Source organism: Dipodomys spectabilis, unplaced genomic scaffold (genome assembly GCF_019054845.1).
Source record: "Dipodomys spectabilis isolate Male_0828 unplaced genomic scaffold, ASM1905484v1 ptg000053l, whole genome shotgun sequence".
Classification (NCBI taxonomy): domain Eukaryota; kingdom Metazoa; phylum Chordata; class Mammalia; order Rodentia; family Heteromyidae; genus Dipodomys; species Dipodomys spectabilis.
In genome coordinates, this window is record NW_024870730.1 from 13,969,696 (window position 1) to 14,041,784 (window position 72,089).

The window sequence follows — 72,089 nt, forward strand, 5'->3', positions numbered from 1 at the left end:
ATTAAAAATTATTTAATTGCCCATTGGAGCTGATATCAATGTGTAAAATTTTTACAGAAGGGCAAAGTTTGGAACATTTTTTTTTTTTTGTCAGTTGTTCCTGCAGTGCTGGGGACTGAATCCAGGCTTGTGCATGCGAAACATACTACAGCTGAGCGACATCCTAAAACATTTTTCAAATGTTTAACTAAGCTGTCACCACTGTTTCAATAATGGCACTTTTTGCCAAGTCCTGCACAGTCATGGCTCAAACTCCTCATCCACTTACCTAGGGGAGCCCAGCCCCAGTAAAGGCTTTGCTTTTCTCACCAATTATTTGTAAAGCCCACAAGCAATGATTGCCATGTCTACAAGATTGTGCTGCTCTGTATCATCTAACTCTTCGTCAGCTCCCATGCTTCCCTCATATTGCCTTCTTTCTCTCACTACTTCCTCAAGGGTCAGCACAGATCTGTCCCACAATTCTCCAAAGCTCAGCCATGTTCAGTCAAATTTTAATATTGTCATAGAAATCCAAAAGAGAATTCAAGTATAGAAATTGTTCTGATATAATGCTAAAATATGCTCAAAGTCCATGGCGCGTAGGAGATTCCACGTTCCATCTCTCTCTTAAGGGCATGCCTTCTTCCCAGATGCTAATCCTTGCCTGACTTTATATCTTAGACGACTCAGACCAAGTCCCCCACCTATAAGAGCTTTCCCTCCTTCCCATGCTCAGAACTGCTTCTACATAGCTCTTCTCATAAGGAAACAAACCCATGATTGAGCTGTCACAAAACTCATTGGCCCCACAATTACAATTTTTTATTTATTCTTAACCATAAACCTAAAATAGCTATTTTTCCAATATGAAAAAATAGCATTATTCTCTTAAAATAGAACTCTAATAAAAGTTTCAGACCTATCAAAGATTATGAGGGTGGGAAGTTAAGTCTAGGTTCAGCACTCTGTTAAATGGGGTATAGACAATGTATTGTCTATATAAAATTAATGTTACCATCTCCATTATTAAAGAAAGCAAAATGTTATCTGTTAGGTATTTTTTAATTGTGGCTGTATTTCTTCTAACATCTTCATTTCTGGAAATAAAATCTCTGTGGGAGATCTTCTGGACCAGATTAATGTTAAATCTGTGACATAGATATGGTGTCACATCAATAAGTTAATAATTTAATAGCATGTAGATGTTTTCTTTTTCTAGCGAAATACTGAAGCTGAGCGACATCCTAAGACATTTAAGGGTGTTTTAAAAAAAAAACCACCCTTAATCAAGCAGTGGGAGGCTTTTTATGCTTTGACCAGCACACCAGAGGAACGGAGACCCAGGTGGGTTTTCCTCAGAAAAATGGCACAAATTGAAGCCATGGCTTCTTGTTTAAAATAGCTACATCAAATAATTCTTTTGTCACCAGCTCATTGACCTCTCCATTTTGCCAGAAGTCTTTAAATTATTAAATAATTATCTGTTATTCACATTTCTTTTACTTTTTAATGAAACTAGCTGGGAGCTGGGTTTTGTCCATTTCATTCAATGTGGTTGCTTATTAATGTTGTATATGACTTGTTAACTGTCTATACTAAGTTATTTGCTCATATTTCCAGGTCCCGTTTCTCTTATTCAGGAGGTCATTTCCTTATATTTACATAACCCTACTCATATACCTTTGGCTTTTCTCTGGGAGTATTTACATCCCAATCTTAGCCCTAATAAATAAGGTCCACAGACCCAATTTACATACAATCCCTTCTTTCTTTTTCCTCCTATCTGGCTCATTTTTTCTTTCCAGATAACTAGGAGAGTCAACATAGGGAATCTGACATTTGTTAAAGCATCAATAACAATGATCTTCAGGGCTGGGAAGGTGGCTCAGTGGTAGAGCGCTTGCCTTGCATGCATGAGGCCCTGGGTTTGATTACTCAGTACCACATAAGCAGAAAAAGCTGGAAGTGGTGCTGTGGTTCAAGTGGTAGAGCACTAGCCTTGAGCTGAAGAGCTGAGAGACAGTGCCCAGGCCCAGAGTTCAGGCCCCATGACCAAAAAAAACACAAACAAACAAACAAACAACAACAACAAATGATCTTCAGACTTCTGAAGTAATCTGGAATTTTTCTTCATTTACACTAAAATGCTACAGCATAGCTTTTATTTGGTCTCACCAATTTTTCTAAAGTTACAGTTGGCCCCACGATCACACTGATTCCATTGTTTGACCACTAAATTTCATCTTCTCTTTTAGAACATCAGTCTTACTTGTGTTGTTTATCTGCAGAAATCGGTGGTGTATGGAAAAGGAGCTAGAATTAACGTCAGAAAGCTGGGGTTAAAAATCTGTCACTGAATTTAGTAACATAAGTATTGTCAGTGTGAGTTATTTGATCTCCTCTACTCCATTGCCAAGTCTCTAAAGATGGCTAATACTGACCTCATATTAGTACTGTAAAGGCTCAGTGAAATGATGATCCAAGTGCATGAACTATTCAGATCTGCTGACTATACTTATATACAACTTCTCACATGCCATTAGAAAGGTTTATTATTGAAGAATTTTTAGGTAAAAAGCTTCATATATGCTCAAAAGCAATATCATACTCAGTCTTCAGCTCCCTTGGGAGTCTGTAATGTTCCTCCAATCAAATCTTTTTTGTCAGTCATGGGGCTTGAACTCTGAGCTTGTTTTTTGTAGGCCATGGTGCTTGAATTCTGGGCCTGGGCGCTGTCCCTGTGCTCTTCAGCTCAAGGCAAGTGCTCGACTGTTTGAGCCACAGCACCACTTCCAGTTTTCTAGTTGATTGTTGGAGATAAGAGTCTCACAGACTTTCCTGCCAGGGGCTAGCTTTGAACCATGATCCTCAGATCTCAGCCTCCTATAACTAGGAGTGCAGGCATGAGCCACTGGCAGTTGGCTTTTTTGTTTGCTTTTAGTACCATTTTGGAGGTTGGCCTAAGTGCTTTCCCTGAGTTTTTGTGATCCAGGCTAACACTCTATCACTTGAGCATTAACTTCACTTCTTGCTTTTTTAATGTCAAATTGGAGATAAAAGTCTCAGGGGCTTTTTCTGCCTAGTTGCTTCAAACCCCAGTCCTCAGATCTCAGATTCCTGAGGAGCTAGGATTACAGGCCTGAGCTACCACTGGCATAAGGCTCCAATCAAGTCTTCAAAGTACTGTTCAGAATAAGTTCCTCACAAGCTTGGCCCACAAATGCCCAATCATGTTCAGATACAAAATGCATCAGTATAATCATCATTTATGAGAATGATAAATTTGTGGAGCCACAATTTACCACATATTGTGCTAGAGATTCTATCATGCAATTTATATCCTTGAGCTCATTTTTTAGGCAGAAAGGTAAGAAAAGTGTAAAGGAAGAAATAAGAATACAAATCAGCATCACTTCAGTGTAGAGAGTTAAGTACAGAAGAGGAAGTGCATATCGCTTGGTGGTTATAGAACAAGATTATAATTCTCTCTCCTCTCCCCTCAACTTTATGTTGACCTCCCATCTCCAGTATTTACTCTTCCTTTTAGTAATAAAGCTGAATTTTAGCTGGGATCATTCTAGAGAGAGAGTGCATTTCCCAGCATCCCTTGAATTTTTTGGGGGTAGTCATTTACATATTGCCCAAGGAGATGAGAATGGTAAGTGCTATGTGTATCTTCCAAGTTATATCCTTTAAAGGAAGATGCCAAAAACTTTCTCTTTTTACTGTAGGCTGAAATGTGAATTTATTGCTTGAACTGAATTTTATACCATATGAATGAGTAGAACAAGGAGATGAGAGAGCTCTGAATAATCTCTTGGACCAGAGTGGCCTACCCACCCCATATTTCCTACTATAGGAAGGTAAGTATCTCATTTGAGTTATTAAATGTTCCTAACTTGATCAGTGACAAAATGGGGAGTTTAGAATGAAGCGTTGAAATGTCTTGAAGGATGGCTAGGATTTAAACAGGAGGTGAAGAGTAATCTATAAAAGGAGAAAAGAGCCAGGCACTGTTGGCTCACACTTATAACTCTAGCTACTCAGGATGCTGAGATCTGAGGATTGCAGTTCAAAGCCATTTGGGACAGGAAAGACCATGAGACCCTTATCTCCAGTTATCCATGAGAAAACAAGAAGTGTTAGAGCTCAGGGACAGTACCCAGGCCCTGAGTTTAAGCCCCATGACCAACAACCAAAAACAAAGGAGAAAAAAAAAGAGAATTCCTTTCTAAACAAAAATATAAAAGCAACAAGGTAGACTTCAGCACTTACATGTTTGAAAGTTGATGGATTTTGTTGAAACGAAAAATATATACACAGGAGGGGTAGAAGTTTGAACCAAATTGTGGAAACAGGGAATTAAAAGCTAAGTGAAATTTTTTCACATAGAGCTGGGGCTCTCTGGAGAGCATGGCATAGCCAAAGTCAGTGGACAGATATACTTCCCAGTGGGGGTAGATGAGGGAATGCAAGCTGACACTGACATGGAAAGGAAGAATAGGATACGGAGACATATTTGTTAGCCCAGAAATTGTTTGAATGAATAAAGGTGAAGTTTTAATCTTGATTGACTACAGAAGTGATCACACTGAGGGGATCCCATTAGTTCACATATAAAACATTTCAGTTTCATATATTCTGAGATAATAGCGGTACATCCATAAGAAACACACAATTAGGTTGGAGATATACAAAGGCCTCCGAAAGACTGAAGCCATAGGAAAAGGGATGATAGAAAGGTAGCAAAATGTCACCTGGTCCTGAAGGCCAAGGGAGCATTTTTGATGCAATAGGGCTATCTGACATGGGAGTCGGTGAGTGGAAAAGGAACCACAGAAAGAGACCAAACCTAGTTCTGGGCTTAGGCTCTCTTCATCTACATATCCAATTTAGCTTTACTCAAAGTCCTTGTCCCCCTAAAAGCTGTTTTTAATTTCTCTCTGCTGCCAAGACATTCATTCCATCCTGCCTTGATTTACACAAACTCCTTCTCACTGGCCTTTCTCATCAGTTCCCCACTCTCCTTGCTGCCAAGTGTTACTGCCAAATCCATTTTCCTTTCCTGCTGTTCAGACTATGCTTCTCCCACTCTGCTTTGGCTGCTCTTCACCTTCCAGTTTCTCCATGACTCTGCACCTGCTCACAACTCGTCTGTTCCCTTCCTAAGCCACCCATCCCACACCCCATCCTGCCCCTTCCTCTGGCCCCTCACATGCTGACTTCTTTAACAACTGATTTCAACTTCAGGTCAACACTCTGTCCTCCTGCTCCTCCTCCACAGACTTCCCCATTTGGGCACATTAACACAGCTCCTATTCCTGCTGCAAAGAAACCCAGCACATCCACTTCCTTTCTGAAGCTAGCTAGCTTTCATAACTGTATGCTGTATGCTGCTTTCCCCCAGAGGGTACAAAAGAATATTGCTTGTACTGTACCTCTCTCCTGTCCCTCCAACCTCTAGGGCCTTGTATTGTTTGTTCTAGAATAACATGATTTCATTACTGTCGGATGATTTCTGTTCCTTGTAAAGTGTATATTGGTGTTACCTTAGGGTGCTGCATAAATAATACAAATCTTACAATGCATCTCTGATGAGAGGGCTTAAACCCAACCAATTCATCCAAAATCACCTTGAATTTTGTCTTAGTAATGCCTACAAGGAAACCATATCTGTTAACACAAGGGACAAGATTAACATACAGAAGCAGTGATATTTCTATTGTCTTCAACAAATAATGCTCCTGGGGGGGGAAAATGACTTTGAGTGACTAAGAATTTCAGGGAGCATTAAAGGTAGCTCAGCATAAAATATTCAGCTTACTGAGCATTCCCCAAGGGCAAATCCTATGGTCATCATGGAAAGTCAAGTGTACATTGCCACCTCACAGAATTTGCTTATAACTAATTTTCTTAACAAATTAATAAGTATGTACTTCATTCTGGGTGAAAATATACAGTATACAACTAAATGATAAATTTCAAATAACACCTAGAAACACACAGTCAGGTATGAAGAATTATAATCTAGTATATATGATTCTCAGAGCATGAATTAAAAAATTCATCTTAAATTTTCTTAAGAAAAATACCTATCATTCACTTGTAGACACTAGATTCTGTCACAAAATGCATAAGTTGAATTTCAGAGAAAGATTTATTTTTTGTGAGTTTTTCCCTTTCAAAATGGCTTCCAAAAGCTTGATATTCAGCACCCAACTTTTATTTTTAACAAGAATCAGAAACCGTCAAAGACAAACTGCTTTCCATCATACAAATGACTTGATCACAAATAATAAAATCACGTAAGTCTCAAGGCCTAAATAACCATGTAAATGGGTTCTGTATTTTGAGACAGATGGTGGATCACAACAGTGATGGCTTATGCATTCCAAAAAGATTGTCCTCCATAACAAAAAATGAATTTAAATATGAAGAACCAGAATAGAAAAATCACGCCAATTTTTAAAAGATCAAAAAGACAGAAATAGTGAACATATAGATTATGTTAGAACTACTGTGGGATGGAAAGCATTATGCACACTCACAAAGGTAAATTGATATGAATTTCAACAAGATGATACTATCTACTTCATTCTATTCCATATCCAGGATTGTAGAAAATGGTAGCCTCTGTCTATTAACCATGTTATCACTTACTGTTGGTTTAGAGATAGCCAATCAACCTTGGTTGTTGGGAAAAACTCTTAATTATCTTTTCTAGTTCTTAGTTTTTAACAGGCGAGTGAATTAAGAATCATTATGGGAGACAATTGAGATCTCACTGAAAGGTCTTGCATTCTAAGCAGGATTCTAAATATCCAATTGGAAACACAGACTATCCTATTTAGCTGAGGATCAACAGTTTGTTAAAAGGCCAATGCATTTATCCTGGTAGTGGTTAATTGCAGTGTCTAGGTCTTAAGTAAATGATAAATTCCAAGAGGGAGTCCATCATTTGGGAGTTTTCTATACAAACTCTATCCTCAGTACCTGGCACAGTACCTAGCCACAGAAATGGCTCAGTCAATATTTGTGGAATGAATGGATAAATGAAGGATTCTCTTGAGGAAAGGGTGTTATTCTAAACACTACAAAATCCTGCTGATACACATGCAGAGACCAATTACTTGGGTGTCCAACAGAGAAATTCCTTTCTGATACATTACTGTTTGACTTTATTTCTGGATTTTGGAAAACTTCAAGGATATTTTGGTCCAGCAAAACTTCCACCTTGGAATTTAGAAGATGGGCCTGGCTTGCAGGAACTAGCTCTCCATTAACATTTACTAATATCAGTGGACACTGCACAGATCAAGTCAGGGACAGATCTCCCACTACACAGATTAGAACAAGGTGATAATTGGCTGGGGACTTCATAAAGGTCTGGAATAATTTTGTAGAAATCTGTACCAAATGAAGATCTGCTTTGCAAAGTAACTTTCTTTTAATCTAACACAAAGAGCGCATACTAGCATTCTTCTTGAATGCTAGCCTTTCTTTGGTTATAGGAATAGGATGGTTTCAAGGAAGGCCATCAAAGTGAGTCTGTAGTAGTAGTAGTAGTTCCACCTACAGATCTAAGGAAGTTACTACTGTCAATGTGTGCTTGAAAATTTCTGTATGTTGTACAGTTTGAATTGCTATCTAACTGTGTTCTGGCTCTTCATGGGTACCCTATTAGGAACAGTCCTACTAAAAATGTATAAAGTACACTAAACATGTACTTGGCTTCATTTGTGTTCAGTAAATTTGGGTAATATTGTACCTATATCCTCCCTCTTGAAGAGTGATAAGGTATGCAGGTCATAGGTAACTTTCAGAAGTCCTGTAGTAAAGAAGGCTTTTTAACATATTTGACCACGACAAATTTATAAGAAGAGACGTGTTAATCAGGATAGTCTTAGTAAAGCTGCTTTATCAAACAACCTTTAAACCACTGCATTCTACTAATGCATACTATTAATGCATACTATTAATGGAGAGTCAGTTCACTCTCCAAACAGACCAGAGACACCATTTTATAGCTAATTTTCTCTGAGATTCCAGGATGGATTTTTTTCCCAATCATCATGAAAACCCTGAAGTTTGCATCTGGATTCAGAAGGTAAGTCAAGTCAACCTCAGTGGCTTAAAATAGTAAGATATAATGTATGCTGCCTATTAATTTACTCTGAAACTGTAGTGTCAGAGAAGTTGCTATCTGAGCATGTCTGAGTTGCTTCTTTTGTTTTTGTTTGTTTGTTTGTTTTTAGCAAATAAATGTTCTAGTCTCATAGTCACTCAGAACTTTGAAATGTGGGCTAACTCATTAGCCAAAATTGAGTGCCATGGCCCCACCCAACCACGATGGGTTAAAAAGATATTATCCTACCATATAGGTGGGAGATAGCCAGAAAGATCAGTGAAAAGCCCTTGGGACAACTAGCCCTGTTAATCCACTGAACACCAAAGTTCACTAAGGTACCATAAGGAACCACTTCTGTTGGTGGTTTACAAAATAAGGACAATAATTACTATTTAAGAATTTTTGGCCATTTATCCTAAAGCTACATGATTATACAAGAAAACTTATCAGAGGTGGATGTTATAAAATATAATTCCTTTGGAAGATTTTATGAAAACAATTTCTTTTCACTTAAAGTCTCTAGTGGAATTCTTATGAAAGATAACAAAATCATTTTCTAGGCAGTTCCTCTTGGCTTCTCTCAAACACAAATTCCATGCAACAGAAAACATGGATAATTTCATAACACAGTCTATTTCTATAGACTACTAGAGAGGAGCATATCAAACATTCAAGAGCTAATGGTATCATAAATCAGATAAGAACAGTAATAAAGTTGGCCTAAAACTCATTCAGAAAACATTAGACATATTTTGTGCTACTATAATAACCTCTGAAAATAATTTTGATGAAAAATAATTTTGATAAATCTATTGAATCAAATTATCTAATGTCTTGCTTGATAACTGGTCTAATTGTGTGTGAAAAGAAATTCTTTATTCTCCTTTACCTTCTCCAAGACATCTTCTATATTACATTTTTCTTATTTACAAATTAAAAGGCAATGATCTTAAAAGTAATCAAGTCATTAGTAATATTTGTGTGTACCTCTAGGGAAAGGTCCCCAAAGTATTATCTGAAATGGTAAATGCTGAGAATTACAAGCAGTCTTTGATAACTGCAGTACAAAGCTGCACTGATTAAAACATTTTTATTCCTCACAATGCATTAACTCCAGACGGTGGTGAATTTATTTCAACATTAATTATCAAAAGTATTTCAGTTTATGTTTTTTATAATAGTGAATCTGATATGTTCTGATATTTTTGCTTTGTCATCTATCATCCATACATCATTCGTTCCATTCACTTAAGGCATCATCTTCATGTACAGGTAGTTCTGCAGGTGATTGGTCAAGTGATGTCGAATCTTTGTATCTCACAGAACTCATGTCAGAATGTATCTCAGTGGTAGAGGCTTTCGCCCCCCAGAAAGCCTTCACCGCCGCCCTGGCGGAAAAAGCAAAAGAGGAAAAAAAACAATAATATGAAATGAAAACAAAAAACTACATGAGATTTCTACCAATCTCTTCTACATAAAGGAGCACTTTTTATTCACCATTCATCTAGTTTGTAGATCTGCTTTGTAGAGAAATTCTCACACTTAGCAGAGTGTACTATTGGTATGGATACATTTGTTCAGATATGTGAATTGAGAGGTTACTGAAGTAACCACATTTTAAAGTTGTGAGAACCACAACTGGACAACACAAATATGCATTCAAAAACTGGTGGTTTTATTAATTGACTTGTAAAACTATAAAATTGCATTTAAAAGCTCTGTCGGCTATGGAAATAAGTCATGAGACTGTTTTTAAGAAATTCAAAAGTATCTTCCTAAGAGATGAGGTCACTGGAGAGAGGATAATCACAGGAGAAATTAAGGGAGTTAAGTGAATTCTAAGATACACATAGGAGATACCCTGGACAGAGTTTTGTAATTCTCTAGATGAGGAAGGCCATAAAGATGTCTCTCAGAGGGGACAGAGCATCACGGCTGTTCACTTACCAATTTATAATAATGAAGATCAATACAAAGATCACAAATATACAGATAATGACTCCTATGGTTAGCACAAAAACTAACACTGCATCAGTGTCTGGTCGGCTTAATCTTCTCATCTGCAATTCTAAAGAAAATTCACACACCTGACGATTATTTTTACTGGAAACAAAACAGGAAGAACTGGTAGAAAAAAAAATTATTAATTAACTTGGACTCTGTGTTCAACGTATCCTGAACATGCAAAACCATTGACAGAACTTGACAATGGACAACTATATCACCATTGTCTACATAGTTCCATCAGTATTCCATTCTTTCTCCATCCAGCTCTCTGGAAGCTCACTAATTTATGGGTTCACATTTTCATGCATTTCTACATCTGAAGACATCTGCATACTCCCCCTTGTTTTCCCTAATTCATCATCAGGCATATCATTAGCTAGAGCATAATATTACAATATTCTTTCTTTTCCTGTTGAGGTAAAAATTCTACATAATGAATTGTACAAAGATCTTTAATGCCATTTACTTTGTTTTGGCAGATGCAAACCCACTATGTAATCAAATTCAGGTCAGGACAGATTATTACCATACCCCAGAAAGTTCCCCTAAAGCCCCTCCTCCTTAATACTTACCCTACCTTCCAGGCACAGCTACTCGTGTTCTTTTCCATCACAGATCAGTCTAGCCTATTCCAAAACTTCATATGAATGGAAACATACACTATGCAATCTTATTGTGTGTGGGTGTGTGTGGGTGTGTGTACATGTGCACATGCCTGTTCTGGGTCTTGAACTCAAAGCCTGTAAGCTTTCCCTTAGGTTTTTCACTCAAGATTTTTAGCACTTTACCACTTGAGCCACAACTTCATTTCCAGGTTTTTGGTGGTTAATTGGAGGAAAGAGTCTTATGCCTTTCTTCCCGGGTTAGCTTCGAATCACACTCCTCAGATCTTAGCATCTTGAGTAGCTAGTATCATAGGAGTGAGCTCCAGCACCCTGCTCATGATGTGCTCTTTCATGCATGGGCTCTTCCTCTTTTACATAGCATTGTTTGTTAAGAGATTCACCTGTACTGTTATATGCAACTATATGGGTGGTTTTGTTTGTTTTCCTGAGCTGAAAGAAGCCAGTGTTTTAGGCATATTAGGCAAGCACTCTAGCATTGAGTTATATACCTAGCTCTGAAACTATAGCATTTATATACAGATATAGATATAAATATATGATAGATATGGATATATAGATGTTTGTATAGGCAGACAGATCTATCTGTAGGTCTATATTAATCTATAGATATCTTGATTTATTTTTGCTCTGAAGAGTATTTCTACAGTTTGTTTTTACCCCTAATGGATACCTAGGCTATATCAATTGTGGGCTAGGCTATTAGTAATAAAACCTTGTGAAGAATCCCATTCAAGTCATTTGGTAAACATTCATTTTCACTCTTGGATAAATACTTAAGAGTGAAATTTAGGGTCACAGGGTGGTATTACTTAGTTTTCTAAGAATCTGTGAGATCTTTCTCAAACTGATAGTTCTGGCTATGTGTCTTACAAATGTCTCCCATATTTTGTCTTATTTATTTTCCAAATGATTGACTTTAATTTTGTTGAAGTCTAATTCATTCAATATTTCCTTTTATGGTGATTGTTTTGAATTTTGTCTAAGAAATTTTTGCCTACGATGAATCATGTAGATTGTCTATTGCTTCTTTCTAAAGCTTTGAGTTTAACTTTTACACTTAAGATTAGGATACATTTCTAAGTTTTGTATAGGATAGAAGATAGGTTAGATGCTCATTGTTTTCCATATAAACCTTCATATATTTCTACTCAATCATTTCTGTCCTAGCTCTTTCTGCTCTGTTTACTAATAAGTCTATTAAAGAAAGAAAGCTATCTATAATATGCATGTGTGACTGATTGGGTACACTATAGATAGTGGAAAGATAACAAGTACTAATTGTTTTGTGAATTACATAACTTTCTCTTAGCTCTTTTGGTCATCAAATTCTAGACTCATAAAGATAATCATACAATAAAGGACCATATCATATTATATAGGTTAGTAAAGCAAGGTCCAAGAGGCTTAATGATTTGTGGATGCTATTTTGACTGTATTCAAACTGGTAAGTACCTCTTATCAGAAGTGGTCTCCTGTGTGAACGAATCTCAACAGCTTATGTCTCTACATTTCCCCCCCTCTAAATATGGATTCTCTCTCCATTCACCTTAGCAATTTTAGAACTATAAACTCAATCTAATAATTTTATTAGCTGGATCCAAGTATAACAGAAATTACACCAAAATATTTATATTCTGACAGATTTTTTTCAATCTTTTTATTTTAAAATTATTTTAGATTTAGAGAAGTGACTAAATACAAGACATTTTTAGAACTAAAACCTGAAGAGAAAGGAAAAATTGATTTGTACTTATTCACTGCCCTGCAAAGGTTGGAGAACGAAGGGAATAAAGATTTTAGTCCACCATAACAATAGTCAATAGGGTCACAAAGACCATTTTCATATCTAAGAAAAAGAGATTGGATTTCTTATTGAAATTTTCTAAAGAAAAATAGGCTGAATTTCAATACCCTTCCTTTTTAGATTAACAAAGCTTATGTATATATTAGCTTCCCAGGGCTACCATAACAAGGTTCTATAAACTGGGTGAAACAGCAGAGATTTATTATTTCATAGTTCTAGAAATTAGAAGTAGGGAAAAATTGTTGGTTAAACCATGTTCCCTTTCTGAAGATTATAGCAGAGGATCCTTGTCACCCCTTCCATTTCTTGGAGCCCCACATGCCCTTTGGTATGTAGTACATAATTCCAACTTCTGCCTCTCCTTTCATGCGCCTGTGTCTTTCCTGCCCCTAGGCTTTCACATGGCCTTCTTTCCTCTTTGTGCAGTCACTTACCTCCACCTCTTCCAAATTTCCCTCTTCTTAGAAGGATAGCTGCCCTATTGGATTAAGACCCATCCCACTTTAGTATGATTTCATCATAAGTAATTACATCTACCATGACTCTGCTTTCAAAAACATCCATTTTTTTGAGTACTGGGAGCTTAGGATTTTCAAGTATCTTTGGGAAGGAGAGGAGGAAGAGCATAGTAAAGGTACTAAATTATAGCCAAAAAGTCTATTATAGTGGTACTCCAATTATCTTTTTTGTTTGGTTTGGTTTTGATCCTGGGATTTGAACTCCAGGCCTATGCACTGTCTCTGAGCCTTTTTTTCTCAAGGCTACTGCTCTACACTTGATCCTCAGCTCTACTTCTGGATTTTTGGAGATAAGAGTCTCACGGACTTCCCTACACAGGCTGGTTTTGAACTGTGATTCTCAGATCTTAGCCTCCTGAGTAGCTACAGGCATGAGCCCAGCCCAATAATAATTTTTTAAACAAATAGATAATAGATACAAGAGCATTCTGAAAACATTTTATCTCTTAACTAATGCATGTACTAAGTCCAGTCCTGGGCTGCTTTCTCAATAAACAATGAGCATTGAGGCTCTGGTTTCCAGCCTCTAACTTACACACCAGCAAACCCAACCCCTTTCTAATATATCCCTTTCTAATCACAAGATGACTGAACCATCACACTAGGGACCAGGCTGAGGGGACAAAGTCCAAGAATAATACATGCACATTTAATATCATACACTAGGGCAGACTGAGATATTTTTTACATATGATAATGTTCTGCTCATCTTTTACCCTTCTTACCTTTTTTACTACTAATCTTTGTTTTCTTTTTTCTTTTTCTTGTCAGTTGTGGGGCTTGAACTCAGGGTCTGGGCACTGTCCCTGAGACTCTTTTTGCTCAAGGCTAGCACTCTGTCACTTTGAATCACAGTTCCACTTCAGGTTTTCTGGTAGTTAATGGAGATAAGAGTCTCACAGGGACTTTTCTGCCCAAACTGGCTTCGAACTGCAATCCTCAGATCTCAACCTCCTGAGTAGCTAGCATTACAGGCATGAGCCACCAGTCCCAGCTACTACTAATCGTTTTTTTTGTTTTTTGTTTTTGTCGGTCGTGGGGCTTGAACTCTGGGCCTGAGCGCTGTCACTCAGCTCTTCAGCTCAAGGCTAGTTCTCTACCAGCGCCACTTCCGGTTTTCTGGTGGTTTATTGGAGAGAAGAGTTTCACAGACTTTCCTGCTCGGGCTGGCTTTGAACCACGATTCTCAGATCTCAGCCTCCTGAGTAGCTAGGATTACAGGCATGAATTACCAGTGCCTGGCTCTACTAATCTTTTTTTTATAACAACAGATATGTCAGCAGTCAGAGTAGTCATTAGCTTGACTCATAAAGATGCTGTTTTTGTTGTTAAAAGATGTTGTTTTTGTTGTTTTTTTTTTTAAGCTGCTCACTAAAGCTACTCACAAAGTTTCAATAGTAAGTAGTTTTTTGTTTATTTGTTTGTTGGTGGTATTGGGGATTGAATCCAGGGCCTTGAGCTTGTTAGGCAGGTATTCTACCATTTGAAGAGTCTCCACCTTCTTTTTGCCTTAGCTATTTTTCAAAATAAGATATGGCCAGGCTAGCCTGGGCTTCCTACTTATGTTTCCCTGTGCCTTTAGGGATTAAAGGTGCCCACCACCATACACAGACATTGGTTGAGATCGAGTCTTGTGAATTTTTAGGCTTAGACTAGCTTCAAACAATCATCCCCCATATCTACCTCGAAAATTAATTGGAATTACAGGCTTGAGTCATGCTTCACTTAGTTGTTTTTTGTTTGTTTTAGTCTCCCCAAATAATTAATTCTGATTTCCTTTTAATTAAGGCTATTAGGTGGTGATATGCTATTGCTAGACAATAGCAGAAGATCTTTATGTGGAGTTCAGAAATAACTTCAAGAAATCCTTAAAATTAGGTATCATTCTTAACAGGTGGCCTCAATAACACATTGTGGCTCAATCCTGTAATCCTAGCTACTTGAGAGGCTGAAGATCAAGGTTTGAAGTCAGCCTAGTCATAAAACTTAGCAAGATTCCATCTCAACCAGTGTCTGGACACTGTAGTATGTACCTATCAACCCAAGGAATGCAGGCATAAAGCCGAATACTACCTGGAAAATAATCAAGAAATAAAGGTCTTCAAGTATGAGGCCCTAAACTCAATCCCCAGTACCTTCAAATATCCGTGTGTATATGTGTGTGTGTGTGTGTGTGTGTGTGTGTGTGTGTGTGTGTGTGTGTGTGTGTGTGTAAAGTGCCAGTGGCTCATGCCATGTAGCTATTCAAGAGGCTGAGATTTGAGGACCATAATTCAAAGCCAACTGGGCAAGAAAGTTTGTGAAACTTACCTCCAACTAACCACCAAAACTGCCAGAAATGGAGCTGTGGCTCAAGTGATAGACTGTTAGCCTTGAGCAAAAAAGCTCAGGGACAGTACCTAGGCCCCATCAAGCCCTAGTGCCAGCATGTGCATCATTTTTGCCATGCTTATATATGTGACAAATTTTCTGGAGAAGCCTCCATAGGGTGGTTGGATTCTCAAAAGACTTGTAGCCAAATACCCTACAACAAAGATGACAATACTAAAAACAGTTAAGAACATCTAAACTAAAGGAAGTAATTATTTGAATGTAGAAGACGTCATGGATTAAATGCAAGGATGGACACACAGATTGATCTCATCAGGGAACATAATCTATAATATGTAAAATTATGTTCAGGACAAGATTTACATCTTGTAATATACATCAAAAACTATTACTATATCAGAAAGTATCTTTAAAACTTCTTAAAGAAAATTGCTGACTTCACATTTCTTAACTATACTTTTCTACACCAAAATTCTTGTAAACATTCCTGAGAATTTTATATATCCATTTTTGACTGAGTATGGTGGAAGTAAATATTAGGATATATTTCAAGTTCAAGGACTGACTTTAAATGATCAGTTTCATCTGGGAACTTATTAGTAATAAAAATTCCTATACTAGTTCTAGCCCAGAGCTACTAATTTGAAGCTGGTAAACCAAGGCTGGCCAGACACTTACCAGTTGTTGTATAGACTGTGAATTTAATTGTTGCTATTATTTCACCATTCTCCAGGGTTTCACACTCGAAAGCCATAGGATGAACATCTCTTTTTACTTCTAGGACTGCTGAATCATTTGTAAGTATAACAGGTTGCTATTTAAAAAAAAATAACAAAGTATCAATGCTCTTCACTGCATTAACATCAGGAGACAACTTATTCCCTTAGCATAAGAAGTACCACTGATTCTCTTAGCCTAGTATGCAATTAATTATGCACCTGCTCGTGGACTTTGGAATCAGACAATCTAGACTTCAGATACCAACCTTACCACCTTACCACCGGCAAGTTACCATCTACTTCTCAATTATCCATCAAATGGAGTAATTCTGCAAAATGCTTCAGGGTTGCTATGTATATTAAAAGAGACTGTAGCACTTGACTTTGGTCTAGACCCTCAAAAGCTTTTAATTAATGATTACTATTGTTGTTATTATACAACTCTTACATAAACCAATGAAAACTTCGCTTCCAAAATAGAATCCTTCATATAAAATGGATATATTTAAGTTCTGTATATAACTAACCCTAAGACACATGGGAAGTTTTAATCTTTCTAAATAATGAAAGTTCTGAATTCCAATAAAAAATAAAATTGTGTAACTTTTAATATCATTTTTCAAACTGCTTTTTAAAAGAGTTATCTGAACAGGCAGTTTTAAGGGGTGAATAGAAGTGGAGGGGGGTTGACCTAACAAGGAGAATAAAAGAAGATGAATATAATCAAAGTAAATGATTTGAATATATGAAAATAGACCAGTAAAATCTGTTGAAATTTGGAAGGGGAAAGGGAAACAAGACTGATTAGAATACATTGTAAACATGTACGTAATTAATAATGAACCTTTTCCGTGACTTATGTAAACTAATTTAAAAAAAGAGTTGTCTGGGGTTCAACAGAACTGTGAAGCAATTTTTTTCACTCTCTAGAAAACAGAGGACTATAAATGCATCCATTACTTACTTGGTCTGGCCTTAGAAGTTTCCACACATATTTGAAACGATTTACAGGAGATACATGAATACACGCCAGTCTAGCACTTTCAAGACTTTCTGAAATTGGTCTACCCCCTGAAAAGAAAAAAAGGAAAAGTTAAAAACATAAATACTAATGTGCATAAAATCGCTTTACACAAATAGTACTTTTATAAAGCCTCACTTTTAGGAATCAATTCTATGCTAGAAGTTACTCCAAATGTTAGAGTTGGGAGTAAGTGTAGGGGAGATCAGAAGCAACAGGTACAAAGAACATCAAAAGAACCAGTTAAGGGGACTCTACTGCTCTCCATTTTTTATTCAGAATACATTTAGAGCAGAAATAAAAGCACTTGACTTTGTGATCTGTTACAATAAACTTTGTGACTTGCTAGTAATTCCCATTTGACTGGTTAGAAAAACATATTAGAAATGTTACAATGTCAGAATTAACATCATTTAGGGCTGGGAAGGTGGCTCAGTGGTAGAGTGCTTGCCTTGCATGCATGAGGCCCTGGGTTTGATTTCTCAGCACCACATAAACAGAAAAGCCAAAAGTGGTGCTTGGCTCAAGTGGTACAGTGCTAGCCTTGAGCTGAAGAGCTGAGGGGACAGCACCCAGGCCCAGAGGTCAGGCCCCATGACCAACAAAAAAAAAAAAAGAATTAACATAATTTAATACAGAACAAACAGTTCCCAGTTTAAGGTTTACCAATCCACCAATAAAGTACAGTGACTAAACCATCCAGAGTGTTTCACTACAGGACAAACTCAACCACGAACCCTGAATACTTCAGTGTATTATGAAGGATATGTTCATGACACTTTTAACATAACTGAAAAACATAAAGCAAGTAGAAAGTTTGCCAGAACTTCGCCTCTCTAAAAATGAATGGGAATTTAAATAAATGTTGATGGTTCCTTTTCTTTTTTTTGGTCGGTCATGGGGCTTGAACTCTGGGTCTGGACACTGTCCCTCAGCTCTTCAGCTCAAGGAAAGACCACTTGAACCACTGCATGCACCACTTCCTGTTTTCGGAGTGGCTTATTGGAAATAAAAGACTCATGGACTTTCCTGCCTGGGCTGGCTTTGAACCAGGATCCTCTGATCTCAGCCTCCTGAGTAGCTAGGATTACAGGCGTGAGCCACCGGCACCCGGCTGATGGATCTTTTTCAAAATATCAATTGTCTCCTTGTATTCAGTGGCAATCAGAGGTTGAGAATATTTTCCCAGAGTAAACTTGTCCCCTCAGTCCAATCTTCAATAGGGAGTCCAACTTACACCCACAGTCTACTGGTCCACGGCATTCTTCTACCCGAACAAGACACTTGGATTCACCTCCAGGGCATCCATTTGTTAGTATAACTTCTCTAATACCAACACCTTTGGTAAAGAAGGCACATGTTAAAAGAAACTAATTACAGAGGGTCTTAGCTGCCCATCCAGGTCTGTCCATCTTATCTTTTTCCCCCCTGGTACCAGCTGGCATTACCACTTGAGCCACATATCTTTATCCTGGATATTCTAGCTGGAGATGGAGTCCTGTGGACTTTTCTGCCTGAATTGGCTTTGAACCACAATCCTCCAGGTCTCAGCTTCCTGAGTAACCAGAATACCAGTGTGAGCCGCTAGAATCTGGCTTTATCTTTCCCTTTCTTTCTTCTCCATTTCTCTTTTCCTCTCATCTCCTTTTTCTTTTCTTTTTTCTTGTTGAAACTTTTAAGATCAGAAATCAAATTCCTAAATCCAGGATGATGGCATTTAGAATTTTCTTAGGCCTCTCATTGTGAACTATTTCATAAAACAATATTTTCTCAAGTAAAATTCCTATGGTTTTTATCCTAAGAAAAAGGGTTCCAGGATCATACATACATTTGAAAATGGTATATTTAAAAAATTAAAGGGACCTCTTTCTACAGAAGGTTTTGGACACTTTTAATAAGCTAATAAATTAATATGTTATGTATGTTTTCATTGATTTAATGTGCAAAAAAATCTTACATTTCAACATCTTTAAAATCAGAATACAATTATAATTGTGGTATAGAATACAATTATAATTGTGGTATAGAATAAGTTAATTGGCATAAGTTTTCCTTTTTAGAGTACTTAAGATGTGCTTCCTATAGCCAATAAAATAAGATGGATGAAATACACAGGATTTCCCAAACTTATCTGATCATGGAATTTTCTGGAGTTGAGAGTGGAGCTTCTGGAGGAAATTTCAATATCATCTTTTACCATAAATGATGCTTTCTAATATTTAGATTCATAGTCTCTGTATTAAATATAGACAGGATAACCTATTAATAACCAAATCTCCATTTCCAGTAATATAAGTCTTTAGAATTGTCACACACTTGGGTAATGAGAAATCAGATCTTTACTGAGTTCTAAAGCTCCAATGAATTGTCTTTCATTGCCAGAATTATGGGAAATGGCAAAATACTGGATGAGCCACTGACAAGACTTCAGTCACAGGCTCAGGAAGAAAGCACCCTGGTTTCTTGTCTATCAGATTCCTTTTTCATTCTTTATAAGACATTAATCATAAAACCTATTCTCAGAGGAAAGAAAGGTTGATGACTACACTGAGTCACTACTGAGTTAAAGTAACAAACAGAAAACAGTGCTTCTCAAAGCTATGAGAAACTCAAATCACCTGGAAACCTTACTGAACGGTGGGTTCTCTGTCTTGAACAATCTAAAATGCCACCTTTCTAAGAAGTTCTTCAGCAATGCTGATGCAGGTGTTCTGCAGCCTACACTCTGAGCCCCAAGGAGACTCCTCATGCAATAAGGAGATAGAAGGATAGGAGGGGAAATGTGTCATTTGATTATAAGAGAAGGCTAAGAATGGTTAAAGTATTGCTCCACTTGAACTTATGAAAGTGGCACAGCCTTATTCTGCAAGGCATAGTTTCCAAGCAAGTGCTTTATGTGCTTATTTAGCCAAATGCTGTTCATTAGGATGAGCGTAGGTGTGAGACTCTACAAGTGACACCCAAAAATTTACATAGATATAAAAGAAAACTTTTGATGAGCATTTAGGAGTTAATTAGCATTTTTTACTACATCATTTTTTTCTACATACAAATTGAGAAGTTTAGAAATATTTTAGATATATAACATCATGTTTTTTTTCCTTAGAACTTATCTGACATACTATATCTTTTAAATATTGTTTGTGTGACATTGCTGAAATATACATTAATTGCCAGGCGCTGATGGCTTATGCCTGTAATCCTAGCTTCTCCTTCAGGAGTCTGAGATCTGAGGATTGTGGTTTCTAAGACAGCCAGGGCAAGGAAGTCCATGAAACTCTTATTTCCAATCAACTACCAAAAAAGCTGAAATAGAACTGTGGCTCTAGTGGTGGAGTGCTAGCCTTGAACAAGAAAAAGCTCAGGGACAGTGCCCAGGTCCTGAGTTCAAGTCCCAGGATAGGAACAACAACAACAAAAAAAAAATTGTGTGTGTGTGTGTATCACTTCTCTCTTTTTTTTTTTTTTTGGCTTCATGCTTATTTCATTTTTTTTTCAGCTGGTGCTCTACTACTTGAGCCACTCCTCCAGCCCTGCTTTTGTGGGGTGAGAGACAGGATCCTGAGGATTTTTTTGGCCTAGGCTGAAAGAATCATGATCCTCTACCTCTGGAGCTCAGCCTCTTTGGTAGCTAGGGTTAGAGGCATTACCCAAAAAAATAATAACCAAAAAACCCTTATGTTTCTTATTTAATGGCAGAGCTGTTTGTTTTGTTCACTGTATCTCCAGCACATACAATACCAGATACACAGTAAGCAAAGATAAAGATATCTTTTATAAACAACTGAAAAAGTCACTTGTAGTCACTGTAGATATTATTTATCACTTGTTAAGTGATAAATTATAAATCACTTAAGTGATAAATAGTATCTACAGCAGGCTTTTAAATAATAAACAATAATATCAGTTACTGCAACTAAAAAATTCTGATCTAGATCTTCAGGGATATTCTAAGGCTGATTCAAGGTAAGATAAAATTAATTTCATTTGTAAATTATCTGTTATCTTCTTCAACCCATACTGCACGGCAGGGATTATCAAAGGATGGTTCTCTAACTAGAAATCTAAGCTTCATTGTAAACTTGTTAAAAATGCAAATTCTTAGGCCCAATACAAGTATTCAGAAACTCAGGTAGGCCCTACAATCTGTTCTAACAAACCCTTCAGGCATTTAGGGTATATATTTGAGTCTGAGATGCTCTAGTCTATTATAACATACATATTTTTAGCCCTAACCCCATGTGAGAGAGTTTATGTTCAATTTCTAGCCATTGAACGAGCAAAGTAAGCCATGTTCTTTATAATATTATCTTCCCCACAAAGCCAACAGCTCTTTTCTCTAAGACATGAGACATACAAATGGGAGAAACTGAGAATTTGGAATGGGCTATTGCGAATAAGCATATTTCTTGATAGATTTGCCAACACAGTATGTGGGAAGACATCTGTGAGATGCATTGGAAAATCTCTCATTTTCTGAACATCTGTGAGACAGAGAAAATTTTACTTTAGTGAAGACAGCTTAAAAAAAACAGTGCCAAAAAATAACAGGGAGTTGGCTTAAAATAAAATTTAGGGGTTAAGAACTGAAAATATCTTACCTTTTAAAGCAATCAACCAAGTGTTATATGTAAGTTGCAGATATTAGACATACAAGACAATGAGAGATGAACAGAAGGAGGAAAATGACAAACATTATCTGTTTGTACCTCCCCTAACTTTACGATGAGTTATTCATCTGCTCTATGCTACTTACCACACGTGACTGTGCACATTCCGAATTCTACTTCTTTGATTATTGTCTTGTTCGAAACTAAAGTGTAAAGATACATTATTCAGTAATATGAAAACTTTTCAAAGAGAAAACCTCTTACTTGGAGATAAAAGATCTATTTATCATAGGGATAGTAGATATGCCTTTTTCTACTTAAGCCAGCAAAACAAGTAAAAAATACTGTTCCTCCCACATTCACTGTTATTATTGAAATCAAAAGCAGCCTAGATATTTAAAGTTCATGAAGGTAGGAAATAACCTGCAAGGAAAGCTTGCATTTAAATAATGTATATAACTTAGTTTATTTTCCTCATAAATTCATACATGGTGAGTTAAAATCCTATTAAAAGTCAGAAAAAACGAGTACCCACTCTGTTAAGAGTTGTGCCTTTGCCTTTTTGCTTGTCGGTCTGCTGCTTACCTTCTTGCCTGCTTGTTTTCTTATTCAGTAAAGCTTCGCCAAATTTTCTTACCATTAAAATAAGTCAGATAAAAACAAAAATTCCTTTCCATTTTAGAAACTCTTTTTTTTCTTGTCTCAATTTCCTAACACCCACATACACACACACATATGCGCATGTGCATGCACATACACACGTACACACACACACCACAAAATTCCATTAAAAAAGCAGTCTTTGTAATAGGTACACATAAAATTAAAATTATAAAAGTTATAGAATGTTTTACTTATTTTCAAGGTGAAAATGATAAATTTAAATATTTCTGAGAATTTGAATACTTTTTTTAGTAGGATAATCTAGAAATATATACTCGAAAAGCTAAATATTCTTAGTTCTAAATGAAGTTTGGCATGAATTCCATCATTTATTGTAAATAACTAAGTCTTCATAATTTGGATTAGTCCTGAAAGCTCACTAGAAAAAGTATAAAATTCGGAATCAGAAGACAATTTTTAGAAGACTTATCACAGGGCAACAAATTACATGGAAAAACATACTAAACGTGAAATCTAAATAAAGTCTAAAGAGCTTCTACCAATAATTAGTTGTGAAGAGTGTGAACAAATTAATTCAGCTTTGCCAGACCTAGTTAACCCTTTGTAAAATTTGGAAATAACTACTCATTTCATTTGCTATATTATGAATTACACAACCAGGAACTGGTAGCTCTTGCTGGTAATCCTAGTAACTCAGGAGTCTGAGATCTGAGGACTGAGGTTCAAAGTAAACTCCAATAGACAAATTTGAGAGATTCTGATCTCTAGTTAACAGCACAAAGCTTGAAGTAGAGGTATGGTTCACGTGGTAGAACACTAGCCTTAAGTGAAAGGGAGTAATCATAGCCTTGACTTCAAGCTCCAGTACAGGCACAAAAAAAGAATATATACATACACATATATTTGCATATATATATGGAGTTTACATATTAACCTAACAGGATGAAAGTATTCTGCAAATTGTTTAGTGTTATAACATATTTAAGATACAATAATTACCAAATTCATATTCATTTTATAGTTCTCAATTTCATACGTTACTTAGACTTTTTCCTATTTTAATTGTTACAAATCTGCAGTTTCATAAACACGATTCTGTATTTTCGAGCACTAAATACAGTACCACGAATACACAGTAGGCTCTTGATACAAGTCAGTCAATATACTTGGCTTAGTCTACCATGATGTGCCACTTTTGAACTGACTTTTTTTTTTTTTTTTTGGTCAGTCATGGGGCTTGAACTCTGGGCCTGGTCCCTGTCCCTCAGCTCTTCAGCTCAAGGCTAGAACTCTACCACTTGAGCCACAGTGCCACTTTTGGTTTTCTGGTGGTTAATTGGAGCTAAGAGTCTCACGGATTATCCTGCCTAGGCTGGCTTTGAACCGCAATCCTCAAATCTCAGACTCTGTAGTAGCTAGGATTACAGGTGTGAGCCATAGCCACCCAGCTTGAATTGATATTTTTATGTTTGAAATGTTTAAATACTTACAGGTAACATATTATAAGACAGATGTTAAAAGCTAAATTCTGAGCAAAGGAAACATGTATAAAAGACTGAGTGTTGGATTCGGTTTTATCATAACCTCTTCTTCAAAAACCATTTGTCAATCAGCTCTACTATTCACTACCTATGTAACTTTGGGAACTTTCTCCTAATCTGAGTTTCCTCCCAGAAAAAGCTAGGTGATTGAATTATATAATCCCTGAAGTTCTTTTCAAGCTTTACTGTTCTTTGATGCACTGAGTGTCCATTAAGGCATTCAATGATTTTTTAAAATTGGAACCCTACAGAATTGGATTTCACTGTGACATTTCATCCTCAATATTTCTCATTAAATCCGAATGAGTAAAGAGGAAAAAATATGATATGAATGTCAATAAAGTTTGATGTGTAACTGGATAAAGAGTAAGATCCACAGATGCTAATTAACTGGTTAACAGCAATGTGGTAGGATTGGTGTGTCACAAGTTCTCTCTTGCTCAGCTTTGTATTAATGGCCTGAGAAAGAACCCTGAGGGCTGGGAAGATGGCTCAGTGGTAGAGCTCTTGCCTTGCATGCATGAGGCCCTGGGTTCAATTCCTTAGCACCACATGAGCAGAAAAAAAAAAGCCAGAAGTGGCGCTCTGGCTCAAGTGGTAGAGTGTTAGCCTTGAGCTGAAGAGCTGAGGGACAGCGCCCAGGCCCAGAGTACAGGCCCCATGACCAGACCCCCCCCCCAAAAAAAAGAACCCTGATATCATGCTACTTAATTTAGGGTCCTGCAAAATCAGGAAAGTTACCAAACAACTTTCAAGATAAAAGTCTGGACCTAAAAAACAAAGAATGAAAGAATGGGTAAAACTAACAAAAGTAAACCTTAGGCATTGAGAAATAAAAAGTCTCATATAGAGAGCTGAGAAGGGAACTATCCAAAAATACTGTATGTGTTATCTTAATTTATTGAAGAACATTTGCAAAAATGAATAGAGCCTCAACAATGTGTTCACTAGAGGATTTTCTAAAATTCCAATGAGTTTTAAACTATATGTTAAAAGCCTTTGTCCACAATGAGGCAGGAGATAACCCATTCTTTGTGTTCTAGCCACATTCTGGAATGTTCTCTTCAGTTCTAGACCCAGACCCCACACTGTAACTTTTTTTATTTTGTGCCAGTCTTAAGGCTTGAACTCAGGATGTGGGTACTGTCCCTGAGGGTTTTTGTTTTGTTTTGCTCAAGACTAATGCTCTAACACTTGAGCCACAACTCTACTTATAGCTCTGGTGTGTGTATGTGTGTGTCTGTGTCTGTGTGTGTGTGTGAGATTAATTGGAGATAAGAGTTGCACAAGACTTTCCTGCCTGGCTTTGAACTGTGATCCTCAGATCTCAGCCTCTTGAGAGCTAGGATTATGGGCATGAGCCACTGGCATCTGTGTAACTATTAATACATAATGTATTACATAATACATAATATATTAATATAGTATAAGTATTAATACCTATCATCAGGGAGCAATGATGATCTTTGATCATTTTTTGGAGATTATTTGAAAGCTTACTTAATGACTATTCTTTATTAGAATGAAAGAAAATGTAGTTTTGTACTTTTATATAATAATACTCAATAAAAGTCATTCTCTACTATAATTATGCATTTATAAATCTTAGGATATATTGATACAAAAGTTATAAAACACATTTTAAAAGTTATTTAAGATGTAAAAATAGTATAAGGATGTAAATCTAACAGAATGTGATTTTTTTATTTTGAAACAATTTATTCATAATCCATAATTAGCTTTTGATTGAATCTCAATTTTTCCAAGTTATGTTTTAAAAAGCCTAAAATAATAAAATTGAGAATGACTGGAATTGCCTAGAATGATGTAATTATGAAATGAACCAGGACAATTACATTAGTCTGTCTTTTCTTAATGCTTCATATTACCTTTAAGGCATTTTGAAAATGCCTACAGACACCTTCTTCACAGCCTAGTCTGGTTTTCACTGCATAAAGTTGAGATTTCAGAACCTTTCATTTTTCCACATAATGGCAAAAAGAAACAAAATTGACAAAAAAAATTTCACAAGTATGAAAACAAATTAGAAAATGACCACAAGGGTTGGAGTTGTGGCTCAGGTGGTAGAGAGCCAGCCAATCAGTGAAAGCATCAGATACTAAGTTTAAGTCCCAGTCTCAGAACAAAAAAATAAAGATGAATACAGAGGCAGATAGCAACTCTTTGGGTGATAGAGATAATGTGAAATTGATAATATAAGAAAAAAAATCTTTGTGAGAAATGATGCTATGTTAAGTGAATGTCCTGGCTAAATTTTCCCTAACTTAAGAATTGATGAGAGAATATTGCATTCTAAAGGTGAAAATTATAGATTCATAGACACCTTTCAAGTGGATGGATTTGATCCTGAAATGTGACAATAACCTGGATCATATTGTTTTGCTAAAAGTATGTGGATGGCATTCCTTCTTATGTTTATGCACCAATATTTAACAAGCTTAGTAAGCAATGGGAGGTATGAATATAAAGGTGACAGAAAGAAAATGGGTGTCATAGTCAACTAATCATCCCGATCAGTGTTAATAAATCTGGAAATGTAAATGTTTTGCAATTACACAGCAAAAAATGTCATTCTTTTCAACAGTGTCTTCTCAGTTTTCAAAAGTACTGTTTTAATAATACAAATGTGACAAGAACCAAAGTAATGATAATGTACTACAGATGTACTACAGATGTATTTGAAATCCAGAAGTATATTTACAAAACCAATACATTCCAGGTTCAGGCTTGACAGCTAAGCATTGAGTTGCATTTGAATTACTTTGCTAAGTTATGGTATATATCTCCTAGCTTTGGTGATATATATTTTTTGAGGTTTTACTATGTTAATCTGTATAAAAAGTCTTTTAAGCCAGGCGCCAGTGGCTCATGCCTGTAATTCTAGCTACTCAGGAGTCTGAGATCTGAGGACTGCGGTTCAAAGCCAGCCCAGGCAGGAAAAATCGTGAGACTCTTATCTCCAATAAACAACCAGAAAACCAGAAGTGGTGCTGTGTGGCTCAAGTGGTAGAGCACTAGCCTAGGGTTAAAAAGGGCTGGCAAGTTTTAGTCATGGTTCTGGAAATATTCAGATATGTGACCTCTGATTGTTTACTGTTCTGTATTTCTCACAAGAAAACACACATTTAAAAATCCCAGGAGTATAGTAGCTTCTCTCCAATACACAAATGTAGACATGAAGACACGAAGAGAATAAGTAACTTACCTACATTTGAACTTGAAGTCAAGACATTATCATTCCATTATCTGGGTATAGCCTAAATAATAAATGGCATTTTACAACTAAAAGTATCCCTTGACCAGTTTCATACTAAAATTGTTCCATTACAGACTAAAGGGAAATATCAGTCATTCTATTTTCTTCTTCTCATATTTCCAAAGCGAAGGACCTTTTCAAGCTGTCTGTAATGTTATCAAGGCCCTACAAACCTGGACCTACCTCACTATTAACCTCAGATAGCTAATTTCTTTCTGATACTCTGGGGGTCATCAGGAAAGAAAAGAAAAGCTGACTGTCACAGCACCCACTCTCAATGTACAGACTGAGGGGCACAAGAACATCAAGGAGATTAAGAAATCTCTGCTGGGTCATTTATGGAGGAAGGGAATCAACCTCCTTCCAAGGGCTGCAAGCCTGTAACTGACATTTTACCTACCAGCATGTGAGTTACTAATCAATATAACTTGTAGACTAGCTTGCCAAGTTTATTGCTTAATGAGCCAGCAGTACCAAGCAAATTTATGTACCAGCACAGGCTCATTCTCCCCGTATGTCCCTAATGTTAACCATTATCATCTAACAATGCCCATGGAGTGGATCACTCCAGAGGTATTTTCTATTACCACTGTTCCTTTGTCGGAATTTAAATATATAAGTTGCTGAACTGTAGAGGCTCTACCAAGCTGTCATAGAACTGGGAGGTGGTAAAGATACTGGTCTTTCTAGATGCGCCATAGTGAGGGGAATTCAGCTTTCTGTTTAACTCCTTTCCCAAGGGCAAATGTGGAAAGGAAGAGGATTTCAAGTAATTCAGAACTTGAAACAAAAACAAAAATTCTTCTACCCTGGGATGAGAATAAATGCATGCCACCAGAATCAAAGTGATTCCCTCTCCAGGGAAGCTACTTCCAATGCCTTCAAACTGTGTAACTTTCTCCAAAGCAACAAAGCACACAGTATGTCCGTAGCAGTTGGTTTACAGTGTGCTTATTTGTTTACGCCACTGCAGCCTTGAGCAATCAGCACCTCCCTCCTTCAGGGTGCTAGGCATGCACGAAATGGGTCGGCTGGGGGCTGATGTGTGCAAGCCAGCTCTGCTGCCCGTGTGGCGGCTGATCCTCACTGTCCGAACCAAGGGCAGGCCCGGGGCCTCCACAGAGGCCTCCTCCAACCCAGGCAGCCTCCTGCCCTCACCGTCCTCCGCGGCCTCAACCGGGACCTCCTCGGCCACCTCGGTGTCGCTGTCCTCCTCCTCCTCGCCCTCGCCCTCGCCCTCGCCCTCGCCGTCGGCCTCCGCCTGGCCGTCGGGGCCCAAACCGGGATCCTGGATGGCAGCGGTGACGTTGGTCCCACACGAGGACTGGAGGCCCGCCAGGAGCAGCCAGCCGACGGCCAGCAGTAGTCCCGCCGAGCAGCCCGCGCTCCCAGCGCTCATGGTTCTCGGCCCTACGGCCGCCAATGCTCAGTCACAGCCCCAGGTCCCCAGGAGAGGTGAGAGGAAGAGAGCCGCCACTCCACCGACTCCGAACTCCCGCCCCGCGCCCAGGCAACCATTCAGGCGTCATGGTTCGTCAGCGCAGTAGGCCAGCCGAGGCTCCGCGGCTGGAACGCAGCGAGGGAGGGGCCACGGCGCCACGGGGCGGGGCGTAGAGTTATGGGCGTGGCTTCTGGTGTTCGGGGCGGGGCAAGTGGGCGTGGAGCTTGGCCTAGAGCGCTCGCAGGGCGGGGCAGAGCGGTGGAGGGCGTGGTTCCTGTAGCTTTCAGGGCAGAGCCAGGCTGGAGCCAAGCATGCTGGGAACAGGGCCTAGGGAGCTTGAAGACCAGTCAAGTGCCAATGGGCAATGGAGCGCTGTAGGGGGCTGGGCCGAAGACACCTAAATCAGGCCCCCCGACTGAGGCAGGGCCATCTTTTCCACCATAGCCTCTGGTCAAATGTAAGTTCACAGTCCTGGGTGTGGTCTGGAACTCAGGTCACTCTGTGTTGGTTCAACTGCTAGCTGCTTGCATTGCCTGCATGCATTGCCTGCTTGCATTGCCTGGGTTCATCTACCAGCCCGCCAACTTCCTCAAATGTCTTGCAGGATTTTTTTCTGAGTTCTTTTTCGTGCTTCATATGCGCTTGCCAAACTAAACTTCTTAGATCCTGAAGCATTCTTCATGTGACTTGGTTTTAAATTTCTCCATCCCAAATCTCCAACTTGGCATATATCAAGTAGGATTTGTCATAGCCTTATTTTAAGTTGGATGTCTCAGATTGGATTCATAACAGCTGATGAGGCTTGGTCTGCAGAGGATGCCAGGGGAGCATGCGCTTTCTTTGGTCTGAGCGCTACTGTGAATGGAGCTCAAGCACGTTCTATTTATTTTTAAATAATATTTTATTATTTTTAAGTAGTTATAGAAAGAGGTTTCAATTCAACATGTCAGTTTGTGAGTACAATGCATCTTTATCATTGTTACCCTTTCCCTCATTCTCCAACATCTCTCCCAACCCCACACATCTCCTCAAGCTGCCTGATTCCATTTTCACACAGGTACATTGAATATTATGACTAACCTCCTCTCTCCATTTGTCTAACCCCTCCCTTTCCTTTGATCTCATCCTCTAAAATACATGCTTTAGCTTCTTGAAATTCCTTTTCTTAAACTGTAAGTTAGATGTTCGAGAGTGACACTTTTATGCAGCATGGTCAGTGGCTTGATTGAGCTACTCTGGAGGGTTTGGAAGGAAACAAAAAGAGAAGGGAAGATGAAAACATTTTAAGGCTAATTTGTTCCAGTTGCATGTTGGTTTACAGGATGTTTTAGGTACCAGTATGAAACACAGAAAAAAGTATAAATACTAAAGTAGAGGTGACAGAATACATCCTTAGAGGTGTATATGGTGAAACTGGTTCATTAGAATTGGCATTAGAAATTCTTAATTGGAATATTGTATTCCATAGAATTTAATTCCTGTTAATTTCTATCATCTTACACTTGGCCTTTATTTTTCCCCCTTTATGGAGAGATGCTTCTAAATCTTGCTTGATTCTATGGTCTTAACATACATATCTTGATCTTAGGAGAGAGAACTATCTCTCACAACTTTGATTTGAAAAAATAAATCTTCCTTAAGTCATCATCAAGAATGTTAATAAATGAAACACCATGAGGTTATTGTGGCAAATGCACCACACCACTAACCCACACGTTGATTTAGTCCATACATTAATTTAAGAATCTATTCTTTTACCTAAGAAGAGTTGTATCTTTTACTAAGATTAAATCTGATAATAAGCAAGAATACTTTAACCTCTTAGCATTTCCACTAGAAACAATAGAAAATAAAATTCAACTAAGCTCTTCACTTGCAATTATCTAATTAAGTCAGATTTCTTCTTTAGGATTAGAAGCATAGACTTTTTTTTTTTTTTTTGGTCAGTTGTGGGGCTTGAACTCTGGGCCTGGGCGCTGTCCCTCAGCTCTTCAGCTCAAGGCGAGTGCTCTACCACTTGAGCTACAGCACCACTTTCGGTTTTCTGGTGGTTTATTGGAGATAGGAGTCTCCAGTCTCTCCTGCCCGGGCTGGCTTTGAACCGCGACCCTCAGATCTCAGCCTCCTGAGTAGCTAGGATTACAGGCGTGAGCCACCGGCGCCCGGCCTGAAGCATAGACTTTTTGAGTCAGAAAGAAACAGAAATCAACTAAGTATTCCAAGCCCTTCATTGGGAACAAAGTGATTAAGAATTAGAAAGATTAAGCAACAAGCCCAAGATCATCTAGCAAATTATTTGCAAAGCTGAATTTCACAACCAGATCTGAGGGCCCAGTCAGTGTTTAGTGATCCTTATAATTCAAAGTGACCAATGAAGATTTGTTTCAGGGGGTAATTAGGAGTTTGAGCACTAAAAACAAATTCAGGCTGGTAAATTTTTCTCTATTCAAGCTTGATTTAATTGTGTGTGTGTGTGTGTGTGTGAGAGAGAGAGAGAGAGAGAGAGAGAAAGAGAGAGAGAGATCATGCTGTGCATGCTAATATGGGACTTGAACTTCATGGTTCCTTAGCTTTTTCTGCTTAAAGCTAGCTCTCAACCACTTGAGCCACAAGTGCTTTTCTTTTCTTTTCTTTCGTTTCCTTCCTTCTTTCCTTCCATCCTTCCTTCTTTCCTTCCTTCCTTCCTTTTTTCCCTCTTTCTTTCCTTCTTTCTTTCTCTTTTCCTTTCTCTCTCTCTTTCTCTCTCTCTCTCTCTTTCTTTCTTTCTTTCTTTCTTTCTTGTGATTAATTGGAGATAAGAGTCTCATGGACTTTCTTGGCCAGATTGCCTTCAAACCCAGATTTTTAGATCTCAGCATCCTGAGTAGCTAGGATTACAGGTACTCAGCCACTGGTGTCCAACTCATCTACTGTTTTTAATAATGTAGTAACGTACTGTTTTTTAAAAAAAACTTATAGGATGTGATACTTTGAATTTCAGTATTTAAATCATATGACAGGTGGTATGACAAAGTACACATTACAAGATGAACTAGAGCTATAAACTGTGGCTTTTAGAAACTTTTTATATTCAGTCTTAGCTGACTAACAGGTGAACAGGAAAGGCTGAGCTTCCAGAACCACTTGTTTGTAACAAAAGTTGATTACCAAAAGGGCTGAGAGTGTGGTTCAAGTGGTACAGCACTTACCTAGCAAGTATTAGGTCCTGAGTTCATCCCCAGTGTTAGGAAAATGGAGGAAAATGGAAAAGGAATAGACAGGACTCTATTCTCCACAGACTAAGACTATTGCCAGAGAGAGCCACAGAACGTCCCACAGATATGGAGGTTGTGCGAGGGGGTGGATTTGGGGTTGGACTTATATGGGATCTGAGCAATGAGGCAGAGGCTAGTGAAATGACATTAGGTCTAGGAAGGTCAGGGCTTTCAGTTGGGCCCACAATGGAATGTTTATAGCCAGGCTTAGGTGGATTTCCCAGCTCACATGTCAAGCATGTCCAGGCATACCTGGGGTTTTGCATGGCTTCTGTACATGCCAGGGATAATACGGTGGGTGTCAATCCTTCAACCAGTACTGCCAATAAATAAATAAATAAATGAAAATATAGAAATTTTATGTGAATATTTTTCCCAAAGGCTTCTAGTGTTAAAATAATAAAGACTCCTAAATATGGTCAATATTAAAGCTGGAATTAGTATTGGTAAGGAGTCTATAAGAATGTTTTCTATGAAGTAAAATAATATATCTTAACCATATTATTTGAAACATTAAGATGGGAAAAGTTTTAAATAATAAGGACCTTTGTTTTGCCAGGTGCTGGTGGCTCTGGCCTGTAATCTTAGTTACCCAAGAAGCTAAGATCTCAGGGTTGTGGTTAGAAGCCAGCTTGGGCTGGAAAGTCCATGAGATTTGTATCTCCAATTAACCATCAAAAAAACTGGAAGGGAAGTTGTGACTCAAGTGATCAACCTTGAACAAACAAGAGCACCAGACCCTGAGTTCAATCCCTAGTACCAAAAAGGCCTTTGTTTCATGACCAAATGAAATAATGAACATTTTTCTTTAGTGAATATAGAGGAACAAATAACTAAAAGTCATGAATTATTGAGTATTTCAAAGTCAACTTTAGCATCTCTCTTTCTGAAGATAGTATCCCTTTTGTGCATAAATCCCATAAACCATAAAGTATATAATTTAACTCAAGGAAACAGTAATGATTTTATAAATAAATAACAACTCCAAAGGAAATTTAAATGGGTCTCAATAAGGAACTAAAACATGATTCTGAATAAGCCTCTTAAAATTATATTGATATAGCAACAATACAAAATACCTGTAAATTATTGTGTTCCTGGCATAACAAATTGTGTTCTATATAAGGAAAAGCCTATCTGTTCTTAAGCAAGTTATACATTCTCAAGATGGAGGCACAAATAAATAAAAAGTAAAGTTGGGAACCAGAGTATCAAGTGGGGTCTACTCTATTCTGATTTGTGTTTGCCAAAACTAGGAATCCCTTTGTCAGTCTCAGACTTGCAGCTCTAATTTACCTCTTCTGTCCCTCTGCTCACTTCACCCTCCCTCCACCGAACATCTCTGCTCCAGCTCCAGTTTCTACAAGGCAGGAGAACAGTCTCATTTCTGAGGATGCTTCTTCCCTTCTCCACCCATCCTACCTGATTTGACTTTGCCTTTGCTGAATCCATCTTGTTTGAGCTCACTTGGGGTGTCTGAAGGAAGAAGACCATTCCTTTCATCTCATTCCACTCCACCTACCCTAGAGGACTCTATACTCTGCAAAGGAAGACTCCCAAGTTCTTTACCAAAAAGAAAATGTATATGATTAACGGAAGATCCAAATCAAGCTATTAGATGGCTGATGCAGCTGATCAGTGTTGTTCCAATAGATTCTTAAGTTCTAGTTAAGCTGGAAGAATTGTATGATAGTGAAGGCGACAAGTCCAAAACACCCCAATATTACCGAGTCATACAGGTACTTCCATTCCAATATTGTAGTCATTGAGTGGCTTGGAGCTTATTACACTGATGGTCAGTTTTGTGAAAAAGCTATTCAGTACTTGGAAAGAGCCCACACAAGTGAAATGGCAGCTGATTGTCACTAATTGCTTTAGAAGAAATGGTAACTACCAGAAAACATTAGATACTTATAAAGATGATAAGGGTTTGCATTTCTTGCTTTATCTCTGCAAATACTGGGTTAAAAGAATTGAAGAGGGCTGGGAAGGTGGCTCAGTGGTAGAGTGCTTGCCTTGTATGCCTGAGGCCCTGGGTTCGATTCCTCAGCACTATATAAGCAAAAAGAAAAAAAGCCGGAAGTGGCACTGGGGCTCAAGTGTTACAGTGGTAGCCTTGAGCTGAAGAGCTGAGGGACAGCGCCCAAGCCCAGAGTTCAGGCCCCACGACCGGACCCCCTCCAAAAAAAGAGTTGAAGAATATGCCCCCTAAACTCAAATGTTTTGAATTTTTTTTTAAAGAGAGAAATAAAAGAAATAAGGGAACTTCACATCAAGTGTGGGCAATGGAGAGGGGAGAGTGCTGGCAGTGATGGTGGGCAGAACAGTAGTGCCAGTAGTCAAGGTGAATGACTTAAGTGCCAAACTCTGAATTTTACCTGGGACAAATGAACCTTAAGAAAGTACAGAAACAAGGCAGCAGATGCTTGCTACATGGATCCCCTTGGCTCACCAATAGAAAGACCAAAAACTGCTGCCAGGAGAAGCGATGAGGATGATTTTGCTGATGAAGAGCTAGGAGACAATTTGCCTCCAGGAAAAGGCAAGCTGCAGTATCTCCATAAAGGAATTAAATTGCCTTATGAGTTTAATACTTGTGTTATAATTCGGATATTTAATTTGATTTTGTCCACTGTTAAAACTTCAAGGTATATTCAGTTCTATGAGTATAGATTTATGTTGGCATTGTTTTTGTGGAATTAAAAACTGGCATAGGGGGAAAAAAAGAAGACCAATGTGAAGTTTCTGTGGTATAAATACAAGAGAATCAAGGCCTAAATAACAGATCCCCATTAAAATAAAGAAAACAGATGAGTCAATTGGAAATATCCATTGGGCAGCTTGAAATGACCACACACAAACCAATGAGAAGATAAAAACCACTGCTTCATGAAAGCACATGAAATATACATATGTGCATCCAGCTAGTATAATGTTCTAAGTACTGTTATAGCAATACAAACTCTATGTGGTACTTAGAACAACAGTTGTCTGGGAGACACATTGGTTTGGGAGGCCTGAATTGGTTAACAAGTGTGAAAAGGCTTTCAACCCACCTTGAGACATATCCAGCCTTTAGGGGGAACAAAAGTTTTCTGGCGCAAGATATCAGGAGCAGCGTTTCTATCTCTTCTGTTTGTTTTGACACTCTTTCTTCCTGTTGTACCCTAATTCTTTGCCTATCCCTTAAAAGTACCTGGCTACAACATGAAGGAATTTTGTGGTAAAAACTGTAAGAAGCCCCTCCTGGGGTTTCCTGAATTAGAGTGGTTTCAGATAGTCATAATACATCATATTAATCCTGTGGCTTCCTGCTCTTATTGCAGCCCAAGCCTCTCCTGCATCTTATTCCCTCATTTAATGCAGCTGCCCACAAAGGTTACCCTTGCTAAAGGACTTAAGGCAGTGAGACTGTACATTGTATTATGAGTAAAGTAGTGCATAAAAGATGTTCACTCTGTTTCAGTAGGAAGCATTGAAAAAGCCATCAGAACTTTCTACAAAAATGAACTCCACATTTTGTGATGGAAATGTGTATCCCATTGTAAGTAAGTCCTCATGGAAGGCAGAGAGGACTTTCAAGTAGGTAAGGTGCATTTTCTTAGATTGAAGGCACTCTCTGAATGGTTTTATTCAGGCTAGAGGTACCCAGCTTCACTCAGCTACATGTGCTCAGATGAATACAGAAAACAGAATTCTAAGATTTATGCAGGCATGGGGTTTCTTCTCTACATTTTGGTTCTTCTACTTTTGAGTCTATGGAAAGAACAAATACATTTTCCTTGGTCACTGAGGAGCAAGGATAATATCACCGGCTGGTCTCAGGACTGCTCTGCTCATACCCATGTCAAACCCAACCTGTCTTCTAATTCTCCCCAAAGAAATGTGCCTTCACCCTGTTTAGTAAACATCCACTTCCAGGTGGTAGCCTAAGCTGATTTCTTTCTTTCTTTTCTTTCTTTCTTTCTTTCTTTCTTTCTTTCTTTCTTTCTTTCTTTCTTTCTTTCTTTCTTTCTTTCTTTCTTTCTTCTTTCTTTCTTTCTCTTTCTTTCTTTCTCTTTCCTTCTTTCTTCCTTCTTTCCTTCCTTCTTTCCTTCCTTCCTTCCTTCCTCCCTTCCTCCCTCGCTCTCTCCCTCTCTCTTTCTTTCCTTCCTTCCTTCCTTCCTTCCTTCCTTCCTTCCTTCCTTCCTTTCTTTCTTTCTTTCTTTCTTTCTTTCTTTCTTTCTTTCTTTCTTTCTTTCTTTCTTTCTTTCTTTCTTTTTTTGTGCTGGTCCTGGAGTTTGAACTCAGGGCCTGGGTGTTTTCCCTGACCCTCTTTGTGTTCAAGGCTAATGCTCTACCACTTGAGCCAGAGCACACTTCAGGTTGTTTGTTTGGGTGGGGTTTTTTTGAGTAGTTTATTGGGGATAAGAATCTCACAGGGACTTTTCTTCCCAGGCTGGCTTAGAATCATAGTCCTCAGATCTCAACCTCCTGAATAGGATTATAGGTGTGAGCCACAGGTGCCCAGCTGGTTGTTTTGATTTCTGAATTTAAAGTTTTCCCGTAAGTCTCCATATTTCTTACAGCTTTCCTTCTAATTCCTCTATGTGATGTGATGTGATGTGATGTGTGTGTGTGTGTGTGTGTGTGTCCATACTGGAGCATGAACACGGGACAGGGCCCTTTTTCTTAGTTTTTTTCATTTAAGGCTGGCACTCTATCACTTAAGCTGTACCTTCACTTTAGTTTTCAACTAGTTAATTAGAGATAAGAGTCCCTCAGCTTTGTTTGCCTAGGCTGGCTTTGATCCTCCTTCCTTAGATCTCCGCTTTCTGAGTAGCTAGGATTACAGTGTGAGCCAGTAGTGACCAGCAGCTTCCTTCTATTTCTTTTCCCTGCCACTATCATAGCCCATACCCCACAGGGTGACAACTCACACAGTTCCAGGATATACACACAGTATACTGACTTTTGACACGTTTATACCAGATATAGCTGATTATAGTAGTTAATATAGTTAAGGAGAATCATAGAACGGTAAGTTTTAGTCATAGGAAACCTTTCCTAGATCATTAAACATCAGAAGTACCTACAATATCTTCAGATCTCCAACTGGCTAATAGCACAGGACAGTATTTTAGGAAGGGGGCTTCAGTTCATTATTTTCCTAAATTCATCAGACTTAACTTAAAAACACACTGGGTGCTTGTAGATGCAAGAAAAGATTTTTTCCCCAAATGAGGTCTTTTTTAAAATAGCATCATCATGCCACAATACACTAGAATAAGCCAAATAAATCTCAAGTATGCATTTTGAGATGTTTTGATATGTATGAGAATGACAGTAAACCCATTACCACAATCAAGATGGTGAAAATATTCATCACTCTAGAGAGTTTCCTATCCACTTTCCTCCTATTCCTCTAGCTTTCCCCCAAGCAAACGTATTTCTGTTGTCAACAGATTAATTTGTATTGTTTTGGAGCTTTATATAAGTAGAATCACACATCTGTATTCTTCCTTGTTTGGCTTCCTTTACTCAGCAAATATTTTTTAGATTAATTTATGTTGCTGTAGGTGTGCTAATGGTTCATCCCTTTACTGAGTAGTATTCCATTATATTGGTAATAACACAGTGTGTTCCTCCTTTTTACCTAGGAGTGATTACAATTTGATGTTATTATAAACAGAATTTTTTGGAATATTTCTGCACAAGTCTTTGAGTAGATACATGCTCTTTTGTCTTGGGCAAATAGCAGAGCATAAAATTACTATATTATATAGTTGTTAGATGCATAACTTTTTCAAATTATTTATCATGGTGGTTATATAGTTTTACATTACCACCATCTGTAAATGGCAACATTAGTTCTTCCATATGCACACCAAGATTTGAAATGATCAGGCTTTTATGTTGTATCCATTCTAATGTGTAGAATGGTGTATAGAATATAAGTATTACAATGTGATTTTAATTTACATTACTCTAATGGTTAATTTTGTGTAGAATCATCTTATGTGTGTATGTTGTCATTTGTATCCTTGCACGCATTATCTATTCAAGTCTCTTGATCATTTTTCTTGTATTGAAGCATTTTCTTTCTTATTTATTTATTTGTGCATTCTTTGTGGCAGTGCCAGGGCTTGAGTTCTCTCAGCCTTCCTTTCTTGCTAGGCTTTTTCACGGACTGCTGGCACTCTAACACTTGAGCCATGCCTCTAGCCCTGCTTTTTGCTGGTTAGTTGGAGATGGAGTCTCGTGTACTTTTCTCCTGGGGGATTTTTTTGAGCAGAAATCTTCCAGATCTCAGCCTCCTGAGTAGCTAAGATTACAGAGCCACCAGTACCCAACGTGGATCATTTTCTTAATAATAACTGAGAATATGTTTTATGACTCTTTTAGATATATACTTTGCAAATACCTTTTCCAGTCCATATTTTGGGTTTTCATTCTTTTAACTGTGTCTTTTTAGGAGAAATTGTACATTTTTATTTAGTCTATTCATTTGTTCTTTTGTTGGTCTGCTTTGGTGTTTTACCTAAGAAATCGTTGCAAAGGTCACGAAGATTTTTTTCCATGTTTCCTTCAAGAACTTTTAGGATTTATACTTCAGTCTATAATCCATTTCCAGTCAGTCTTTACACATGGGTGGAAGTTGGGTTGAATTTCACTTTTAACATAAACATATAAAATTCTCCCAGTATTTTTCCAAAAGAATTTCTCTTTTGAATTGACTTTGTACTATTGCCTTAAGTAAAATATCTAGAAACATTTGACTATTTGAGGACTCTATTCTATTAATCTTGTCTACTTTTACTCTTCATTTTGTTGTCTTATTTATTACTGTAGATTTATTATGGTGAGACTTAGTAGTTAATCCCTCCATTTTTGCCTTACTTATGAAAGTATGTTTATAGCTGTTCTAGGTCTTGGTATTTGTATATGAGTTTTGGAGTTAGTGAATCGGTTCTGAAAAAAATAATCTGGGATAGTGATTAGAATTGATTTTTCATTTTTATTTAATTTCTTTTTTGTCTACTTATGATTATGATAATGATTATTATCTTTGAGTGTTTGTACAAAGGAATTGCCACTTAACAAAGCAGTATAGGAATAAAATATATCAATATTCATCAATGTTACTCTTCCAACATTTTCATCCACCTCTTCCTTCCCTTCCCTTCCCTTTCCCTCACTCTTCTTAATTCTGTAGACTATACCACTCTTCTTAATTCTGTAGACTATACAATGGATTTTTGTTTGCATTTTCTTTTTCTTCTCCTCTTCATTTGTCTACCCCTTTCCCAGACTATGGAATTCCATTTTTACGTTAACTTGGAAAGAATAGGCTTACTCACATTAGCAAGTTTTTGAGCCAATCAACAATGTAATTTTTCAGCCTTATTTAGTGTTTCTCAGTAACATCTTTTTTTTTAGCATATGGATGTGTCTTTTACCTCTTTTGTCAGAAAAAATTGTATGTAATGATTTTATCATTGGTAGTATTTTTAATACCAACATCTAATTGCATCCTTGTAAAAATAAGGGAAAATTTGATGCTTCGATCTTGTATCCTAAAGCCTTGCTGAAGTTACTTGTTAGCTCTAATAGACATGTTTTTATAGGAAATCACTTGTAAATAAAGGTGTTGTTATTCTAATTCTATGTGAATGTATTTTGTTTCCTTTTCCTGAGTTATTGTGACGGCCACACCCTTAGTATAAGGTTAAATGGTGAGTCCCATTAAGAATATCACCTTTACATCTTTTGTAACTGCCCTTCCTCAAACTGAGCAAGTTCTACTCAATTACTAGTTTTTTTGAAAACAAAAAGCAAGAATGTTGGTTTTATTTTGTTTTTCTCTATGTGATTAGAGATTTCTTTTTTAGTTTGTTTTTACAGTATACCAAATTAATTGATTTTCTAATTCCAACCCTATCATGCATTTCTGTGCTGTCAGGTTGTCTTTCACATATTGTTGTATCTGAATGACTTTTTTTTTTAGGAAGCTTATATTCATGAAGAACAGATGACATGAGTTTTCTTGTAATGTCTTTGTTTAGTTTTGGTATCACTGATTCTATGTTTCTGTTTTAGTTTTGGCTTCATAGAATAGCTGAGAGACAATTTTCTAGTGTAAAATTTTGGAAAATCTTATGTAGAACTGGCATTATTGCTATTTTAAATGTTTGATAGAGTAACCTATAAATTATTATCTGGTATACTTCTTTCATCTTCCTTTCCTTCCTTTATTCCTTATTTCGTCCTTTCTTATTCCTTCCTTTCTCTCTTTCTTTCTTCTTTCTTTCTTTCTTTCTTTTTTTATTGTGAAAATACCATACAGAGGGGTTACAATTACATGGGCAAGATAATGAGTACATTTCTTATCAAGTATTGTTGTCTCCTCCTTTGTTTCCCCTTCCAATCCTCTTTCTTTTCTTTCTTTCCTTCTTTCTTTTTCTTTCTTTCTTTCTTTTTTTTTCTCTTTCTTTCTTTCTTCCTTCCTTCCTTCTTTTCTTTCTTTCTTTTTCTTTCCTTCTTCCTTTCTCTCTTTTCTCCTTCCTTTCTTCCTTCCTTCTTTTGTTCCATTCTTCTTTCATGGTACTGTGGTTTAAAATCAGGGCATTATGCTTGCAAAGCAGGTACTTTACCACTTACGCAATATCCTCATTTTTCCTTGATTTTATTATTGTTCGAATAGAGTCTTTTTGCCCAGAGATGCCTGGACTGAAATTTTATTTATGCTGGGATGACAATTATATTTCTTATTTTAGTCATTTTTGCAGACATATTAATGTATTCTGAACACTAGTCCTTTGTCCCATGTGTAATTTGTAAGTGTTTCCTCTACTGTAGTTTGCATTTTCACCCTTAATAGGGTCTTTCACAGGCCAAATTTTATGTTTATGTACACATTGATACTGAGGCTTGAACTCAGGGCCTCGGTGTTGTCTCAAAGCTTTTTCATATCTTGTAGTTCATTTCGATAAGCATCATTTTATAAGTTCATATGTAAATAGCTATTCAGCTATTATGATCCTCTGCTAGAACTATCCTAGAAATATATTAATTATAACAAATGAGGAAAACCATGGAGCCTATGTTTCATTGGGTCTGGCTTACTTCACTTAATATGATTTTTCCGAGACTTTCCATTTCCTTAACAAATGGAGCAATGTCATTCTTTCTGAGAGAAATATAGAATTCCATTGTGTATGTATACCACATTTTCTTGATCCATTGGACCACCAATAAGCACCTGGGTATGGTAAATAATACTGTAATTCACATGGTTGTGCTGGTAGCTTTAGTGTGTCCTTGTTTGTGGTCATTTGGATAAATGACCAGGAGTGGATTTGCTGGTCATAAGGGAGCTCTATGTTTAATTTTTTTTCTTTTCTTTCTTTCTTTCTTTTTTTTTTTGGTCAGTTGTGGCACCTGGGCGCTGTCCCTCAGCTCTTCAGCTCAAGGCTAGCAGTCTACCACTTGAGCCACAGTGCCACTTCCGACTTTTTCTGCTTATGTGGTGCTGAGGAATCGAACCCAGGGCCTCATGCATGTAAGGCAAGCACCACTGAGCCTCCTTCGCAGCTCCTCTATGTTTAATCTTTTGAGGAACCTCTATATTGCTTTCCAGAGTGATTAAACAAGTTTACATTCCTACTAACATTGTAGTAACATTCCCATTTGGCAACATACCCACCAGCATCTGTTTTCTTGATAATGGCCATTCTAACTGAGCTTAGGTATAATCTCAGTATAGTTTTGATTTGCATTTTTTTATGGCCAGAGATGTTGAATATCTCTTTATGAGTCTATTGGCCATTTTTATGAACTTCAAGATATGGAAACAAGAGTTGTTGTTTTCTCTTAGTGTACTGTATGCAGTTATTTCTTTTTTCTATTTTGTTTGCCACATAAGTGCCTGGGCCGAGCGCGACCCCAGACTTGCTGCAGGACACAGAGCCTCCCTACACTGGCCTGCATAAGCGGCTCAACCCAGCCTGGGGTGGTGGACCATTGACAGCAATGGCAAATGACCCTAGGTCCCTGGAGCCCTTCCCTTCCCCCCCCCCCCCCCCCACCTCGCAGTCCACAGAAGCAACCCAATCCAGTTCGAGATGACAGTGACTGCGGTGGGAAGCAACAAATAACCCCAGACAAGCGGTGCCAAGTGTCCGTGTAAGCAACCTAGCCCGGAACAGCAGTAGTGGCTGAGGTGGCGGCAGCAAAAGCAAAGGACCCCAGACTCCAGACTCGCAGCGACCCTATGCCTTCCTGCACTGGCACATGGAAGCAGTCCAGCCCGGAGCAGGGTGGCAGTGGAGAGGAACCCCAGACCCGCAACACCAAACGGGACAACATAAATAGTGGAAAAGACTGAAACAGACCCAGCCTGCACCACCATGCAGCATAACTCACAATAATCTCAACCAATGCAGAACACGGTGTTGAACAGCAACCTACAGTGCACAAAACCAGCCATCTGCTACAGCACCGCTGGACAGCTCCCAACCAGTACCAGAATAAGCAGGAACTCTAACCATTTAACTGCCTGCCCCTGACTTGTCAGGATCTGAGTACATACCCCAGCACAGAGCACAGAGTGTCAGCCCACGACAAACTAACAGGAGTAAGCCCTGTGTGAGTCAGACCAGCAGCTGGAAAGCAGCCCCTCTCACAACAGAACCTTGGACCAGGTGAAATACTATCAGCCAGCCCAGTGCCTAGAGCAAGCTACATCACTTGATCCAGGAACAAATCCAGAACCAAGCAAAGGTAGCCACCTCGTGACCAAAACAATCAGGACCTGGAATTGGTCTCCAACAATCCCTGAATCCACATGTGAAAATCACAGTGAAAAATTACAAAATTCATCAACAGCCAAGATAGTAAACCAGACTCAGAGGCCAGCAACCACACAGGGGAGGATGCCAGTGGGAGCGAAAAAGAAATGGAAGACAAACTACATCCAAGAGATAATAGAGGCAATGACTCAAGAATTAAAATGAGAAATAGATCAGAAATTTAAAGAACAAAGGAACAAGCTATCAAAAGAGATCTAGGCCTTCAAACAAGAAATGCACTCAAAAATAGATGCAGTACACACCTCACTAAAAGATGAGATTAGTACTCTAAGGAATGACATAGAAATTATAAATATCTCAATCTCCTCCATGCAAAATTCAATTTACTCCATGCAAACCACAATGGATGCCACAGTAAATAGAATAAGTGAAATGGAAAATAGAGTATCAGATACTGAAGACAAAATGCAGACACTGGAAAAAAAAAGTTACAGATATGGAAAAAACACTCAAAACATGCCAAAGGGAAGCCCAAGAGCAAGTAGACAGTGCAAAGAAATTTAACCTTCATATAATTGGGGTGGACGAAGGGGAGGAATACCAGAATAAAGGAGTGCAACACTTATTCAATAAGATCATCACTGAAAACTTCCCCAGTCTTAAAAGAGAAAATCTTACCTACATAACAGAGGCCTACGGAACACCTAACATGCAAGATCCCAGGAGGAACACTGCAAGGCACATTATAGTAAAAATGCTAGATTTTAGCAACAAAGAAGCAATGTTGCATGCAGCAAAAGCAAAGAAAGAACTATACTACAATGGGGAAAAAAATTAGAATCACTGCAGATCTCTCCACATAGACTCTGAATGCAAGGAAAGCCTGGGAAAGTACCATCCAAGCTCTGAGAACCAACAACTGCCAGCCCAGACTGATATATCCAGCAAAGCTAGCATTCACATTTGAGGGAGAAACTAAAATTTTTAACAGTAAAGAAAAATTAAATGAATTCATAAACAATGAGCCAGCATTACAAAGAATATTAAGAACAGGAATACAATCTGAAGAAAGTATTCAAGAACAGGGATCTAGACCAGATAGATATCGTTAGGAGACCAACTTAGTAAACACAGGATTGAAGGAAAGAAGAAAAACTTAAGAAAGTATAAAATGACAGGAAATACAATATACCTGTCTATAATAACCACAAATACTAAAGGACTCAATTCACCAATCAAAAGAAAAAGAACTGCAGATTTGGATCAGAAAACAAGATCCATCAATTTGCTGTCTTCAAGAGACCCACCTCACAGCCAAAGATAAAAACAAACTCCGAGTGAAAGGATGGAGGAAGATCTACCATGCAAATGCCCCCAGCAAGAAGGAAGGAGTTGCCATTATGATATATGATGAAATAAACTTTACACTAAAATCACTATGAAAAGACAAAGAAGGTCACTATATAATAATACAAGAAGAGGACATCACCATTGTCAATCTATACTCCCCAAACATTGGTGCACCCAAATATGTTAAGCAAATACTCTCAGATTTACAGGAAATGATGGATCCAAATACAATAATACTAGGAGACTTTAATACTCCACTCTCACCAAAGGACAGGTCCACCAACCAAATAATTGGCAAAGAAGTTTCTGAATTAAATAATCTCATATCTCAAACAGACTTACCTGACATATACTGAGTTTTCCACCCAACAACAATCCAGAATACACTCTTCTCAGCAGCCCATAGAACTTTTTCTAAAATAGATTATATCTTAGTTCATACAAAGAATTTAATCAAATACAAAAAGAGCAACATAATCCTCTGTATTTTATCTGACCATAGTGGAATCAAACTAGTTCTCAATAACAAAGCATACAGTAGAAAAAACTCAAACATGGAAATTAAGCAACACACTGCTGAGCAATACATGGGTCACAGAAGAAATTAAAGAAGAAATCAGAATATTCCTACAATTCAATGAAAATGAAGACACATCACAAAGAAATCTATGGGACACAGCGAAAGCATTCCTGGGGGGCAAGTTTATTGCTCTCAGTGTGCACATCAAGAAAACAGAGACAGACAAATAAACACTCTCATGATGCAACTAAAACTGCTAGGGACACAAGAAAAAGTTGAACCTAAAGTCGCTAGATGAAGCAAAATAACCAAAAATAAGAGCTGAAATTAGTGAGATAGAAACTAAGAAAACTGTAAATAAAATTAATAGAACAAAAAGCTGTTTTAAAAAATCAGTAAAATTGATGGACCACTGGCAAGATTAACTAAAAAAGGAAGAGAGGAGACCTAAATCAATAAGATCAAAGATACCCAGGAAATATTATAACAAACATCCAAGACATCCAAACAATTATAAAGAAATATTTCCAGACTCTATACTCACAAAGGAAGGAAAACCTAGCAGAAATGAATGAATTCCTAGAGAAATACAAATTGCCCAAACTGAACAAGAAGAAATAAATCAATTAAATACACCAATAACCTACAATGAGATAGAAGAAGCAATCAGAAACCTTCCAACTAGGAAAAGCCCAGGATCAGATGGATTCACTACAGAATTCTATAAGACCTTTAAAGAGGAACTAATACCCATACTCCTCAAGCTCTTCCGCGAAATAGAAGCAGGAGTAATCCCAAACTCATTCTATGAAACCTCATATCACACTCATCCCCAAACCAGGCAAAGGCCCAACAAAACAAGAGAACCAATCTCTTTGATGAACACAGATGCAAAGCTCCTCAATAAAATTCTAGCCAACAGAATCCAGAAACATATCAAAAAAATTCATACATTATGACCAGTGATGCAGGGATGGTTTAACATTTGTAAGTCAATAAATGTAATCCATCACATCAACAGATCCAGGGTCAAGAACCACATGATTATCTCCATTGATGCAGAAAAGGCGGTTGATAAAATACAACATTAATTCATGTTAAAAGCTCTGGAAAAAAATTGGAATAGAAAGAACATTCCTTATATCAATAAAAGCCTGATATGACAGACCAACAGCCAATATCATACTTAATGGGGAAAAACAACTAATTCCCCTAAAAACAGGAACAAGGCAAGGATGCCCACTTTCCCCACTCCTATTCAATATAGTTCTGGAATCCTTAGCTAGAGTAATAAGGCAAGAAAAGACATTAAAGGGATCTGCATAGGGGAGGAAGAAGTTAAACTATCTCTTTTTGCAGATGACATGATTTGAAACCTTAATGATCCCAAAGGCTCCATCCCCAAACTCTCAGAGCTTATAAACCACTTCGGCAAAGTAGCAGAATACAAAATTAACCCACAAAAATCAGTCGCCTCTCTGTACACCAACAATGTACAAGCAGAAAGGGAAATCAAGAAAATAACCCCAGTCATAATAACCTCAAAAAAATATCTAGGAATTAACCTAACCAAAGATGCAAAGGATCTATTTCATGAAAACTATAAAAGCCTAAAAAAAGAATCATAGAGGATACTAGGAAATGGAAAAATCTCCCATGTTCCTGGATAGGCAGAATTAACATACCGCCAAAATTGATATACACATTCAATGCAATTCCCATTAAAATCCCAATGACGTACTTTACTGAAATACAGAAAATAGTCCAAAAGTTCATATGGGACAACAAAAGACCTAGAATAGCCAAAACAATTCTAGGCAAAAGAAACAACACAGAAGGGATTATGATACCGAATTTCAAGCTCTAGTATAGAGCCATAATAACAAAGACAGCTTGGTACTGGTACAAAAAGAGACCCAAAGACCAATGGAACAGACTAGAGGCCCCAGAAATAAAGCTGCATACGTACAATCAGTTGATATTTGACAAAGGAGCCAAAGACATACAGTGGAAGAATCATAACCTCTTCAACTATTGGTGCTGGGAAAACTGGGTGGCCACATGCAGAAAAATGAAAGTGGACCCTTGCCTATCACCATGCACTAACATCAACTCAAAATGGATTAAAGACCTTAACATCAAACCTGATACTCTGAAACTACTGCAGGACAAAGTAGGAGAGACACTTGAAATTAGAGACACAGGCAGGAACTTCCTGAACAGAGTCCCAGGGTCACAACAAATTGGAGAGAGACTGGACAAATGGGACTACCTTAAAATAAAAAGTTTCTGCACAGACAAAAAAAAAATAGCAACCAAACTAGAAAGACAGCCAACTAATTGGGAAAAAGTATTTACCAGCAAAATATCAGACAAGGGTCTAATATCCATTATAAACAGGGAACTCAAGAAACTAACCCCTCACAAATCTAACAAACCAATCATGAAATAGGCAAGGGAACTAAAGAGAGACTTCTCAGAAGAAGAGATAAAAATGGCAAAGAAACACATGAGGAAATGTTCCTCATCCCTGGCTGTAAAGGAAATGCAAATAAAACTAACACTGAGATACCACCTTAACCCAGTCAGAATGGCCCACATCCTTAAGTCAGCCAACGACAAATGCTGGAGGGGATACAGAGAAAGAGGAACCCTACTGCATTGCTGGTGGGAATGTATACTAATACAACCACTTTAGAAAGCAGTCTGGAGATACCTCAGATAGCTAAATATAGACCTCCCCTATGACCCAGCCATACCACTCCTAGGCATCTACCCAGAGCAACAGGAACCAGTATACAAAGACACATGCACCTCCATGTTTATTGCAGCACTGTTCACAATAGCAAAGATTTGGAAACAACCCAGATGCCCACTACTGATGAGTGGATCCAAAACTTGTGATACCGATATAAAATGGAATATTATGCAGCCATTAGAAAGAACAAAACAATGGCATTTGCAGGGAAATGAATGGAATTAGAGCAGATTATTTTGAGCGAAGTAAGCCAAGAACAAAGAGACAAACGGCACATGGTCTCCCTGATATGTGGATGCTAAAGCCAAAATACAAGAAGATATGGCAAACAATACCCATTATAACAATGAGATATACAAGACATTATGTTGAAAATGAACTTTACAACTTCAGTGGTGGAGGGGCGAAGGGATGGTAGGGGAAAAACAAACGAGGGGGATAACAATGCTCGATAGGAAATGTACTCATTACCTTACTCATGTAACTGTAACCCCTCTGTACAGTACTTTACAATAACAAATATATATTAAAAAAAATGAAACAAATTCCATGGATTCCCTCATTTGAAATAATTAGTATATGTTTAGAATAGTTCTCCAAGAGATTCACAATAGCTCAATAGCTATGTACATATGACCATATAAGATGATGCTAAGCAAAATGAACTCCAAGATATGGAAACAAGAGGCTTTTTTTGGATGTTGTTGTTTTTAATGTACTATGTGAAGCTATTTCTTTTTTTCTTCCTATGGTTTATCCCCTGTGGTCACTGTACTTGATTTCAGTACCCTGTGTATTTTATGTACATTTATCTGAATTAGGAAGGGAAGGGGAACAACAAAATGGTGAGACAAAGGATAAAGGGCAAACCAGTGCAGCAGCCATATTCACAAGACACTATGTTGGAAATGAACTTTACAACTTGGGGGCAGAGAGGTTGGGGAAAACCCGCAGGAGGGGGTAACAAAGTTCAACAAGAAATGTACTCACTACCTTACATATGAAATTGTAATCCTTCTGTACATCACCTTAGCAATAAAATTAAATTTTCAAAAAACAATCTGACCTACTAATTATCTAATGAATTCCTTATGCGTTTACACTCTCATAGACCTTCCCATGCGTGTTGGAAATGTCCAGTCTTCATATCTTGATGATTTTTTTCACCTCTTTCACTTCCTTACATGGTGTAAATCTTTCCTCTCTCACATCCAAATCTCAGGGACCAAAGGAGGCAAATGACTGTTGGCTTCTGTAGTCTGATTGCAAAGTGTCATATGTGTGAATTAAAAGTTCTGGAATGGCTCTGAGTAAATAGAAAATGAGGACCATTCAATGTTTAATTATTACAGTATAGACAATGATTAGACTGATGTCAAACAAAAAAGATGATAACAGCCCTAAAATTCCATTATTCTGGTTTAGGTGAATAAGTAAATTTCACAAAAAAGCAATAGGATTTGAAAAGATTTGATATTTGGGGCTGGGAAGGTTGCTCAGTGGTAGAGTGCTTGCCTTGCATGCACGAGGCCCTGGGTTTGATTCCTCAGCACCACATAAACAGAAAAAGCTAGAAATGGCACTGTGGCTCAACTGCTAGCCTTGACCTGAAGAGCTGAGGGACAGTGCCCAGGCCCAGAGGTTCAGCCCCATGACTGACCAAAAAAAAAAAAAAAAGACTTGGTATTTGTGTGGAAGTGGAAATGATGTACACTAACATTAATGGAGTCTATACGCTATTAAAACATTTCTTACAGAGGGGCTGGGAAGGTGGCTCAGTGGTAGAGCGCTTGCCTTGTATGCTCGAAGCCCTGGGTTCGATTCCTCAGCACCACATAAGCAAAAAGAAAAAAGCCTGAAGTGGCGCTGTGGCTCAAGTGGTAGAGCGCTAGCCTTGAGCTGAAGAGCTGAGGGACAGCGCCCAGGCCCAGAGTTCAGGCCCCACGACTGGACCCAAAAAAAAAAAATAAAATAAAACATTTCTTACAGAATGTCAAGACAGAGCCTGAATTTATGTGAAAGCTCCAAGCTAAAGAGAAGACAATTGAGAATCCACATACAGTGTATAGTTCATACTCATAGCAAGTAATAAATCTGGTTAAGGAGAATATTTAGATTTAAGTTAAAAAAATCCTAACAACAGAATTCTAAGAAATAACTGACTTTGTGGTTTAGCACTAGAAGTAAAGAGATGGAAAATTCCTAAAAGAAATTACCAAAGCTGTAGCTGAACAATCAAATGGAATGGCCAGATGTGTCAACTTGAAGTATTTCAGTAATATAGGGGAAAAAATGAACCACTGCATTTGGCAATTTAGGTAATCATTGGTGATCAGAGGAAGAGTAGCAGAATAATGAATCCAGCAGGATTTGACTGAATGCAGAGAAGGGAAGGAAGGATTCTGCTGTTAAATGAAATAAATTTGAGTATGCTTAAACTAAAGAGCAAAAACTGTAGAACGAAAAATGTTAATGATAAAAAAGAAGATAAAGAACAGGTCCTTGAGGAAACAATTGCTATTTACATGTTTTATAAAACATACCACAGTCAATTTCCTCTTTTCCCATAAAACTGTAAAATATCTGAGATCCAGAGATTTCATTTTTCATTTTTTATCCTATCTATACATTACCTAATACTAAATAGACTTTTAATAAATGCATGTGAAATAAATGTTCCAGAAACATTTTGTCCTACAAATTGTGATATATTGTATTTTTATTTTCATTTAGCTCAAAGCATTTTTTATTTCTGTTGACTCTTCTTTTTTAATCCATGAATTATTTGTTGGTGCATTGTTTCTTTTCCATGTTTTTCTGAGATTTTCCTATTTTTCTGTTACTGAGGCCCAGCAGGTTAAAACCAGTTCCATCTTGAGCATAAACCAGTCTCTTGTGGGTTTAGTATGTTAGATTAAGTGGCCTTTTTCCTTATGCTTCTATTTCATCAATGAAAATCTAGGGAATTTAGATTTTCAAAAAACTTTAGTTGAATATCTTGAATAAGGTATCAATCTAACTTTGTATATAGTACAATGATGAGGTTAGGTCTCACGGAAAAGACTGTTAGAATTTCTTCTTAAAGACTGTATTTTGAAGCTCTGAGTCTCCACTAATTTGGTTATTAGAACTCTATTAAATATTTTTACATGTTTTTATTGTAAAAATACTGTGCAGAGGGGTTACAGTTACATGAGTAAGATAATGAGTACATTTCCTATCAAGCATTGTTACCTCCTGCTTTGTTTTTTCCCCTACCATCCCTTCCCTCCCCATCCCCAACTCCTGCCTCCTAAGTTGTAAAGTTTGTTTTCAACATAGTGTCTTGTACATCTCATTGTTACAATGGATCAACCTGTATTCTTATTTCAGCATTTTGTTATTTCCCTTCCCCTCCCTAAATTAGAAAAATGTATATACAAGATGCAGGGTACAAACATCAAATACAGTGAAAACAGGGGTTATACCAGGAGGGGAGAACATACAAGAGAAACAAAAAAAAATCACACAGTACATTTTAAATACATTAAAAACAATAGCAAGCAAGAAAAAAAATTTGTGTCCCTATCTTGAGGTTCATTTCACTTAACATCATCTTATCTGGTCATATGTACATAGCTTTTGACCTTTTCTCTTGTCTTAGACTTATACTAGTTATTACAAATAAGGGAAACCATGGGACCTATGTTTCTTTGGGCCTGGCTTACTTCACTTAATATAATTTTTTCCAAGTCTTTCCATTTCCTAACAAATGGGGCTCTGTTTATGATTAATAGACTAGAAGGTGAAGTAGCTTCCATATAATAGCCAGGAATTTAAAAGGAAGTAACAAACAGACATTATTATTAAACAGCATTACGAGAATTGAGTGACTTTCCTAAGGGTAGGGAATGGATGGGAAATCTCTGTACATTTGACTTAATATTTGTGAGACCAAAACTGCCCTAAGTGCTGGAGGCTGAAAGTATTACCTGTCTAGCAGATAATAACAGCACACACACACACACACACACACACACACACACACACACACACACACACACACATCCCTAAGCCTTTTAAAAAATTTATGTATTTTAGAAAGTACACAGTTCCCCTATACTGTCTCAATTCTATCTCACCCTTCATGTTTCCCATATTACACACATCTTGCCTATGGTGAACTTGTTATTAATATATTACTAGTAACTAAAATCCATATCTTACATTCAAGTTCACTGTGTTGTGCACATTGAATTTTGACAAGTAGTACCAGTAGCCTTCTTTACAAGGTCATAAAAGTATGTCTTCCAAAGTTGCTCTTCTATTTTACATTTCTCCTAACAATGAATGAGAATTCCTATTGCTCACATCCTCACCAGCATTTGGTGTTACTGTGTTTTGGATTTTAGCTATAAAAAAGTTGGTTTAATTTGCAATTTCCTAATGGCATGGAGCTGAGCATATTTTCATACGTTTACTTGCCATCTGTACATATTCTTTGATGACTTTTTTTTTGCTTGTTTGTAAATAAATTGTTTGTTTTCTTACTGTTGAGTTTAGACAATTTTTGTGAGATTTTCTTTTTGAATACCAGTGTTTTTTCCAAGTCTGTGACTTGTCTTTTTTTTTTGTCGGTCATAGGGCCTGAATTCTGGGCCTGGGCACTGTCCCTCAGCTCTTCAGCTCAAGACTAGGGTTCTACCACTTGAGCCACAGCGCCACTTCCATTCTGTTTGTGTACTGCTGAAGAATTGAACCCAGGGACTCATATATGCAAGGCAAGCACTCTACCATTGAGCCACCTTCCCAGCTGTGACTTGTCTTTTCATTTTTTTAATCGTATCTCTTATAGACCAGAAATTTTGAAATTTTAATGAAGCCAAATATAGTTTTTTTTAATTTTTGGTTTTGTGTCTAAGAAATAATCACCAAATTTAAGTTTTTCTAGATTTGTCTCCTATTTAATCTGCTAGCTTTATCATTTTTCATTTAGATCTAATCATCCATTTTGAGTTAATTTTTGTGAAACACTTAAGTATGAGTCTAGATTTACTTTTTTCTTCCATAATCCTTCCTGCTTGCCTCCCTTCCTCTCTCCTCTCTCTCTTCTTCCATTTCTTTCTGTCTTTCTTTGCTTCTTTTTTTCTGACAAGTTAATGACCAGTGGTTCTCATTCTATTTGTTGAAAAGACCATCCTTTTACAATGGGATCTTTGTCCTTTGTCAAGGATCAATTGACTGTATTTGTTTAGGTGTGCTGATACATGTTCTGGTGAAAAGCAATATATATGTGTATATATATATATATGTATATATATATATATTTTTTTTTTTACCAAAACCACATTTTCCTGATTATTGTAGCTTTGTAGAAAAATCTTCATGTCAAGTAGGATGAATCTGACTTTATCAGTATCCTTAAATATACTAGTTATTCTGAATCTCTTGCCTTTCCATGTAGACTTTAGAATTGGTTTATTAATATTCATAAAGTTATAAGACTATTGGTTGAAGGTACACTGAATCCAAAGAAAAAATTGAAAAGAATTCATTTCTTAAAAATACTGAATGTCCTATCTGTATAAATAAAATACCTCACATGTACTTAGACCTTCATTGATTGATTTCATCTGTCTTACATACTTTTCCTCATATAGACCTTAAATATATTTTGCTAGATTCACTTTTTTGACTTAGAAGTAATACAAATGACATTGCGTTTTATTTTAAATTTCAATTTTCATTGCTAGTTTATAAAACAAAGCAATTATGACGTATCATGAAACTTTTCTATAACAGTTCAGGTCTTGTAGATGTTATTGTTGATAATTCCTTAGAATTTTCTACCTTGACAATCATATCACCTAGAAAACAACAACAGTTTTATTTCTTCTTTTTTTTAATTTTTTTAAAAAAATTTTTGGGGGGTCCAGTCGTGGGCCTGAACTCTGGGCCTGGGCGCTGTCCCTCAGCTCTTCAGCTCAAGGCTAGCGCTCTACCACTTGAGCCACAGCGCCACTTCCGGATTTTTTCTTTTTGCTTATGTGGTGCTGAGGAATCGAACCCAGGGCTTCGAGCATACAAGGCAAGCTCTACCACTGAGCCATCTTCCCAGCCCCTCTGTAAGAAATGTTTTAATAGCGTATAGACTCCATTAACGTTAGTGTACATCATTTCCACTTCCACACAAATACCAAGTCTTTTTTTTTTTTTTTTTGGTCAGTCATGGGGCCTGAACCTCTGGGCCTGGGCACTGTCCCTCAACTCTTCAGGTCAAGGCTAGCAGTTGAGCCGCAGTGCCACTTCTAGCTTTTTCTGCTTATGTGGTGCTGAGGAATCGAACCCAGGGCCTCATGCATGCAGGGCAAGTACTCTACCACTGAGCCACCTTCCCAGCCCCTTCTTCTTTATTATCTTATTGCATTGATTAGGGTTTCCAGGAACAATGTTCAGTAGAAATGTCAAGAGCCTATATCCTCTTTATATATAGCTTTTATTCCTATCTGATTTTAAGAGGAGAGCATGTAGCTTCTTACCATCAAGTGTACCATTGAATACACACGACATGAATGCAAGATGTTAATATTAGAGGATACCAAAGTGTAGAGTAGGCTTGAAGAGTATGTGGCAACTCCCTGTTTTCTGTTCAATTTTTCAGTAAACCTAAACCCAATTTTAAAATGTTAATTTTTAAAAGACAATGCTTTAAAAGCAGTTTTTTAAGTTCACATCAAAATTAAGCAGAAAATGCAGAGATTTCTGATGTATATCTTATTCCCCCATACCATAGCCTTTCCTCATATTAACATCCCTCATCAGAATTACATTTGTTATAATTGATGAACCTGCACTGACACATCGTGATTGACCAAAATCTGTACTTTATATTAGGGTTAAATATTGGTTGGTTTTTTTCCAGTGGATTTGGAAAATCGTATGATTATATATGGAGAGAGAGAGAAAGAGAGAGAGAGAGAGAGACTTACAGTATTTTCTGTGCCCTACAATTTTTCAAAATAAATTTATTTCTAACATAAATAAGTAAATAAAACTTACACATATTAATGGGGGACCCATAATGTGATGTTTTGGTATTTGGGGCATTTTATGATGTCCAAATCAGGTCAAACATCACCACAAACATCATTTTTTTAAGATACAAATATTCAAAATACCCTTTTTCTAATATATACAGTGTATGATAAATGTACAAAATACACCATGTTTCCTTCTTGCTATTCTTTTTTATCTTTCTTTCCCTGTTGAAATTTTGGGTATTGAACCCAGGTTCACACATAAGCTAGGCAAGTACTCTACCTGTGAGTTACATATCCAGTCATCCAGAGTACTGTTATTGTCTGTAGTCTCCCCACAGTGTAAGGACACACCAGAACTTCTTGTTCCCATCCAACTGTAACTCAGTACCCATTGGTCAATATTTTCCTACATTCCTACCATATAAATTTTAATGTATAATCTAGAAGGAAACTAAAAAAGGAAAAGCAGTGAGTATAAGTCTGTTAACTTTTTTCTTAGCCTGTTCATGATTGGGAAGTAACCATCTGGAGGTTTAACGACCCCCAGCCAAACTCTGAGGAATATGGAGCATAATGTCTCAGTACATATGCTGTCCATTTATGGCTTGAACCACAGACCTCTTCAGAAATTTTGCTCTAAGAAGGTATATTTGGGGTTGGGAGCATGACTCAAGTGGTAAATAAATTTGTCAAGCAAAAATAAGACGCTGAATTCAAATCTCATAGCATGCATATGCACACACACCACAAACACACAAATACATTATGCTTTTATTGTATTAAATGTAATTATATTTTATTTCAGTTACTTTTCATTATAAGGAAATTGTGAGCATATGTTAACTAATTAATAGATTTGTAATTTTTTGATTGCTCTAAAAATTCAGGATTCAAAATAAATTGTATAGATGTTTTCTAAAATACCTTACCCATAAGTTTCCATATACTTGTCTGTGTGTTGTTGGAAAAAATTGCATATATTTGACCCCAGTAATTCCATTTTTGACAATTATATTATGAAATTAAATTTAATGGATCAAAATATTGTACCAAGTATTACTTCATTATTTGTAATAGAAAAACATGGAAACTATTTAAATATACACATAATTGCAGGATGATTAAATAATATTTGTTCAGCAACTCAATGGGATTTAATGAGCTATTACAAATCATGATTAGAAAATTTGATTATAGTTGAAATTATTGTTACCAATTAATTATGATTACATTAGCTCAACATAGCACTTTCCTAAAAAATGAATACAAAAGCTCTAATATCTTCCTGTCTAATCTCCACGGCATTGTCCAGGCTCATCATTTGGCTTGGAGTCAATGAAACAGTTCACAAATACAAGTATGTAAACATCATATGGGAATATTCAGAGATTAGCAAGGCAGTGAAATTGAAAACCACATGGTGAGATGTAGGATTTTCTTTCTCTTGTCTTTTCCTTTTCTTTCTTTACCTTTTTTTCTTCTTTTACTTTCTGTCTCTCCCATCTCTTTCCCTCCCTCCATTCTCCATCCCCCCTTTTTCTTTCCCTATTTTTTTCCTTTTCCCGGTCAAGCTCTTTCTACACAGTCCAGTCTATAATTATGGGTGGGTGTCACCATACTTAGCGAGATTTAGGATTTCCTTTATAATGTTCACATTTCTATTACCATATCTTTAAACAGGGAGACATACTTTGCCTCTCCCAGTTCATCAGGGATTTAAGACACTTTCCTTCCAGTCATCTTGACAGTGCCTGCATTGTCAGTCGTATTTGAGAACTGAGGTCTTTACCAGATAATTCAGTATCCTGACCATCCCCATCTCTACTTCTCAAATAATCACCTTTGAAACTCAAATAGATGGTAATAGTTGAAATAAAATCTTCTCCATTGGCAATTGTCTCAACTCCTTTGGTTGGCTGAAATAAATTACTGCAGCACTGCTCAAATGTTAATTGCAAGTGCATCACCTGGGGATCTTGTTATAAGGCACACTTTGATTTGTCAGATTTGGGGTGGGACCTGAGATTCTTCATTTCTAACAAGCTCCCAGATGATGCTGATGTTGCTGGTGCAAAGACAATATTTGAGTAACAAATTACATTTGAGTAACTTTGATAATTATTGAGTCCAGTTGTATATACTATATGTGTATGCAGGTGTATACAGACACACACACACATATTTCACACATGTATGCATGCGTATGTTTATATATTTATATAAATGTTTATATTGATTATATTTATTTATGTATGCTGTGTATACATTTATAAATACACATTCATATGTACATACAACTTTCTGTATATCCAGTGTTCTGTCAGATTTCTGTCAGTATTGTGTCAGATTTGGCCCTCAACATAAAGCACATCTGGAAAATGGCCCATTTATACCACAATTTATGTTAAATTGTGCCTATCCTTTCTAAATTCTGTGGGGAACAATGGAAAGAAATGAAATGTTGAGTTAGATCATTCTTCAGTGAGGCTTGACTTGTTTAACAATTCAAGGCAAAGCCTGGTTGTAAGTGTTCTAAAAGCATCCATAAACTCTAATAACTCTCGGTAACTGGATGGGCACTTAGCACTCTTCTTTTTCATAATTTATGGTCAATAGATATTTGTTTAGGAAATGTCACATGAACACATTTGTGAATACTTAGAGCCATGTCTTGGTAATGTATCCTATGTGGCAATTTTCAGTTACTAGCTGAAATTTTTATCTATTTTTCATTGTTTTTATATGATAACATGATTGACTTCAAGTATAATTATTTTTAATTATATTTTTATCTTTAAGTACTTGAACAAAGGAGTTATCATTTAACCATTTGCAAGTGCAAGGCTTCTTGAATGATGTCACCCCAAGTATTCATCTTTTGGTGAGTCTTAGAAGGGGAGATGCCCTTTTCTGTGACAGTGTTTGAATTGATAATATCTTCCAGTGTCAGTGAGTAACTTTCAACAAATTTCCATTTTCCAGACATTGTTCTCTGCAAAAATAATGATGAGAGATCTCTGGGTACATCTGTTCATAGGAAATCGAATGGCACCATCCAAAATATTCTTTTCTCACTTTTTCCTTTGTATAGATACTGCATTGCTTCCTCCACTGAATTGAGATTGTTGCCATAGTAATGTTTTAAGAATACTCCTAGATCAATATTAGAACTGTAAAAAGCTTCTGAGGTATTCTATGCAATTTAAGCCTAATATTAAGTCTACTTTTGTTTGTTTGTTCATCTGTAGACTACAGATTTGAACAACTCCTCAAAATGGGGCAGTTCTGTGCTGGGACGAGTTAGTCAATCAACCAGCAAGTGCCCTGAGACTCCTCTGTCAGTAGAAGATTGGAGGATGCCAGTAGCTAAACAGTAACTGGTGCGAACTGCAGAGATTTCATGTTTGCTAATCTAGAGAGAAATGCTATGATAAATGCACCAGAGCACAAGAATCCCAACACTGATTTTTCCATATTTTACCCCAATGCTTACCTAAGATAATTAACCATGTCTCTTTGCATTGTCCCAGTCATCTATAGCTTCCCATCTCAGTTCCAAACCAGCCCGTGGAAATAATACCACAGTGCCACACACTCCTTGCCAAAAAAACATGAGAAATGAGTTGCAATTCCCTTCTCACAGAATACTTAGAAACATTCAAGTACTTTAGAATCAAGATCTAGAAGGAAATATCTCAATGGCATAGCACTTGTTATGCCAGGATGTAAATATTTATTCCAAAAGAGCCCGTTACAGAGACCTCCAGTTATCCGAGTAATGTCTCTACTTCTCAGGAACTGGGGAAGAGGCCTAGCTTCTGGCTGCTGCCCTGCTTCCAGCCAAGTGACTCTGAGGTCATTTCACTTTAGAAGACTCTGGTCTCACCCAGGAGAAAAAGACAGCATTTTCATTGACAGTCAGAGTTTCCATCTCACTATAAAAACTCCAGCTCCTTGAAATAGAATAAAACAAGGGATCTTCTTTACTTTTCATTGGTCTTTAGCGTTACGCTTTTATTTCTTCCTGATAAAAAGCAATACTCAATGTCTATTCTCATTGAAACTGACAGTAAACATCCCATGTCTGTCAAAAGGAATTAACTCAATGTTTCCCCCAGCCATATACATTACTAGGAAAGAATACAAGGATTCTGGAAGACTGAGGATATTTGTCATTTCGTGTGTGTGTGTGTGTGTGTGTGTGTGTGTTTGTGTGTATGTGTAATTAACAGATGAGCATTACCCAGTAATGGATAGAGTTACCTTAGCTTTTTGTAAATCCACTCGTAGAAATTAAATAATGCCCTGAAATAAATGGTTTCCAACAATCTGTCCTATTTTTTCTCTCCATTGGGCCCTTGATTAAAATTATGAAGTTAGACCATTGACCTATAAAATCACAACCAGATTTTAAAATGCAAACTATTCCCAATATGAATCATTTTTTGTTCAACTAGTTATAATCATTTTAGTTCTCTGAAAAGGGTTCCAAGTGTGGGCTTAAAGTGCTAAATTAAAATTGAAATGTAAACATCATTTGGTATGCAATTGACTGAACCCTCAGTAAGTTCCTGCTATGTGCTTTCTGGCAAAATGCCATCTGTGCAGGTAATTGAAAATTGACTGTATTTTTATTAGTCTAAACCCTTCCTGGGTCAGATCCATTTCTCCCACTCATCTGACCACTTAGCCTATCTTCACCAGGAGGTGTTTCTTCAGTTGTAAAAATTCAGAAACAATCTTGTGGAGATGTAGACGTTAGAGAAGTAGCAATAGTACATAGGGACCATATTTAGAATCTGTTTACTTAAATTAACTTTGATGAGTAATTGTGATAATTTCCACAATTAGGCAGAACTTTATACTGTTCTGGGACAATCAGTCAACATGGCAAAGTTGATCAGATAATTTTAAGACAAGACCACCATATACACATACACATACACGCACACACACACACACACACACACACACACACACACGCACACACACACACACACACACATACACACATTGAAATGTAGGAAGCAAAAACAAAAACAGAAATTAAAACCAGAGAAGTGCAATGGTAGTGTAACATAGTAACAGCTTACAGAGCTAGAATGTAATGGAGGCCCTTCAGAAAGTCTGAAAGTTGATCCTATATGTCACACAAGGCTTCTACCTGGGTAATGGGAATGAAACTCAGAGCTGGGAAACATTGCCTTTTTAGAGAAAAGAAGTTAGGAGCTCCACTTGTCCAGGTAAACCTCGAGGAAGGTTGTCTTTCTCAGGGTTTAGGTTGAAAAACTGTCACCAGATATCAAACTCATAGTTCTGTGACATATTTGGCTGCATAACCCAGATATACGTTACCTTATAATGGAGCTTCTGGCTAAGAAACAAGCCTGAAAATTGACCCGGGACCATTGGGAAGTAATTCCAACTGAGATCTGAGAAGACTTCCTTAAAAGAGAATTAGGAGAGAGATGTTATAGGTGTAGAACTACCTGTGCAAAGGCACATGAGAAAATTTTGGGAGGACGCCCTGGGATTTTATTCCTAGCACCTCAGAAAGAAAGAAGATAGTGAAGGATATGGGGGGAGGGTAAATGAGAGGGTAGATTAGAAGCACAATATGGTGCAAGTTATATTTTTCATTGTAAAAATATCTAGTATTTTAGATATGAGACCCTTGTCCGTTGTATGGCTAGTGAAGATCTTCTCCCAATCCGTGAGCTCTCTATTGATCTTGCTAGCTATGTTCTTTGCCATTAAGAAGCTCTGCAATTTCATGTAATCCCATTTGTCCAACCTTTCTTTGATTTGTTGTGGTTCTGGGTCTCTATTAAGAAAATTTCGGCCTGTGCCAAGGAGACCTAGGGTTTCTCCTATTCCATCCTGTAATGTTTTCAAGGTGTCTTGAAAACCTCGGAGTCAAAGGTCTTTGATCCATTTGGAGTTGATTCTGGTGCAGGGTGATATATAAGGATCTAGCTTTAGTTTTCTACAAGTGATTAACCAATTTTGCCAGCACCATTCTATTTTTTTAACTCCCTTATTGAAGATTAGATGGCTATAGGTCTTTAAAAATTAAACCCCCCATCAACAAATTCTCAAAGAAACAACTACCCAATAAATAAATGGGTAAAGACTTAAGAGAAGCTTCTCTGAAGAGGAAAGAAGGATGGCCAATAGACACATGAAGAAATGCTCAACCTCCCTAGACATAAAAGAAATACAAATCAAAACAACATTGAGATACCACCTCACCCCAGTTAGAATGGCTATAATCAAGAACTCTAGCAACAACAGATGCTGGAGGGGATGTGGACAGAAAGGAACCTTACTTCATTGAACAAGTTTAAACTTGTTCAACCACTTTGGAAAGCAGTATGGAGGTTCCTCAAAAGACTCCACATAGAGCTCCCCTATGACCCAGTAATCCCACTTTGGGGTATTTACCCAAATGATCACAAACAAGACCATACTAAAGCTACCAGCACAACTGTTTATTGCAGCATTATTTACCATAGCTAAGATATCCAACCCAGATGCCCCTCAGTAGATGAATGGATCAAGAAAATGTGGTATATATACACAATGGAATTCTGTGTCTCCATCAGAAAGAATGACATTGCCCATTTGTTAAGAAATGGAAAGACTCGGAAAAAAATTATATTAAGTGAAGTAAGCAGGCCCAAAGAAACATAGGTCCCATGGTTTCCCTTATTTGCAATTACTATATATGTCTGAGAAAAGCAGAAAGGGTCAGATAAGGATTCAAATGTTTTATTCTTTCTTGCAATTGTTTCTAACACATTTATAAGATGATTTCTTTGTTGCTTTGTATGTCCCTCCCCCACAATATAACCCCTGTTTTCATTGTATTTGTTGTTGGTATATTTTGTGGAGGGGAAGGGAAAAAACAAATTGTTTAAATAGGGATACAGGTGGACCCATTACAATAATAAGGTGTACAAGACGTTATGTCAAAAAATGACCTTTATAACTTTGGCCAGGTGTGGGGGATAGTGGGGGTGTGAAAGGGGGTGGGGGGGAGTTGGGAAGGGATAGGAAGGGGAAACAAAGGAGGAGGCAACAATGCTTGATAAGAAATGTACTCATTACCTTGCCCATGTAATTGTAACCCCTCTGTACGGTATTTTCACAATTAAAAAAAATCTGGTATTGTGTGCAAATTGATTGCAAATGTCATACTGTATAAGAGCTGTAACAAAGACTTATTATGTTCTGCTATATAATGAGCATTGTGAACAATGGAAACCATGAATGAGTGAAAGGGTTATTTAATACTAGCTATTCTCCTCTGAGTTCTCTTGGGTGTGATCAGATAAATAAATCCTCTGCATTATTCCCCTACAGCTCTCTTTACAGAGAAGCCAATGAGAATAAGCTTAGTTTTTATATAATTTGGAACACTGGTCCTTGTTATTTTTGAAACTTGTATTTTGCAACCGTTGTTGGCCTAGTGTGTCTTCAGTCATAAGCAATCTCTCATTAAATCTGTTTCAGCTACTTGGGAGATTACTACCTATCTTTAGAGATTTTATGCAAAATATGGTTTGTATAGGCTACAGAATTTTCCCTAAGAGTCCAAGTGAACCAGAGAGACTCTAAATTGGGAGGACATATGGTCTGCTGTTTTGCATGATATGATGTCACAAAGAAACTTAATTTTATTAAAAAAATTTACATGAAGTTTGGGAATATTTTTTCAGCCAAGAACCAGATAGTAAGTGTTGTAGACTTCTCAGCTTAAATACTATCCCTAATCACCTACTTGTCTGTTTTTTTTTATTTGCCTTTGTAACATCTAAACAATGTGAAAATAGTCTTAGTTCACAGGGTATATAAAATCAAAATAGAAACAGTTTTGGTCTGCTAGCTGCAGTTTGCCAAGGCCTGATATGAATTAGCCTAAGGAATATAGCATTTGGGGCATTTAATTACCAAGAAGTCCTGAGCTAGCATGAGTAAATGACTAAGACCCTGAGGGATGATAGTTGAAGTGCTGAGACCAGCTGAAGAGAATGTTAAGAACACAAGACCATGCTTGCCTGAACAACCAGAACATCCATCAAAAGGAAATCATTTTCAAAGTGAAATCATGCTTGCGTGACCAACAGCAGAATATCAATCCAAACAGATGTGTAGGAAGCAGTGGAAAATCAAAACCATGGAACAGTAGATAATTTACAGCAAATGAAGTCAAGTGTCAGAAAAGATGTATGAAAGATCCTAGAATACAAGTTTAAGGAAGAACTTACATTCAAATGAAAATGCATCACCCTTCAGTTTTGAGATATTTAAGGCTATTTGGCCACCTGCAGTATTACTATCCATAAGCTTGTAATATATATATATATATATATATATATATATATATACATATATTTATACACACACCCATATATGTGTATATGTACATTTATATAATATATAATATATAAGATTATATATGATTGTATACATATACTCTTACAAGAAGAGAAATGGGTGATAAAAGGAGAGAGCTAAGGAAAGGAGGAAAGTTAGGAGAATGTGATGAGTCAACCTTCCTGGGCCATAGGACACAACTTATCTTGGAGAGTATACTCACGGATGCTAAGAGAAGACACAAGATTCCTAAGTCAAAGACAAAAGAGCTTACTATTCACAGCACAAGCAGCATTAGCTTCATGTTCATATCAGCATTTATTGCAAGCCAAGTTCCACAGGCAAGCAGTATGGCCCAGATAGATACTGCAAACACAGTAGGTTATGACACAATGAGATACTGTGCACATAGAAATTCACTAGAGAAGCTGAGTCTTTCACCTTGGATAGTGAGCACACCTGCCTAATTATTTCTCTAAAGGAAGATATTATCCTTCATACACTGGGAAATCATCAAGACAAGTATTCAGAATTTGCAACTTTATTTGCTAAGCCTGTTGGCTATGCAGATATCCTTTTCAAAAAACAGTCCAGAAGAAAGAGGTTATAAGTGCTTTTGCTTAAAGACATAGAAACCTGGGGAAATCATTTCCCAACAATATCTAATCCTCATTTCTACGTTATTTTGGGCTTCTGATAAATTTTTCCTATGAGGTTAGTGCTTCCTTGACCATGTTGAATAACTTGAACAATTGATTAAATCTATTTAATTAGTCTTGCACAGTATTTAATTAAGGCTATTATCACCAGAACTCCAAACAATAGATGAGACTTAGTATAGACCTCAACCATATCCCCTGTCATTCCAGACTTATCAGCTGAAAACTTCTGTAAACCAGGGTTTATCTTAGGATTCTGTATTGATAACCCCATCTGGCCTGAATAGTAATCCATATATTGGCGATTACATGTATTTCATTTCAATTATATGTATTACATGACCTATGAGGAGGAAATTTAGAGCAATTCTTAACAACCATGGTCAATGAACTGAGGCTGATCTTAAAAGTTCTGTTTCCTTAAGTGTTTTAAGTTTGTTTATGGGCACTCAGCATGCAGTACCTTCACCCAAATGGGCACTATGATCTCCAATCTATCCATTTTCCTGAAAGTGACAATTCTCTCTCTCTCTCTCCCTCTCCCTTCCTGTTCTGGGGCTTGAACTCAGGGCATAGACACTGTCCTTGAGCTTTTTTTACATAAGAGTTTCACAGACTTTCCTGCCAGGGCTTGCTTCAAGCTATGATCCTGAGATCTAGTAGCTAGAAATACAGGCAGGAGCCACCAGTGCCTGGCCCAATTAGTTTTTCTTTCTAGCTGAACAAAACACCATTGTATAGTATACCACATAGAAATACCAAAGTTTCACACAACAAATCAAAGAAAGGTTGGACAAATGGGATTGCATGAAATTGCAGAGCTTCTGCATGGCAAAGGACATAGCTAACAAGATCAATAGAAAGCCCACAGATTGGGAGAAGATCTTCACTAGCCATACAACGGACAAGGGTCTAATATCTAAAATATACCTGGAACTCAAAAAATCCCCATCAACAAATCTTCAAAGAAACAACTGCCCAATAAATAAATGGGTGAAGACTTAAAGAGAAACTTCTCTGAAGAGGAAAGAAGGATGGCCAATAGACACATGAAGAAATGCTCAACCTCCCTAGCCATAAAAGAAATACAAATCAAAACAACATTAAGATACCACCTCACCCCAGTTAGAATGGCTATAATCAAGAACTCTAATAACAACAGATGATGGAGGGGATGTGGACAGAAGGGAACCTTACTGCATTGTTGGTGGGAGTGTAAACTTGTTCAACCACTTTGGAAAGCAGTATGGAGGTTCCTCAAAAGACTCCACATAGAGCTCCCCTATGACCCAGTAATCCCACTTTTGGGCATTTACCCCAATGTTCAGAAACAAGACCACACTAAAGCTACCAGCACGACTATGTTTATTACAGCATTATTTACCATAGCTAAGGTATGGAACCAACCCAGATGCCCCTCAGTAGATGAATGGATCAAGAAAATGTGATATATATATATTATATATATATATATATATATATATATATATATATAATGGAATTCTATGCCTCCATCAGAAAGAATGACATTGCCCCATTCGTTAGGAAATGGAAAGACTTGGAAAAAAATATATTAAGTGAAGTAAGCCAGGCCCAAAGAAACATAGGTCCCATAGTTTCCCTTATTTGCAATAACTAGTATGTGTCTAAGAAAAGGAGAAACAGATAAGTTGATGTTAGGCGAAATGAAGCCCAAGATAAGGGTTCAAATGTTTTTTTCTTTCTTGTAATTGTTTCTAACACATTTATAAGATGATTTCTTTGTTGCTTTGTATGTCCCTCCCCCACGGTATAACCCCTGCTTTCACTGTATTTGATGTCGGCATAATTTGTGGAGGGGAAGGGAAAAAACTAATCGTTTAAATAGGGATACAGGTGGACTCATTGCAGCAATGAGATATACAAGTCGTTATGTCGAAAACGAATTTTACAACTTTGGTGGGGGGGAGGATTGGGTGGGGGTATGGGGGGAGGAGGGGAAGGGATGGGAAGGGGAAACAAAGGAGGAGGCTACAATGCTTGATAAGAAATGTACTCATTATCTTGCCCATGTAATTGTAACCCCTCTGTACAGTATTTTCACAATTAAAAAAAGAAATACCAAAGTTTCTTTATCCATTCATTAGTTGGTGAACACCTAGGCTGATTTCATAAGTATGAATAGTGCTGTGATAAACATGAGTATATAGGTCTCTCTTGAAGGATGACTGAGATTCAGCCTGATACATACCCTGGAGTAGTGTAGAATCAATTTGTAGTTTCCCAAGGAACCTCCATAATGATTTCCATAATGGTTCCAGTAATTTACAATTCCACCAACAGTGTACATGTGTGTGCACCTCCCTTCATTCACATCCTCACCAGTATTTGTTTGTTTTCTTGATGATAGCCATTCTGATTGGACTAAAATGGATGCTCAATGTGGTTTTGCTCTGCATGTGCCTGCTTTTCCAAAGGAGTGTATGTATCTGGAAAGTCAGGGAGGCACTATACCTATAGTCCCATAGTACACATATAGATAAAGCCTTTGACTTTTTACCAGAGGTCCCAATGAGCCAAATTATCAAGCACAGTCTTATATTCTAGCTCAAAGATTTTATCCTGGAATTTTTATTTTTATTTTTTTCTATGTGCCCTCTTCCCCGTCCCTTACAGAGTGCCAATTTACCCAAGTGAAAATGTTCCAGTGAGCTACATATCCAAAGCATTCTATAAGAATCTGGCTTTATTTTTGGCAGTGGCTGTCTAGAAAAAACAACTTTTTCTTTGCTGATGAATGGATTGCATAGTATAAGTATATTTCCATGGTCCAAAAAACTCTACTCAGTGAGTAAATCTCTGAATTTTCATCTGAGTGTTATCATCCACTTCTGCTGGAAAATGTGATCATCTCATGGTCAGGACACTGAGACTCAGGCCACTGACTTTCCAACCAAAATGATACCATCTGTATAGAGGAAACTTTGAGTATCAGAAGGTAGAGACATTAATGCTATATCCAACATACTCACCAGTTGCAAATGTCAGAGAATTTTATCCCCGTAACACTTCTATGCAGGAAATTCTTTCTAATGAGTAGAATCCCTTCTGCTACTTATGAGACAAGAAAGTACAGAAATATAAAAATCATCAGTTCATTAGGGGTTGGAAGCCTGGCTCTGTTGGTACAATGCTAGCCAGTGATCAAAACTGTCCAGTCTCCAGTTTGAGTTCTGATCTAGGATCTAAAAGCAAAAACGAAACAAAAAAATTTACCTGAAGAAACAACAGCAGTTTCATTGAATCTGCCCAAAGAGTCCCATTCACAGGTCACCTTAATTTCCCTTTCCAATTTATATCCAGCCCAAGCCCAGTCAATTGAGACTTTACAGATTGTTACCTATGCCAATAGAATCTAAAATTTTGAGGCCCTTTCCTCTCCCAATGTTTTCCAACCTAAGGAGAGAGTGTGTGGCCCACAGGCTCTCTTGCAAACAGGGAAGCCTTGACTCAGCCACAACCGTCTTCCTTAAAGGTAAGATCAGGTTGAGGGAGGCAGAGAGGCCAGATGAGTACAGAAGCAGAGAATGGCTCTGAACTCTATTTACTTTCAGTTTCAGCTGTCACCTGTGACCAAATGAACTTCCAAAGCCTTTAATCTGCTAAAGCTCTACATCTTCATCAACGATGCTATTTATTTTGGCAACTGGGGACTCACTGCCTCTGTAGCTGCAGCCATATGGCCTTTGGTGCTAGGCACAGGAATTGCTCTGCCTTTGTCATTAGGACATTTGAGCTTCTTCTCACCTAAAGGCAAGTGAGGAGGAGCCAAAGCACACTTCTGGTGGCCTGTCCTAGTTCTGCCCCCTTAACTTGACCCCTGATCATATTGCATATTAATATGCAAATAAGTTGAGATTCTTACTAATCCCCATTCAAACCTTGCTCACCCATAGCTGAGAGCATTGCTACTGGATTCTCGGGTAAACTTCCATATGGTTGTTCCTGGTCCTGTGATAGTCATCCTTTTGGTTACAGAAAGGCAGATTTCTTTCAGCATCTTATACTCTCACTAAGAACTCTGGAGGATCTTAGGTTTCACCCTATTTGTACACTAGCAAAACTAACAACAGAATCTGCCATAGTTTCATGGATGTGGGCAGAAAACACAAGACTCCTGGTTCAGAGCACAGCAAAAAAGCACTAGTTTTCTTTTTGTGATGTTTTCCTTTGCCCCTCGAATTGTACAGGAACAACACAGAGAAGCCCAAATCCCATCAATGGGATGGACACATCTAATTTCCCCTAGCCGAAAATAATGCAAATGTGTTTGGAGACAAAGTAAACCTACCTGTCCTTTGCTCCAGAGGGAAATGCTCTGTCTCCCAAGGCTGTTTACTATTCAAATGTCCTTGCAAAAATTGCTCAGGACAGAAAAGCAGTTAGTACCACTTAGTATCATAACACATGCAGAAATTGTGAGATATTCATGGAGGATTGTCTCTGAACATCTAGTTCATTCTTCAACTTAACATTGCCTTGTTTGTCTTTTTATCATCTGTGCTCCCCCAGAACATAAGCTCCATAATAGCAGAGATCTCCTCTGTCCTAGTCTCTGCTCATCCTCTATTATCTAGCCTGTAGAAGCTCAGTAAATATTTGTTCAACAAATAACTGTCTCAAAATCTTACATGTCCTTCAGTGTTAGAGGAGTTGAGGAGTCATATCAGATTTTGTAACTGGGATTGAATATTCAAGCATCTGAGATTTCACAATGTTTCTTATACTTTTAGTATGGTGCTTATAATTGGATGTCTTTTGGGTTTTGTTTTGGAAGTACTTTTTCAGAGGTTTGAATTCAGAGCTGGGTGCTTACTAGGCAAGTAGACCAAGCTACTTGGTCTAAGCCTCTAGCTTGATACACTGATTATTTTGGAAATAGAATTTTTCTTTTGACTAGCCAGGCCTAGACTGGGGTTTTCTCACTTGACACTTCTTTCGATAGCTAGGATCAGAGGCATATGCTACTTTACCCAGTTTCTTCTGTTAATATAGTCATACAGACTTTTCTACCCTGGCCAACCTAAATCTCAATCCTAATCTCAGCTACTCATGTAGCTGGTATGTGAGTTATGCCACTGTGCCAAACTATTAGTTGAGAAAGGTTCTTGACTATATGCCCAGGCTAGCCTCAAACTGTAATCCTTCTGATCTCAGCCTCCTAAGTATTTAGAATTATAGGCATGAGCCACTAGTATCTGACATAATTAGAACATTTTGTGTTATAAGTCTTTCGTTTTTATGTCTTATTAAACAGGAAAAATGTCTGAAGATGAGAATGTAGCTCTGTTTACGGGGCTGAGACTAGATGAGAGAAGTGAAGAATCTCATGACAAAATTTAAGGGGGATTTCACCTTCAAGTTCAGGCAAGTGCACCCTAGGCACCCGGCTTGCCTCACCCTACTCCGACCTTGCTTATTTAACTTAGTGCTTTCAGAAGCCACTGAGGAGACTCTCATCTAATAGAATTCTGTTTGTCCAGTTAAAATACATACAATCACAAAGTGGTTGAGACCCATTCATTTAGTACTTTGTCCTTTGCCCCTTTGACCAGTCTCTGCTCTGCTGTGTGCTACAGAAATCAGATCTATATAAGCTGCCTAAAAAGGTACTCCATGGTTATTGGAAAACAGGAGTGATGAGGGCTCAAAGACAATCAGTTTGGAGTATTTATTATCTGGATCTCTCTTCCTGTCAGATTCTGATAGCTATTCCCACCCCTCACTTCCTTGTGCATAAGCTGAGTAGGTGACTTGCTCTAGAATGGATATCATACCTGAGCCTTTAACCTGAGCCTTTTAATGTAGTTTATTTGTTAAAACTCTTTTTTGCTACTTCATTTGCGGGTATTTTTTTTCCTGCTGAGACCCTTAAAGAATACAATATTGAACCTCAATAGGTATTTTATGATAAGTGTGTAAAAAAAGAAAAGGTATAAAATATAGTACTTAAGAAGGTCTCAGGAGATAGCCCCTCCAGGGAAAGCCACTGATTCCAGATACACTGCAGTACCACCCACAACCAACTCACTGCAGGATTCTTAGTGGCAGAAAACAGCTGCCTCCTTCCTGCTCTACCACACAAAGCAAATATTGCTCCTACTAAGTTAGACTGGGGAGAGGCTTACAAAAATTCCAAGTTTGTAAGGAAGAATTTTATTCTGGCCTCTCAAACAAACTGATCTGAGAATTAATCTGTTGACTTTGAGTTATAATGTGCCTGAATGTGGGAATCTAGGTAACAGCTACATCCCCATATCAAGAAGGCTACTGACTCCAACTAAGCCACAAGGAAAGCTTACCACTGCAAGGAAATCAATGACTCCACCAAGAGACTGAATAGGAGATATCAGGGAGAAACAGGAAACCCCCCCAAAAAAAAATAAGCAACACTTATTTTTCTTTTTTTCTTGTTTAATTGATGTTCTGTTTAGTCTTAGATATACAATCTACAATGATTATTATACCTCTTTATTAATTGCATGCACACTTAATTCAGACTTTTTTGATTGCTCAATTTTCTATTTCTCTATCATTCGTAGTATTGTTAACTGTATTATTTATAAATATATATAATTGTTTTTAATTTTCATTTTTAAAAATTTTTAAGTCTTACTTCTGTTTTAGGTTAATTTTATTTTTAGGTCTTCCTTCTGTTCTTTTCCCTTTCTTTATTCCTGTATTATTATTTTCTACTCCATCTATTTTTCATTATATCTCTTAATATGTCTTTTAATTTCACGTTAACCTGTTTTCCTTTATTTCTGGTCCTTCTTTCCTTTTGTTTTACCTTTAGTCCATTGATCCCTAATTGTCTATGAGATAGACTGTTAATTTGTTTCCCTTTTGACTGTGTCTAATTGGCTTATTCTGTTGTCTGTCCTTTTTGGTTCAGATTTATTGCTTACAACAGATTCGCTCATTGGCTACAAGTGTATACAATCTCCTTCACTGAACCATAACACCCCTCCCAAACAAAGAAAAGGAGAGTTATATAAGGGAATACCTATCTATGATTTTGGACCCCTAAAATCTGTGCAATTATGGGGCTCTGGGGTTTTTTTTTTACTTAAAATTATGTTCTGTTGTGGTATTAGACTTGCTTTTGTTTCCAAATGGCAGACCAAACCATAGAAACATAAGAAAAATAACAAGTCAAGGAACTTCAATTCCCAGTTAAACAGGCAATAGAGCAGTCAAGTAAAGACCTAGAAAATAGTCCTCAACATGCTTTAAAAACACTGCTGGTATATATGTTGAATGAAAAGATAGAAAGCCTGCAAATAGCTATGCGTGAGGCTAACCAAAGATTATTAGAGGAATTCACGGAATCCACAAACAGAAATCTGAATGAATCCTAACAGAAGGAATGGAATCACCTGCAAAAATAGTCACTCAATTGAAGGATATGAGAGAAGACACTAAAAATCAAATGAGGAAGCAAAGATCCAAAACGAAGCTTCAATGAAGAGATTGAAGTCATCAGAAATGATCAATTAGGAAGCCATGACAGCAGATAACATGACACAGAAGACAGAGTCTCTAGAATTAAAGATAGCCTAGATATTACAGAGAAAGGACAGTCAATTATTCAGAACAAATCTAAGAATCAAGAAAAGTCCATGAAAACAAGAAGAACCTGGAATGAGGTATGTCATGCCTTAAAGGCAAACAACTACCATCCAAGAATAGTGTATCCAGCTAACCTCTCCTTTACAACCAAGGGACAAACAAAAACCTACAATAAGGAAAAATTGAAACAATTTATCTCCACCAAATCAGCACTACAAAATATACTCAAAGATGTCATACACATAAAAAAGCCATCAAGAACATGATATCAACAGAGAAATAGCCTCTTACCAGACAACCTGATAAATATAGTAAGAAATGATGAGGCACTCCCCTAAGAAGGTGAATAACATGACAGGAACTACCAAACACTTCTCAGTCATAACTCTCAATGTTAATGCACTTAACCCTCCAATTAAGTGACATAGATTGACTAGTTGGTTCAAAAAGCAAGATCCATCCATCTACTGTCTTCAAAAGATACATCTTGCCCACAAAAACAAACATTCTGAAAGTGAAAGGCTGGAAAAAAATCTATCAAGCAAATGGCCCCCATAAACAGATTGGAGTTGCACTACTAATATCAGATAAAATAGACTTCAACTTAAAATTAGTGAGAAGAGGGGCTGGGAAGGTGGCTCAGTGGTAGAGCGCTTGCCTTGCATGCCTGAGGCCCTGGGTTCGATTCCTCAGCCACATAAGCAAAAAGGAAAAAAAAAGCCGAAGTGGTGCTGTGGCTCAAGTGGTAGAGTGCTAGTCTTGAACTGAAGAGCTGAGGAACAGTGCCCAGGCCCAGAGTTCAGGCCCCACGACCGGACCCCCCCCCCAAAAAAAAAGAAAATTAGTGAGAAGAGACAATGTAGGACATTACATATTAATAAAAGGGATATCTCCTGCAGAAGGATATAACAATTCTAAATATCTACACACCAAAAGTCAGAGCACCCAACTTCATTAAACAAATATTACTTATCATTAACACACACATAGATCAAAACACACTGATTGCTGGTGACCTTAACATACCACTATCACCTCTGGATAGATCAACCCAGCAAAAATTCAACAGAAAAACTTCAGAACTAATAATAGACCAACTAGACTTAATAGATATTTATAC

General features: G+C 37.5%; 1 protein-coding gene across 1 annotated transcript; it reads right to left on the minus strand.

Annotated features, from left to right (window-relative positions):
- Window positions 1-9,279: 9,279 nt before the first annotated feature.
- On the minus strand, window positions 9,280-28,615 carry Spaca1 (sperm acrosome associated 1). Its single transcript, XM_042679613.1, has 7 exons — window positions 28,347-28,615; window positions 21,893-21,949; window positions 18,374-18,475; window positions 17,080-17,186; window positions 16,075-16,210; window positions 10,058-10,178; window positions 9,280-9,498 (listed from the first exon to the last, which is right to left on the minus strand). The coding sequence occupies exons 1-7, from the start codon at window positions 28,585-28,587 to the stop codon at window positions 9,342-9,344; spliced, it is 921 nt and encodes a 306-aa protein (XP_042535547.1). The 5' UTR covers window positions 28,588-28,615; the 3' UTR covers window positions 9,280-9,341.
- Window positions 28,616-72,089: the final 43,474 nt, after the last annotated feature.

What these genes read in the sequence shown, in the direction of transcription:
- Spaca1 (XM_042679613.1), bottom strand. Translation starts at nt 28,587, where the DNA reads ATGAGCGCTGGGAGCGCGGGCTGCTCGGCGGGACTACTGCTGGCCGTC. An exon ending in TGGACCAGTAGACTGTGGGT is followed by an intron (nt 17,187 to 18,373) that starts GTAAGTTGGACT and finishes TTTTCTTTTCAG; the next exon opens with GGGGTAGACCAATTTCAGAA. An exon ending in ATCTTCATTATTATAAATTG is followed by an intron (nt 9,499 to 10,057) that starts GTAAGTGAACAG and finishes TTTTTCCGCCAG; the next exon opens with GGCGGCGGTGAAGGCTTTCT.